This window comes from Vicia villosa, unplaced genomic scaffold, assembly GCF_029867415.1.
Source record: "Vicia villosa cultivar HV-30 ecotype Madison, WI unplaced genomic scaffold, Vvil1.0 ctg.001315F_1_1, whole genome shotgun sequence".
In the NCBI taxonomy this organism is placed as follows: domain Eukaryota; kingdom Viridiplantae; phylum Streptophyta; class Magnoliopsida; order Fabales; family Fabaceae; genus Vicia; species Vicia villosa.
Genome location: NW_026705571.1, coordinates 513,699 through 585,787, shown reverse-complemented (window position 1 = coordinate 585,787; position 72,089 = coordinate 513,699). Strand labels below are relative to the sequence as shown.

The window sequence follows — 72,089 nt, the reverse complement described above, 5'->3', positions numbered from 1 at the left end:
GGAGATGGAAAATCTTCGTCACTGAGGATAGGAGAGCTTCTTCACTGGGGATAGAAGAGCTTCTTCACTGGGGATAGAAGAGCTTCTTTACCTCGAGGGGTAATTGCTTCAAGAATTCTTTTCTGGGACAAGAATACCGTTGCCTCAACAATTTTTCCGGGAGAATCCTTTTTGTTCATCCTATGGAGACGACTGCTGATGTTCCTTCCGTTGTTCACAATTCAAAGGAAAATTTCGCTTTTATTTTGAAAAAGAAAAGTGAAGTAAATTCATTTAAAACTTATTTTTTTTCTTTTTTTTTCAAAAACGAATAACACAATTAAAGCGTCATTTTACAAGCTAAAAGAAATTAGAGATTGCAAACAAATGGGCACAAGGCTCAAATTTATTTAATAGGATGGTAATCAGCTAAAGGCGTGATTCCATGGAGTATTTACAAAAGTTGGAAATGGTAATTATGCGGAAAAGGCTACATTGAAAACAATAACCACTATTCCCCCTAACAACTTTGAGTTCCAACTGTGCCTGTCGCTTCAGATTGGCGATGATTTGATTGAAGATCCTTTAATGAAGTATAGACTCTTCAGGTGACGAAGTATGGACTGATGCAGTTACTTTGTCATTAATCCCTAATTTTTGCCTAGATTGCCCTTTCAGGTTTTCAATCTACCAGGATGAATTTTTTCTGTTTATTGTCTCTAATTTTTGCCTGGACCGCCCTTTCGGGTTTTCAGTCCACCGAGACGCTCATTTTTGCCTAAGTCGCCCTTTGCGGGTTTTCGACTTACCGAGCTGTTCTTTTGTATTTTTTAGACAAAGTATTTCTTGACTGCATCAGCATTCACAGGATGTGGGAGTTCATCACCATCCATAGTTGCAAGAGTCATGGCGCCGCCAGAAAATGTTCTTTTGACAACATACGGGCCTTCGTAATTAGGAGACCATTTGCCCCTAGAATCTGATTGAAAAGACAAGATCTTTTTAAGCACGAGGTCGCCTTCTTGAAATTCACGAGGTCGAACCTTTTTGTTGAAGGCGTGTTTCATCCTTGCTTGGTATAACTGTCCATGGCATAGAGCAGTCATACGTTTTTCTTCGATTAAGTTCAACTGATCGTATCTGCTTTGACACCATTCAGCCTCTGATAATTTAGTCTCCATGAGGACTCTCATTGATGGTATTTCAACTTCTACGGGGAGCACAGCTTCCATGCCGTATACTAGAGAAAAGGGAGTTGCCCCTGTTGAAGTACGCACTGAAGTACGGTACCCATGTAAAGCAAATGGCAGCATTTCATGCCAGTCTTTGTAAGTGACGACCATTTTCTGGACAATCTTCTTAATGTTCTTGTTGGCAGCTTCAACGGCGCCGTTCATTTTTGGTCTGTAAGGAGAAGAGTTATGATGCTCAATCTTGAATTCCTCACACAATTCTTTCATCATCTTGTTATTCAGGTTTGAACCATTGTCAGTAATGATCTTGCTGGGAATACCATATCGGCAAATGATGTTATTCTTGATAAACCTCACAACCACTTGTCTTGTAACATTGGCGTAAGATGCTGCTTCGACCCATTTGGTGAAGTAATCAATTGCTACTAAGATGAAACGATGACCGTTTGAAGCTTTCGGTTCGATCATTCCAATCATGTCGATACCCCACATGGAGAAAGGCCACGGAGATGAGAGAACGTTGAGTAGAGTCGGTGGCACATGGATCTTATCTGCATAGATCTGGCACTTGTGACATCTCTTCACGTGTTTGTAACAATCAGATTCCATTGTCAACCAATAGTATCCTGCTCTTAAGATCTTTTTGGACATCGCATGCCCATTTGAATGAGTTCCAAAGGACCCTTCATGCACTTCATGCATTAACATGTCTGCTTCGTGTCTGTCCACGCATCTGAGCAAAACCATGTCGAAGTTTCTTTTGTGTAGCACATCTCCGTTCAGGAAGAAACTGCCAGAAAGTCTCCTTAGAGTTTTCTTATCTTTGTTTGATGCCCCAAGCGGGTACTCTTGAGTTTGAAGGAAACGTTTGATGTCGTGAAACCACGGTTTATCATCGATGACTGCTTCAGTTGCAAACACATAGGCGGGCCTTTCAAGGCGTGTAATTCTGACTGTAGGCATATCATTCCAGTGACTGACTTTGAACATGGAAGATAGAGTAGCCAAGGCGTCTGCCATTCGATTCTGATCTCGAGGTATATGATGCAATTCAACCTTGTTGAAGAAAGTCAACAGACGTCTTGCATAATCTCTGTAAGGAATCAAGCCAGGGTGGAAAGTTTCCCACTTGTCTTTGATTTGGTTGATCACGAGAGCGGAATCTCCATATATGTCAAGGATCTTGATCCTTAAGTCAATGGCTTCTTCGAGACCCATGATACAAGCTTCATATTCTGCGATGTTGTTGGTGCAATCAAATAGCAATCTGGCGGAGAATGGGATATGAGTACCCTTGGGAGTGATGATGATTGCCCCAATTCCATTGCCAAAAGCGTTTACTGCTCCATCAAAAATTAGGCCCCATCTGGATCCAGGCTCAGGACCTTCTTCAGGTAATGGTTCGTCACAATCTTTCATCTTCAAGTACAAGACATCTTCATCAGGAAAGTCAAACTTGAGAGATTGATATTCATTAATTGGTTGATGCGCCAAATGATCGGCGAGAATACTTCCTTTGACCGCTTTTTGAGCACGGTACTCAATGTCATACTCAGATAACAACATCTGCCATCGGGCAATCCTTCCTGTTAAAGCAGGTTTTTCAAAGACATACTTGATCGGATCCATTTTGGAGATTAACCAAGTAGTATCGTTGATCATGTATTGGCGGAGACGTTTTGAAGCCCAAGCCAAAGCACAACACGTTTTTTCGAGCATGGAGTAACGAGACTCACAGTCTGTGAATTTCTTACTCAAGTAATAGATGGCATGCTCCTTCTTACCGGTTTCATCTTGTTGTCCAAGCATACAACCCATGGATTCTTCCAACACGGTAAGGTACATGATTAATGGTCTCCCTTCAACCGGAGGAATCAATATTGGTGGTTCTAACAGGTACTCTTTGATACTGTCGAACGCTTTCTGGCAATCTTCAGTCCATACAACCCCTTGATCTTTGCGGAGAAGCTTGAAAATTGGCCCACATGTAGCAGTCATTTGAGAGATAAATCTGGAGATGTAGTTCAATCGTCCGAGAAATCCTCTTACTTGTTTTTCAGTCTTTGGTGCAGGCATCTCTTGAATAGCTCTGACTTTGTCGGGATCTACTTCAATTCCTCTTTGGCTGACAATGAAACCCAAGAGTTTTCCAGATCTAACCCCAAAAGTACATTTGTTAGGATTCAAGCGAAGCTGATATTTCCTTAGTCGTTGAAACAACTTCAAAAGGTATTCAATATGTTCTTCTTCTGTGCTGGACTTGGCTATCATGTCGTCCACATAGACTTCAATTTCTTTATGCATCATGTCATGAAAGAGAGTAGTCATTGCCCTTTGGTAAGTTGCGCCTGCATTCTTTAATCCAAATGGCATCACTTTGTAGCAAAAGGTACCCCATGGGGTGATGAAAGATGTCTTCTCCATGTCTTCAGGAGCCATCTTGATCTGATTATAACCGGAGAATCCGTCCATGAAGGAAAAGAAGTTGAACTTAGCGGTGTTATCAACCAGCATGTCGATATGTGGTAGTGGAAAGTCATCTTTTGGACTGGCCTTGTTCAAGTCACGGTAGTCAACACACATTCGGACTTTGCCATCTTTCTTCAGAACTGGCACTATGTTGGCCAACCATTGAGGATACTCTGAGGTGACAAGAAACCCTGCGTCGAGTTGCTTTTGAACTTCTGTTTTGATCTTGTTAGCCATATCAGGGTGAGTCCTTCGCAATTTCTGCTTAACTGGCGGACATTCTGGCTTCAATGGCAAGTAATGCTGAACAATATTGGTATCCAACCCAGGCATGTCTTGGTAGGACCAGGCAAACACGTCAACATATTCTTTGAGAAGGTCTGTCAACTTACTCTTGATATCAGTATCAAGCAGCGATCCAATGGTCACTTCTTTTTTGTCTTCTTCAGAACCCAAGTTGATCTTTTCTAAAGGCTCTTTGTGAGGCAGAATGGCTCTTTCCTCGTGCTTAAGTAATCGAGAGATCTCGTCCGGGATCTCCTCTTCTTCCTCTTCTTCGGCTTCAAACACAGGAAACTCAAAGTTTGGAGAGGGCATAGGGTTATTGCATTCAATGGGTTTATCAATAGTAAATCTGCACATGTGATTTATATTTATTTCAGAAAATTTATGAATGCAGGAGTGTATGCAGATTTTTTTTGAAAAAGTTTTTTTTTATTTTATATTTTGGTTTTTTAGGATTACCATTTCCAGAAAAAGCAAAAATAAAACATATAATGTAGGGAATTCAAAATGACGCTTTATTTATGATTCATTTTTGAAACAAAGCCCTAAACACAAACTCATTTGTCTTGGGCAGGACAAAGAGGGAAACCTTTAAAACAAAGCCCTATACACAGAGTTATTTGGGCGGAACATTTAAAAGTAAAGCCCTATAAAACATCTCTCTGCTTTGGGCAAGGCAGGAGGTCAAAATAACAGCGAGGTGATTACTTTGAGCGGCGAACAACATTCGGAACGTCGACAGCTTTCCAGTAACAACGAACTCCTCTGTGTATTATGTATTCAGGAAAATTCTCCTCAGAATTATCTTCAGTATTGACATTGACCGCTGGTCGAGCAGGATTTGAAGGTCCTGGTTTGTCACTCTTGTTCTTTGTAGAGTTGAAACGGTCTTTTTCTACTTCTTGAAGAGCATAAGATGAGTCACAATCTTCAGAATTTTCAGGATGTATTTCCCAGTCTTCAGGATGAAGAGACTCATTGTCAGAGACACTTTCCGAGTCAACTGCGGGGCCATCTTCCCCTTCATCTTCAAAAATGGCATTTATGTGATAATAACCATCTTTAGGATTATAAATCTTGGTAGATGCGTTGAAGCTGAAATCTTCAGTAATTTCAGGCTGCTGAGAAAATTGACAGGGCTGATAAGCCTCTTCTGGTTGACTATTATATTCAAAGGAATCTCCCCATCCAGTTGGTTGGATATCCTCAATTGCAATCTTTGAACTTTCAGGTGCAGTGTATTTCACCCTATAATCAAATTTTCCACTTGGTTGTCCCAAGGTGTCCCAGACCTCTGCAGGAATAGGCTCAGTTTCGTTGCCTTTGGATTTCTCTGACGGAGGATATGGTTCTTCCTGAGATATGTATCCCGAGTCATTGAGATAACATTTCCATTCTTCTTCAGTATCGGAGAGACCTTCTTCGATGCATTCTTCAATAAGGACATTAACCTCTTGAGGAATTGGGTTAAGGAATCCTCCACTATGGAACGTTTCTTTGATCGGACGAAGGGTTTCATCCTTCTTGGTGCAGTTTGAGAATGTTGGTGAACATCCGAGTCCTACTCTAGTTTCATTCTTGGTCGGGATCACAACTTGCCCCCAGCCAGTGGTAGTTCCATCTTTCACTACTTTTACTGCCTCTTTGTAAGAAGAGATTGATGCTTTCTTTTTGGAAGATTCGTCTTCTAAAGAGAGACCTTGGAACTGAGTTCCTTCCACATCATCAGCACCAATGAAAGAGAAATTGGATAAATGACTCACCATTAAGGCTTGTTCTCCACTTATCGTTACCAATTTTCCATTTGTTACAAATTTTAACTTTTGATGGAGCGTAGAAGTTACTGCCCCTGCTTCATGGATCCATGGTCGTCCTAACAGGCAGCTATAAGCAGCTTGAATGTCCATGACCTGGAAGGTGATTTGAAATGTATGTGGACCAATTGTCATGGGAAGGTTGACTTCTCCGATAACAGATTTTCGCGATCCATCAAATGCTTTGACTACTACAGCACTGAACTTCATAGGCATTCCTTGGTAAGACAAGCGAGCAAGAGTCGTCTTTGGCATCACATTCAAGGAAGATCCGGTGTCTACCAACACATTGGACAAAGAGTCTGACTGACAGTTCATAGAAATGTGCAAAGCAAGATTGTGATTGCTGCCCTCCTCGGGGAGTTCTTCATCACAGAAGCTCAAATTGTTGCAAGCTGTTATGTTAGCTATTATCCCATCAAAGTGATCAACAGTCACATCATGATCCACAAAAGCCTGATCCAAAACTCTCATCAGGGCTTCCCTGTGGGCTTCTGAATTCAACAGCAATGAAAGTATTGAGATTTTTGAAGGAGTCTGCATAAGCTGATCCACAATCTTGTATTCACTTCTTTTGATAAGTTTCAAAATTTCATTAAAATCAGGATTGACATTGGTTCCACTGGATTGGCCAACATCAGTGTTTGTATTACTGACAGGAGTTTCCACAGGATTTCCCACTGGAACATTGACATGATTTTGCCCGGTAGCAGGAGCAACAGGCTGCTTTGGAGGTAGTGGAGTATACACACGTCCACTTCTTGTTACCCGACTCACATCAGCGATGTTTACGACAGATGAAAGAGTAGGTAAAGGAACTTCTTGTCCATCCTTTATCATTGTTGCATTGTAGTTGTATGGAACTGCCTTGTCAGAGTCATAAGGAACAGGTCCAGGTAGACAAATGATCAAAGGAGCAATAGGAACCTTTGGCTTGCTGTAAGTAACTTCTATGCGCTCAGGCATGTTGAAATGAGGAACGATGACGTTAACTTTAGGCATTTCCGAGTTGATATCTGAGACTAAAAGCTCATGCGGATAACATCCTATCATGTTAACTTCATCTTCATTCCTATTTCTGTAGATCTGAATAGTACCATTATCCAACAGTACTTGGAGATCTCTTCTCACAATCGAACATCCGTGAGGATCTACACAACATATGCTACAGGAACCATAGTGATGCTGGCGAAAATTCTGCCCTTGACAGAGAGTAGCGTGCATTTGTACCAAATTTGCTCTTGAGAAATTGATATTATAGACTCGGTATGGACCAGGACATCCATACACCATGTTTACAACATGCCCTCCATGATTGGGCAGTGGATTTGCTTGCACATTTGGATTCAAATTTCTGAAAGAGAGGAGATTAGATCTAACCAACCTATGAACTTCATATTTCAAGGCTATGCAATGCTCAAGATCATGGCCAGGTGCTCCTTGATGATAAGGGCATGAGACCTCAGCTTTGTACCACCATGGGAGTTTCTCAGGTACTGGTGGTGGTGCTTTAGTTTGAACAAGACCTCTTTCAATCAAAGCAGGGTACAACTCTGTGTAGGTCATTGGAATCGGATCAAACTGTGGAGCTCTTTGCACACGATTCTGATTGTTGTTGAACTGCTGAGCCTGTTGTCGAGGCTGTTGTTGTTGAAATTGCGGGGTAAATCCCGGATTTGGTGCTGTATTAACGGCTGGTGCGATAGCAGCTACCTGTTGTTGACGATTGACACTTCATTTTGGCCTCCCTTGGGATACCATGTCAACACTCTGCTCTTTCTTCTTTTGGAAACCACCTCCGAACTTTTTGGTTCCGCTTGAAGATCCACCTTCTTTAGTTAGACGTCCGGTTCGGACTTCTTCTTCTAGACGCATCCCCATGTTTACCATTTCGGTGAAATCACTTGGAGCACTAGCAATCATGCGTTCGTAATAAAACGGGCTGAGAGTATTCAAGAAGATCTTTGTCATCTCTTTCTCTTTTAACGGTGGATTAATCTGAGCAGCAGTTTCTCTCCATCGTTGGGCGTATTCTTTGAAAGCTTCATGATCTTTCTGAGCCATGGATCGGAGCTGATCTCTGTCTGGAGCCATATCCGAGTTGTATTTGTATTGTCGGACAAAGGCCTCGCCTAGATCGTTGAAAGTCCGAATGTTGGTGCTATCCAAACCTGCGTACCACTTCAGTGCGGCACCAGTCAAACTGTCTTGAAAGTAATGGATAAGCAACTGATGATTATTTGCATAAGTAGACATCTTTCTGGCATACATTACGAGATGACTTTGTGGACAAGAACTACCTTTGTACTTCTCAAAGTCTGGGACCTTGAATTTAGCTGGTATTTGTACACTGGGAACCAAACATAGCTCCTGAGCATTCTTTCCAAACAAATCTTTTCCCCGAATAGCTTTGACTTCCAGTTGAATTTTGTTGAATTGTTCTTGGAGATCTCCCACAAGGCTTCGCTGATTTGTGCTATCACCCTGATCATGATAAATCTCATTGTCTCCGTAAGGAACAGTGTGAACCATAGGAGTAGCAACCGTCATAGTGGGTTGAGAAAGTGCCATAGTAATTTGAGAAAAAGTTACCCCCGAATGTGGAATAAATGCTGAACCTTGTGTAGCAGGCGCTTCAGTTGTGGTTGTTTGAACCCCAGAGAAATTATGACGGAAACCTGTACCAAAGCTGAAAGGCGGGCCCCAACCTTCTGGCATGGAGAAAGATGGAATGCTGAATGCAACCGTAGAAACTGGAGTAGTGACTTCAGATGTTACCGTTGCTTGACTGTTAGGTGGCGGCGGCTGATTCTGTGCAGCCATTAAAGAGTCAACCAGAGTAGTGAGACTTTCCAACTTTTCTTGAAAGGTGGTCACTGTACCACGAAGCTCAATATTCTCTTGTTCAGAGTGTTCCATTACTCTTCTTCTGCTTGAACGAGTATTGTATCTGTGATCTGATTGCGAGCACGGTCGAGAAACTTTGAGACGCGACAACTTGACGATCTATTGGAGAAATATCCAAAAGATGAGACTCTATACAACAGACTCGATATGCAGAATGATGTATGCAAAAAGAAGTTTATGATTTTTCCAAACATTTTAAAGATTATTTCCTTGCAAACATTTGAACACAAACTATTCTTTTATTGAAATAATGGGAAAATGTTACAACATTGGAGCGTAGCTCCTTACAGAAGCAAATGATAAATAAAAATCTAAACAAATCCTAAGCATCTTCATCAGACGAAGAACCAAATGCGTTGTGCAGCTTGAGCTTCATGATTTCTTTCCCATAGTAAGCTTTCAACTCGGCCTTTTCAGCCCTCAGCTTGTCAACAACATTCTTCCAATTGTCAGGCATCGGAGCGTTGCTTGTCGAGGCTTCAAGACTTTTCTTGATTTCTTTGATGTACCTCCTGATTGCGGCGTCTTTCCGACGGATCTTCTCATCTTTACTCATGAGCCATCCATCTTGATAACAGAGTGTTTCTTCGTGATCTTTCACTCGTTTCTTCAACTTTCTGTTTTCCACATCAGTTCTTCGAAACTTTTCTTCCCAAGCGTCTTTTTCTAACCTCATCTTGGCTAAAGTCTCTTGGTATTCTTCTATAGTGGGAATGTCGGGCAATTGAGATACTGCAGGGAACATGGGTTTTTCATAATCATAAGGCATTTGAAACTCCTTTGCTCTTTTCTTTACCCAGCAGGTGTAGGCGTTCGTGGCAATGCAATTTCTTATCCCACCTTTTTCTTTTCTTCGGACGTCGTACCAAGCCTTCACCATTCTTGTCTTCAACCTCTGAGGATCCTCTCCTTCTTGGTAGAAGTAGCTTTCCACTGCAAGACCAACAGGTTTAACTGAATTTGCATACCCGAGTTGTCGTCGGGCTAGGACTGGATTGTAGTTAATTCCTCCTTGTGTACCAATGAGGGGTACGTTGGCGAACTCTCCACAACTATCAATGGTTTCTGTGCCGCAGCGAGCCAAGGTATACCAATGAATATCATTATTAGTAAGAGACATAAGCCTTTGAGACCAACGCAAACCTTCTTGGTTTTCCATGAAAGTAGGAGACTCAGGTAAGTGTGAAACAATCCATTTGTACAAAAGAGGTGCACAACATACAATGATTCCACCACCTTGGCGATTCCTATGATGGACAGAGAAATACATGTCACCAAGCAAAGTCGGAACAGGATTTCCAATCAGAAAGATCTTTATGGCGTTGATATCAACAAAGTCGTTGATGTTGGGAAACAGAACCAACCCATAGATGAGCAAGGCTAGTACAGCTTCAAAAGCTATCATGCTCCCAGTTTCAATGAAATCAAAGGCTTTCTTTATTAAAAACTGCGAAGTCAAACCCGGAAGGTTTCCTTTGGTAGTCCAATTACTTTCTACTTCAGATTTCTTCAAGTGGATACCTGCTGCAATGGCTGGTGACTTAGGAATGGCTTCCAAACCATTGAAAGGTATTTTGTCAAACACAGGAATACCCAAAAGATTGGCATATTCTTCCAAGGTTGGTACCAACTGATAGTCTGGAAAGGTGAAACACCGGTAGACGGGATCATAGAACTGAACCAGAGTTTTGAGAAGTCCTTCATCAACATGAGTGTTCAAGATAGACAAAAGCTTTCCATGGCTTTTCCTAAAATCGGAAGGATCTTGTACAAAAGATGCTAACTCTTTCAGTCTTTCCACATTAGGCTCTTTGAAACCGTATTTCTTGGTATGCCTTTTTACCCCTTCCATAACTTAATCCTATAATGTTTGCAAGGAAAATTTCTCTAAAATATTTTTGGAAAAAATCATGTTTTTTATGGAAAAAGATGGGTTTTTTAATGAATGTATGAATGCATGGATGCGTGGATGCCACATATTCAAACATGGTAAAGCAAACATGGTAGTTCAAACATGGTAACGCAAACATGGTACTACAAACATGGTAATTCAAAACATAGTACACATAGGTTCAAAGGTCCAGCGTCACGAGCATGAGGTCAGAGAACCAAACATGGGATAGTACTAGGGTTTATCACCTGCAAAACATGTTCTACTGATACGTCAGAGTCTACATTTTTCTTTCGGATATTACCGGCTTTCCACAATTAAACTCATGAGCCAGCAATATTCTCAAGAAAAACTCGTCTGAGTGTGGTTCTCCGCATGACAACTAATCCAAGTCTTCACCTAAATAGTTTCTGCACCACAACCTAATAAGGCCAGGATGGGTTGGGATTCTACAGCCAACTCAGCTTCTACAGTTCAATGAAAGCAATAATGTCTTCGCAATTAAACTTGCTAAACATATACTACCAACAAGGAACCTCCACTGAGCGGAAGGATTCTCATGCTGACTTTTTAAGGACTGACTCCTTGTATGCCATACATGACTATACCCTCCACCTAATTCTTATGTGTACTTAATCCGGGTTAGGATTTGTCCATAATGTATCACTTGTAACAGAACCACAGATGTAACAGAACCATAGAACCAAACATGTAATAAAAATGAAATAAAAACAAAACAAATAGAAATAACCCCTTCTTTGGAAACAATAAAAAGATGGTCCCCAGTGAAGTCGCCATTTTTCTGTCGCGGGGAAAAATCGTATCCTTTTTTCGGGATGAGACACCTGATGCCTTCTTTGGGCTCGAGTGCTCAAAAAAATGATTTTTCTTTGTTTCGACCAAACTTTTTATTGTTTCCAAAGTAGGAAAAGGAAAAAAGTTGCAATAACCTAAAAGGTGGGGAGAGATCTTGGGTAAGAGGGTTGGTTATACGAAGGGAAGGTATTAGCACCCAGCATATCTATAGTACTCTATAGGTTTCTTTGTTTTGTTTTTTCGTCCTTTGTGGTGGAGGTTCTGTTGTGAAATAGGTGGGAGACTAAGGTGTTTGTTTGATTATGCTCGCAAAGATCATCGCGATCCTCTGCATACATATCCCCTAGAGGGAATCAGAGCATCTGTAGCTCGGGGTCTACGGGTGCTAAGGTTTGAATGGTTTGAGAGAGAAGTTTTGCTCGCCAAGGATACGACCTTGTGCCTACGTATTCTCAAAGGGATGTTGAGAAAGTCAGAGCAATCGTAGTTCCCACTTATGCTAGTGGAAGCAAAGGAAAAGAGACAAATGTCATCTCAATGTTCGATGTATCTAATCTATATCATCACATACATCTGTTTGTTTTTTGTTTGAAAATCTTTTCATTACAAGCCCTGGGCCATGCCACTTATGGCGCTTAGAATGATAAAGATGCTTTTTAGCCAGCCTTGTGGCAAAAACTTTCAATGAAGTCAGCCTTGTGACAAAAAGTTTTGATTAATCAGCCAGCCTTGTGGCAAAAGTTTCAATGAAGTCAGCCTTGTGACAAAAACTTTAATTAATCAGCCAGTATGGTGGCAAAAAGGTTTGATTGATTAGCCAGCCTTGTGGCAAAAAAGTTTGATTGAGTGATTGATTGATTGATTGTTTGTGATGATATAGAAGAGATACTCCTATCATAGAGATGATAAATGTCTAATCTCCTAGGGTATTTGATTTGGATATTGGGGATGCTTATAAGAAGCCCGTGGGTCCTTGTACGAAGCCCAAGAGGAGGCTATCCGAGGGTCCTTGCATTGTAAGCCCAAGAGGAGGCTATGGGAGGGACAATCGAGGGTCCTTGCATTGTAAGCCCAAGAGGAGGCTATGGGAGGGACAAGTCGTTTGTTCAAAGCCCAAGAGGAGGCATGGTATAGTTGGTTTGAGCTCTTAGAGCGATTTCACCGGGAAACCATACTCTATGTCCTAACCTAAACTAGTGGAGATTCTTTGCACGAAGCCCAATAGGAGGCTATGGGGAACCTAGTGTTGTACTAAGTTGAACAAGCATATATAACACAATCACAAGTATGAACAAGTACAAGCAAATATGAACAAGTACATGAACAAATATGAACGAGTATGAACAAGCACATATATATGACAAAGTGTGTGTATATAATGGAGTTTATGAAGGAAATATACCTGTAAGCATGATCCATTTGTATACACGGGGGCTCGGGACTTATACTCGGGGAGAGACCCACTTGAGTTTATTCAAAGCTATGCAAACAAAATACTTACAAGAGGCTTGGGACTTATACCTATGTGGAGGCCCGTGGTATTTTATAAAACATGGTTGATTGTTTTGTTAACAGACGCGTCGTTTGAAAAACTGTTTAAAAGTTGTTTTGAAAGAAGTTTTCTGTTTGAAGAAAAACTGTACAAAGGCAAGGGTATGTACAAAAGGGGCTTGGGACTTATACCTACATGGAGGCCCATGGTATATTTGAAAAGTTTGAAGTTTTGTTGTTTTGAAAATGATTTGAAAACTGTTTGAAAAGATTTTATTTTGAAGAATGTTTTATTGTTTTGAAAACTGTACAAAAAAAGGAAAAGAAATGGGACTTACACTCTCTAATATTCGAGAGGCCCCACTTCGTTTTGAAAATCAATTGATCAATTCAAAAAGATTCAATCAATAGTTTCTTTTGAAAAGAAAAATCAAAAAGAAATGGTTTATCGTTTTTGAAAAGAATTGCGATCGCTTGTTTTAAAACGATTTGAATTTGAAAAAAAAATCAACTTAATTAAGTTAAAACGAGTTTTAATGCTCAATTAAGTCCTAAGTGATTAGGGTTTGATCACAAAAAATATTTACAAATGATTAGGTTAAAAATCAAATGAAAAATAATATTTAAAGTATTTAAAAACATTTAAAAACATGTCTTTTTAAACCTAATTAAAAAATGTATTAAATAAATATTTTTTGATGATTTTTTTTGGTATTCATAAAATATGTATATTAAATAAGAGGTGTGCAAAAAATGAAGTGAAAATGAATTATTTTGATTGGTTAAATAATTAATTAAAGTTGTGTAAAAAATTGAAAAAAACAAGTGATAAAAAAATGGTTTTGGTCCCTATGAGTGTTGAACTCGTGACCTTAAGGTTATTACTCAAAAGTTTAACCAACTGGACCACGCGCGTGGTCTGTTAATCATTTGCAACAAATTGATTATGTTTTGAATCAAGTTTCTAAATTCAATTCCAAAAATATGGCGCCAAGAACACAAACCCCATTTGAATTTGAATTTTCTTAAAACTGAACCAATTTGATCAAGTGAATAGCCTATCTTGCTCGAATTTTCATAAGGAACACGATGGTATCATTTAATTGCATTTATTTTCACTCTAGGATCATTGGTTTTCTGATGAACACGAAGAACCCTAATCTTATGATTCAATCTGAAATTGTGTATAATTGATGAATTGTGAAATTGATTGAGGGCTATTGATCAGTGATAGTGCAGAAACATGATAGCAACTCAATTTTTCATTTATGATGCATGTATGTATGAGTTTGAAGTTCATGAGCACTTACCTCAAAAATGGCAAAGCTGGAAATCGAATTTGAGCCTGGAGGTGTTACAGATGTTGTTGCTCAATCTGGACAGCTTCAATGGACCTTATAGAACATGTCTGGATGCTTGGAGTGAATTGAAAACCTCTTGATCACCTTGTGGTACCCGATCTGCAGTTTAGCTCAAGTGAGGATCAAGCTAGTTGATTTTGATGTTTCAGATCATGGATAATGGTTGGAACAGTTCATATGAAGTATATGGAGTGTGTTTGGATGATTAACTTGGACAGATATGGCTTGGTATGAGAATTGATATGTTAAGGCTCATTTTATGCAAACATGGTGGTTGAAGAGTGATTCTGAGATTTAGGTGTTTTTGGGGTGTGTGGATGGATCAAACACATCACATTTGATGTTTATGAGATGTTAGAACCCTCACCTTGGCCAGAACTTCAAAGGTTTAGAGGTTGAGAATTTTACCTCTTTGAAACTTAAGAAACTTGCATTCTAAGAAAGAAGAGAGAAAACCTATAATTGTGAGGTTTTGGTGTGATTTGAAGAGTGATTTGCACCTCTATTTATAGGCCAAACTTTCTGAATGCAGAGCCTTTGCAAGTTGCCCAAAGTATGATGACTTGGCTTAAGAGATAAACTAGCATCTTTTGCATTAAATGCAAATGGTTAAAAGTGACTTAACCATGGTTATTTTGCCAAGCTTCTTATCTCTTTCCATTCTGATCTCAAATCAGAAAATATCTCCAATTATTGCATCTATGCATCATTACTTGGATCATTTGGCAAAATGGTTCATAACTTTGGCAAAATGACTTGAAATTTCAAGTGAAAAGTTCACTAATGTCAAAATTCAAAACCATGGCTACACTCCATATTTTTTCATGCTCTTGGACATTTTGGAAAGCTCATGTTACACACTTCAAAACCCTAGTTGAAATTTTCTTCAAGACCTTTAAGGAAATGGGTGAAAAAGATCCATGAACTTTAAAGAAAATGAAGTTTTAAGAGAAATTTTCAAAAGATACCAACTTTGAAGCTCCATATCTCTTAAATGGTTGATCTTTTGGGAAAAAATTATATGTGACAAAGTTGTTCATTGGATCAAAATCTACAACTTTCATGTTGGAAGTTTTTTTCAGTTTGTAGGTGCAATTTTGAGAAATTCCCTCCCAAAGTTTGAAAAAAAACCATTGAAAAACACTTAGAAAATTTTCTAAGTATGAAAGTCAAACTTTTGACTTTTTGATTCTTGATTGATTTTCTTGATTTTTCTTGATCAAATGACTTCATATATCATATATTGATGATTCAAAACTTCAAAAGTCATGGTTGACCAAAATTCCCCAAAAGTCAATGGTGATCTTGTACAGTTGACTTTTTCAGACGAATCGCGTTTCTGGAGATTTCAAATGAACCAAGCTATCCCCACCAAATGAATGGTATGAATGGATCATATTGAGGCATTAGAGGATATTGAGCCATGGTTTAAGTTGTGGCACCATGTCCTGATAAAAAAGTCAGTTGTTCAGTGAATTAGGTCAAAAACCCTAATTGTCAATCTGATGAAATTGATGACTGTGGATCTTGAATTGAGATGTAATTTCCATTGGATGTTTTCATAGGGATTATTTGAAGATGATTGAAACCTTTGATTGACTTCCTGGGGATTTTTAGGGTTTCCCAAATGTGATCCCTGATTTCAGTCCCTGATAGTTCAAAACCCTAATCTGATGATTTGAAATTTCACTGTTGATCAATCCTTGTGTAGGAGATGTCTTGAGTCAATAGATTAGGTCAAAATGATGCACTTGGGGTCTTGAGGTCATGTCCCAAGTCATTAGGTTAAATCCTGAGCAAAAGTCAGGAGTATACTATCTTCAGTCAAAACCCTAATCTGGTTGGTTCAGAGCCTTTGAGCTTGTTGAAATGAATCTCTAAGGACCAAATGTTGATTGTTGATGAAGATGATTCATCTGAAATGAAGGGAGAACAAAACCCTAATTGATTGTTACTTGTACTGATGAGTGATTTCCTGATCAAATCCTGCTGAGTCACAAGTAGCAAACACAAGCTATGCAATTTGTTAGAGATGCAAATGATGCATATGCTATGATATGAGGTGGTATCTTAGGTCAAAAATTGGGGTATGACAGGTACCTCTTTATATTGATCATTTTTTAAGGAATGAAAGTCGTTAAGTTTGTTGCTGTCAAAAAAAAAATACTCATATGAAGTTGTGCACAATCAATGCATTCAAGTAGAGTAAATGTGTAATTACCAAAAATTTATTGCTACAATTGTATATTATAATATTTACACTATGTTTGTTTGTAATGAATGTATTAGAGAAAAATGAAGAAGGAAATAAAGTTCAAATTACGAGATTTCTCCACTATTTGTGACTTTATGAACAGTGAGAAAGGAAAAAAACTACTATTAAATAAAAGGAAAGTGTGAAAAAACACACATTTTGTTCATAAAGACTATAATAACCTTATGTTTTGTTCACAAAGACAAAGGTGCTTCCATTAATATATTGTTTTTTAAACTATTAAGAGATTTCAACATGAACATGTAAGTGAAGAAAGGTGGATTCTCATTACTTTTTATGGTGAACACAGTGAGCTATATATACATTCTAGGAGCTGCATCATAAGGAGTGTGTATGTGCTGCACACAACTAAACCTTAGAGTAACTAACTAACTGAAAAATAACAGAAATAGTTAGTGTGTTTTTCTTATCACATTTTCCTTTCCATCTTTTACATTTTCATTCTCATACTTCAATATCCCTCCACAAGGTGAAGGATGGTAGATATCTAACGTCTTCAACTTGAGCAATAGTTCATTGAAAGGTTGGGAGTGTGGTGACTTGGTGAACAAGTCAGCAAGTTGTTCTTTAGATTTTACAGGCAGCAGCTTTAAGATTCCCTTGATTTGTTTTTCCCGAACGATGTGACAATCTATCTCCAAGTGTTTCGTCCTTTCTGGAACATGTGACATGAAGATCCTTCATGAGGTAGAGGAGCCATTGAACTTCACATGTGGCTGCAATAAGAGCTCTATATTCTGCCTCTGAAGAAGAGAGAGAAACTATGAGTTGTTTCTTAGTGCGCCAAGAAATGAGAGATCTTCCAAGAAAAAAACATTGTCCTGATACTGATCTTCTGGTATCTAAGCAACCCGAACAGTCAGCATCATAATATCCATTCAATTGTAGGCTTGAATCTCGTGGAAAGAAAATTCCTCGAGCTGGGAAAGTTTTGAGATAGCGCAAAATTCTGCATGTTGTATTAAAATGTGTAACTGTAGGACTAGCAAGGAATTGACTTAGTTGTTGGGTGCAGAATGTGATGCCAGGTCGAGTAGCATTGAGGTACAATAGTATACCTACAAGTCTTCGATAGGAAGGGATGTCATAATATGGTAGACTAGAATCTTGGTGCAATTTCACTGCAGGATCTAATGGAGTGGTAACTGGTTTGGACTCAAGAAATTCAGAATATTCCAATAAACTTTCCCATTGTGGATAGTTAAGATCATCATCGGGAGGAATTTTCATGGAACCATTAACAAACTTTCCCTTGTTCTTGGCTCCCAAGGCACGTTGCATGATTTTCTCCAAGAAAGATAATTGGAGCCATCAAGCTTGGGATTGATGCTTACAGAATTAGGACCTTCACTTGGGTGAATGTAGTAGATAGAATCTAGATCGAGTTGATGATTAGGAGCTACGCGCGGTGGCATGATTGGATCGATGAGGAAACATCAAGAGTCTGCAACAAAAAATGACAGAAGGAAGAAAATGAAGATCTTCAACAATGAAGATCGCAACAGAAAGGAAAGAAAACTTTGCATAATCACAGTGCAAAACGATCCAAAATAAGAACAAGATCGCAAGCAGAGTTGATGAAATGATGCATCAAAGAAGCAATATGATCAAAAGCAATGAAGAAGAAGGAGAATGAGAATTTGTTCATGGATGTAAAACTGATACCATATTAAGAGATTTTAACATGAACATGTAAGTGAAGAAAGGTGGATTCTCATTACTCTTTATGGTGAACACACTGAGCTATATATACATTCTAGGAGCTGAATCATAAGGAGTGTGTATGTGCTGCACACAATCAAACCCTAGAGTAACTAACTAACTGAAAAATAAAAGAAACAGTTAGTGTGTTTTTCTTATCACATTTTCCTTTCCATCTTTTACATTTTCATTCTAATACTTCAATATAAACTAATATAAAAAATTTCTTTCTATTTTATTTTTTTATTTACGTAAATCATCTATTTTATGTAGTTTGTTTATATATATATTAAAAAAATAAAGGAGAAATGCTAACCAGTGCCCTCAGGGAAATGGTTAAGACTTTAAAAATAGTAAATTTATCTCGGTAATCTGCGTATTTAATGACTCAAAAACTGAAATATTAAATTTTCTATAAAATATTTTCTTTTTTTGGAATGCTTAACCATTGCCCTAAGGGCACTTGTTAGCAAGACCCAAAAATAAATATTGTTTATTTGTAGATTACTTTATATGTATTAAAATATTTATTGATACTTTAATCAATTTTTTATACTAAACAGGAATATTAATGTCATTTACTAAATATAGAATTTTTCTCTTATCATTTGTTCATCTTTCTTTCCTTTCACTTTCATTTATACCAAACAATTAAAAAATCATCTCACTTTCATTCCTACAACTTTCCTTCCTTCCATTTTCTTTCCTATCACTTTTATTTCTAATCCAAACAAAGCATTAATTTTAATAATAAGTGACAAATCTCTTAACCAATACATTTATGACAAATAAGATGGGTAAACTTACCCTTTATTTTTTGGTGGGTAACAAAGTAGGCACCTTTCAAAATAAGGTGAAGTTTTCCCACCAGAACAAACAATATATTAGAAAATAAAAGTAAGCATTGTGACTAGAGTTGTCAAAATGGGCTCGGCCCATCGGGCCGGTCCATAAGCCCAACAATTTAGCGCGGGTCAGGCTGCAAAATACCTTAAAAAACACGACCCTATCTTTTTGGGCCAGCTCATCGGGCCTATGTTTTTTATGGGCTGCGTCGGGCCGGGCCAAGCGGGCTTTGTTAAGTGCCAAATTGTAGTTATTTTGTGTATGTAAATAGAGGCACTTATCGACGCTTTTTGTTAATACCGATTGAATAATTCCCCGTTTTTGTGTAATTGCGTTTACTTTACGAATACTTGTATTTTCATACACTTTTATACCGTTTGATAGTTTTGTTGTATTTTTATAGGTATTCTTGCGTTTTTGGAGCCTTGAGGAATAAAGTGTCGAAGACACGGCTGCGAGAGCAAAGAGGAAATAATTCTGCTGTTCTGGTGCAGCGCGCTACGCGCTCTGGAGGGCGCGTCGCGGGCTTTGAGTTTGAAGAACAAAAGCTGACAGAAGTTTGGGCGCGTCGCGCGGTTTTTAGGGCGCTTCGCGCGTTAGGGCGGTTTGGTACATAAATGAGAGCGCGCTATGCACGCTGGAGGGCGCGTCGCGCGCTGTGCATAAATCAGTTTTGTATAAATAGCTTAGAACAGATTTTTCTAGGTTTTTATCATCTCTTCTTTGACAAGTTGAGCTCTGATCCATTTTTGGTAGTTTAGAGGTTTAGGAAACACCATTGGATTCTACATCATGTGGATTAATCATGGATCTGTCTCGATTTCATTGTAACGGTGATATTTTTCCGGTTCATCTTCTTTCTTCCCTATGTTTCATTTCGATGGTGGGTGTTGTATGTATATTTCTACTCTTATTGTATGTACATTTGCCGATCTTGGGATCGTTTATATATTTGCTTTACAAATCATCATTGTTGTTGTTCTTGATCTTTTTGCTTAAATGCTCTGGATTTGTGTTGTTGCAGACATGGACACCATAGATCTTGATTAGGAATGATAACTGTTAGTTTCTAGATTGCATAAATGGATTTAAGACTAATAATCGTAATGGGTATCGATTCTAATGCCTCCGTTTTGTTTGTGTCGGTGGAGAAATCGCTGATGTGAATAGTACAGTTGAGCTTTCGTCGGTGTTGCAGACATGGACACCGATGTGGCATCTCGAATGATGCCCGGTGATTTTGATGCGTATTGTGAGTGTTGAGCGATAAGATCTTCAGATTTAAGTATTCGACGGGTAGAACGAAATACAATTCCATAACTCTTTCTCTTAGACTATTGAGATTGTTTATCTGCTTTTATTTACTTTTCCAGCATTTACCTTTCCGCACCCAAATCATGAAACTTAGAACGCGAGATAGTCGAACGACAGTTCTTCTCACCAATCTCTGTGGACACGATAATTCCCGGATAAATATTTCCAAATCTTTTGTTGCTTGCCGCTCTACCGCACCAACAGGCTTCGGGCTAGCCCATTAAAAAAAGATTTTGGTAAATTTTGAGGAAAAAAGATTGAGATAAGATATGATTTCATAAATGTGTTTTCAAGTGATAAAGAAAAGTTAAAGAGGATGAAGATATATTTTCAAGATGATGTGGTCAAGAAAATTGTTGTGAGATGGAGAGAAAATTTGATAAGTATGAGTGATAATATTAAGTTACTTTGTACTTTTACATGGATGATTTTGTTGTATTCATATATATATATATATATATATATATATATATATATATATATATATATATATATATATATATATATATATATATATATATTTATGGATAAATATTTTAAACATCACTTATATACGTTTATGATGAATCTCTACTTATGTTGTGTACTTGTGTTGCATTTATCCATTACATATTTTTAATAAAATTAAATATAATATTGAAATACGGGCCGGGCTGGCCCATCGGGCCACATGGGCCTTTGGAAAATGGGTCGGGCTCATTTTACGTGGCCCATTTAGCAATTGGGCCGGACCAGCCCATTTAAAAATATTGGCCAACCGGGCCGTAGCGGACTGGGTCGGGCCAACCCATTTGACAACTCTAATTGTGACCCTTCCTATAATAATAAATGAAAAGACAATAATGTCTGGATACAAAAACCATGGCCCCAACAATCTTGATATATTCTATTTTTTCATCTTTGACGTTCTTATATATGTCCATACTCGTGGTCTCAAGATGGATCTTAGGGTGGGGTTCATAAGTCAGATTTAAGCAATGCTGTTTTCAAAATATTGGGGGGACCAACACCAACAAAATCCTCATGGGATTTAAGCATATAACTTTGACAATCTGACATTCTTTGTAGAGGAGACACAATCTTCTCCCCAGTTTCCCCGAAGGCGACCCTCATCATAGAGTTCCTTAAGCTTCATATTCTCTAACTTCAGCGATACGACCCTCTTTTTGGCATCCAACGGTTGAATTTAAACATTATTCTTTTCCATTGACAAAATCAGCATCAATGAATTCGCCCTATTATTCTCTTCATACATAAGGGATATTAACTTTTCACTTTCAAGATATTCTCTACTTATTTCTTGCAAGTTTCATATTGTTCATTCGCCCTCAGTAGAAGTTTGTGACTTTGATGTTACTTGTTTTCCCTCTCAATCGATCTAGCTTATAGTCTCTCCTCTTGAATCACAACAAGACAAACATTTTCTCGAGCCAATGTAATTTCTTCTGTAAATGATTTTTCATTGACCGATGATACATTTTTTGAACCTAATACAACATGAGGAAGGCCATTAGACATGCTACATAAGAAATTCTTAAAAAAAAAAGCTAAGTTTTTCTTTAAAAAAATAATTTTTTATAAATATATATATATAAATATATATATATATATATAAATATAAATATATATATATATATATATATATATATATATATATATATATATATATATATATATATATATATATATATATATATATATATATATATATCTTTTATTAGGGCTGGCCCTGGATCAACGCAAGCAGACCCATAGCCCAGGGTCTCACAAAAAACAGGACCTTTAAGTTTTAGTTTTGGGCCTTTGAAAATTTAAGGATTGTATAATAAATATAATATATTTCAAGAAAAAATCAAAGCAGCTAACATGTCTCAGGGGATGATCTTGTTGTTTAATTCCAATAAATACTTGAGTATTATGTTTTGGGTTTGATACTTGACTTTGTTATTTTACCAATTCAATTTTTTTAATTTTACAACAAAATTGGTCTTATAAAGCTTTCAAGCTTATTCTTATTTTAAAACTACAACAATTTAACCTATAGTAGTTTAGGATTTTAATAAAAGACTTGAAGTTATTTATTTATTAAAATTGATCTTATAATATTATTTTTTAAATTTTAAAATATCACTTAAATATAATATAATTTAAAAAAATATTTTTTGAATATGTGGTTTTAAAAAAACTATATGATTTTAATTATATTATAATCTTTAATGATAAAGATTTAAATAATTAGATGTCAAAATGATTCTGTTAATTTATAAAAAATAATTAAAATAATTTCTAATATTTTTTTTAAATTTTTTCATAAAACCATGTAATATTTTAAGATATAGTTAGAATATTTATGTCTCACAAATATCTAAAAGTTAAGAATTGAAATCAGAAATTTAATCTATTCTTAAATCAAAAGATGAAAATACAAGTTTAACAATGACCAACCAAATTAATCAAATTCTTTGCTCGTTTTTATATTTATTTGTAATCATTAATCTTTAATTTAAAAAAAAATCAAAATTTAAAGTTTGTTGCTATTTTTTATTAGGAGTTCATTTTGATTATTTGTCCCGAATCTCTAAAAAGTCTGGATCGGCTCGGTCTTTTATTCACTTATTAATCATGTGTTGGTAATAAAAATAAATAAATATTAACTTAAAAGAATGTAGATTAGTTCAAAACGGGTGAGTTTAAGAAAAACGTGAGATTGAATTTTCTTATATTACGTTGATGAAATGATAATAATTATTAAAATATATCTAATTGTGAGTATTGGATTTCTAATGCTAGTAATGGTGTCAAATCTAAATCGACCTTTTCAAATTGAATTAGAATTTGCAGATGTATGATTGAATTTAAATTGAGTTTACAGGTAGTACTACCTTGTCAGTAGGGCTGTTATCGGTCCGGTTCGGTCCGGATAAATGATATCCCGCTTCATGGACCGAAAACTTATCCGGGTAAATCGGGACTGGTCCAGCACAGTGATGGTTAAATTTTTGGACCGAAACCAATCCAACAATTTCGGATAACCGAAGACCGAACCGAATTAGATCTTTTTTTAATAAAATAACCGAAACCGGACCGTTGTTGTTGATCGGGTAACCGGACCACCCGATACACAAAAAAAAAATTAATGAAATTTCATGTTTATTTATGGGTTTCCAAACTGTACATGAAATGAAACTAAAAATTTTACATGTGAAATTAACAAGCAGCAGCATTTCATAATCACTTATATAATATTCCAACTTATATAATATACCAAGACAAATATTGATGTTTTGGTAAGAGGCTACCAAAGATAATTGTATCAAAAATACATGAGGTTTCAAAATGACAACCAGCAGCAGCATTTCAAAATGATAAGTCAAAAGAAACTCAAAAGATCATTACATTTCATAATGCCTCAGAACAATCTCATCATTGGCATTGTATTCAACTTCAAGTTGCAGCAGCAGTAAATGAAACACCCAAATCTTCACCAAAATGATATGTCAAAGGTTCATCTTGTGGCTCCTCAAGCTACAACACAAATTTGAAAAGTATTAGTTAAGATAGAATAATAATAAACATCTATTAGTTAGAATTGAAAGAAGACATGAAAAATAAACTTACAATAGAAGCAGTGCACCCCTTCTTTATTCCATATTTCTCCTTCACCCAATCACCTCCACAAAGCACCATTTCAACTGTCTTAGTTTTCATAGAAGATCTTTTCGGATCAATAATCCTTTTCCCAACACTAAAAGTTGCTTCTGAAGCAACAGTAGTAACTAGAACAGTTAGGATATCCTTTGCCAATTTACTAAGAACGGGATATTTGGCCTCATTTCCCATCCACCAAGTTAAAACATCAAATTTAGCATTAGGGGGAACTTTCAAAGGAGGCTCCTCAAAATATAATTCAAGGTCAGATTTGGAATTATTACCCACAACAGTTTCTAAAAACATTTCAAAGTTCCTCCTTCCCAATCCAGAAGTAAATCCTACTTCTGGAGATTCAGATGCAGCAGTAGGGGTAGTTGCATCATTGGTTCCATAGGAATCTTGATACAATTGGAAGAGGGTACTTAAATTTTCAGACAACTGTTGTTGATATGTATTTGATTGAGTGGGATTTGGATACAAAAAGGGGTATACCCATTTGATGAAGATCATCTTATACCTATTGCATAAAATAAAGCATAAGGTAACAACAATGGCCTCAGAATAATTCATTAGGAAAGGCAACATTAACAATTAATGACCTCAGAATTATTGTTCATCATTGGCAGCATTAACAACTAATGAGGTAACAGAATAGGCCACAAACCCAACTAAAGTCACCAAGAGGTAACAGAATAGGCCTCAGAATCTTGAATTCTAATAATACAGATCAAGAAAACATGTCATCATAGGCACTATTAAACCACAACTAGCAAGGCAACTTAAATGAGAAAATAGGCACTATTAAGTCACAACTCACTAATATGCATATCAACAAAACAATCCATCATAGGCCTCAGGTAATCATAATTCATAATTCATACAATTCAAGAAAAGATTTCATCATAGGCACTATTAAACCACAAGTCCACAACCAGCAAGGCAACTTAAATGAGCCTATCAAGAACAGGATTACAGGATCCATCATATGCCTCAGGTAATCATAAATAATTCATACAATTCCAGAAAAGATTACATCATAGGCAGGCAGTAGGCACTATTAAACCACAACCAGCAGCAAGGCAACTTAATAAGATACAATTAAGTCACAACTCACTACTATACATATCAATAACAGGATACCAATCATGCATCAGATAATAATCATTCATATCAAGATCAGAGAATTTTAATCATGCCTCAGATAATAATCATACATCATAGGCTAAGATGTTCATACCTTGGATCAAGAACTGCACCAATAGAAATCAATGTATTGGACTCTGACCAATACTTGTCATATTTCAACTTCATTTCACTAGCAAGGGCCTGCAACTGAGGATTATGTGAGATTCTTGAAGGATTATCAAGTAAAACCTTCACTCTGTAAAGCTCAGACAAAAACAGATTAGCAGTAGGGTAAGATGTGCCACTAATAATTGATGTCACATCAGCAAAAACCTCCAAAAACTTGCAAATATTATGAACATCTTCCCAATCATTTGCATCAGGCAAAAAACTGAGAAATGCACCATTTTCCTCAGCATATCTAGGCCACACTTCTCTGTAATGGTATGCAGTAGACAATATCAACCAAGTTGAGTTCCACCTAGTCTTTGTATCCAACACTTGCATTCTGCCTTCAAGTTGCAACTCATCAACAATCTTTTTGAATGATTTGCATCTTGTTTCAGAATTGAGCAAGTATTTGACACCATTTCTTATCTTATCAACAGACACCTTAATCATATCAAGCCCATCCTGCACCAACAGATTTAAGATGTGTGCACAACACCTTACATGAAATAACTTACCACCTAAGGGTAAATTTCTCCTACCAGAATAATCCCTCTTCAACCTAGCAATGCAATTATCATTGGCACTGGCATTATCAACAGAAATAGATGCTACCTTATCCTTTATTCCCCAATCATCCATTACCTTTATCAATTCCCTGCACAAAACCTCTCCAGAATGTGGTGGTGGCACATTCTTAAAAGATAAAACTCTTTTATGAAGCTGCCATTTTGAATCAATGAAATAACTAGTCACAGTCATATAGCCTATCCTCTGTTCACCAGACCACCACAAGTCAGTGGTGAGACTGACCCTATTAATCAAAGCCATAGACCTTTTCATTTTAATTCTCTCAGCCTCATAAAATGTCTCACAATCAAACTTAACCTGTTGCCTAGTAATCTTTTTGTACCATGGATAAATCTCTTTTAGAAACTCATTAAAAATAACACCTTCCATAACAGAAAAAGGAAATACATGACCTAGAATCATGTGTGCTGCAATTTCTCTAACCCTAGCATGATTATATGTCCAAGTAGCTAAACTAGGAGTATTATCACCTATGTTTAATCTAGACTGAGCAAACTCTTTCTCATTATTTCCTTTCAACCTTAACCTTCTCTGAATACAAGCATCTAAATGTTTCTTACCATTAGAGGTACTCTTCCACTTTGCATCATATGTGTAAAGCTTTCCACACCATCTGCACTTCCACTTCTTAATGCCATCTGGACCTACAATCAGCACCATTTCAGAATGAACAGCAGATTTTTTGGGACGAGGAGCTCTACCATCAGCATTTCTCTGACTCTGGGAACTCTGAGCTTGGGCGGCAACTTGAGGGGTTGAAGCATCAGTGTTTGTGTTTGTAGTATTTTGAGTAGGGGTCTGAGTAGTAGTATTATCAGTGGGGTTGGTTTGAGTATTTGTATCACTCGGAACTGGAACCTCCATATCCATCAACTCACCAATCTCTAAATTACCTCCATCCGTTGTCTCCTCTTCCCCGATGTCACCAAGCAACAACTCAATATCAATAAGATCATCCACCATTGTTGGAGGAGTCAATGATGAATCTTGAAACGACATGGAAGAATATACAAAGAATTAAACAATAATATAATAGTAAACTGTAACAAAACTCAACAACAGAAGCCGAACTTTATTTAGAACAGTATAAGAAAACCTAATCGAGCTTTATTATGATTTATGAATCAAAAAAACTCAGTATAAGAAAACCCTAACGATTTATTAATCTTAATCAAACTTAAAAATTGAAATAGGCAAAACTTAGGCCAAAATTGTAACATGCATTTCATTTATAAAAAGTTTAGGTCAAAACAAATTAGGGCAAAACAAAATAGGGCAAAACAGCAACATACTATAGAACGAACCATCAAACCTAACATGCAAACATGGTAAATAGCATGAAATTTATGTGAAATATAACAATACAAAAAGATTGAATACATTACAGTTATACGAAGAAGATACTCCAAGATATCTCTCTGAAACAGATACACGAAATCACGATTCAAGAAGAAGTAAAAACAATAACTAGTGTGTGAGGATGAGGAGTTATCATCGGAGACAAGGAGGGGAAGAGGAGGCCGTCGGAGGTGGCTGAGGTAGAGACATGGGAGGAGGAGAGGAAGAGAGACACGTGAGTGAGAGAGGGAGGAGAGGACCAGAGGAGTCTGAGAGTGAATGAGAGAGAGGGAGTGGGAAAAAGTGAGGAAATGATGTACCAAAGATATTTATATTTTTACTTTCGGTTACTCATTGGATATTTGGTCCGGTTCTTCATTTTGGATTCGGATATTTTTTTTATTCATTACTGTCCCGTTCACTGTTTCGGTCGGTCCATTGGACCAGTTCCAGCGGTTCGGATCCCGGTCTGGTTCTCGGATCCGCATTCCCAAATACAGCCCTACTTGTCAGTGTAAATTTTTTTACACGGTCAGTATATTAGAATCCTTAAAAATAAATATTTTATATTTAATTTAAAGAAAAAGTTAAATTTTTATAAAATTTAATTGTTTGGATTTCACTGACAGTGTAAAACTCCTTTACACTGTCGGTGCATTTCCATTAAATCCATTTAAAATACTTAATTGTATTAAAAAACTAAATTCACAAAAATAAAATAAACTAAATTGTAATTGGATGACAGTCAAATATATTGAATATTTGGAAAAGGAAGAAAATTCAAAATTATTCGAAGGCTCCTTAATTTCACGTCACAATCATTGCGTACAATAACAATGAGATGCTAGAAAATTAATTGTGCTAAATACCAAAATAAAGCCAAAAGAATAATATATTGTGTTCCATAAAATCACAATCTAGAACACCAATAAGTCGGTTGAACAAGACTTTTATTTTCTTAATTAGGCGGTGTTATTATTTTGATCTTTGATTGAGACTCACCCATCGTTAAATTCTATATGTTAATGAAATTAACTAAAATTTTAAATCTTAATTTGATTTTAAATTTTACTATGTATTGGTGTTTGCTCTATCAAAATTAGAAAGTTCATGACACGTGAATATTTTAATTTTTTTCTTTAATTTTGAAATATTGAATTTAAAATTTAACAATTAAATCTTAATTCAATTGTTAAAAGATTCAAAAATACCTAAAGATGAGAGCATTCAATTGAATTATCTTAATTTTATAAATTACAACTAATGATCCTAATATATATTTTATTTTACATTACTTCGACGTTTTATTTCGTATCTTTTAATTTTTAAAGTTTGAAATTCAATATTTTTTATTTATTATAGACAAATTTAATATTTTTAGACTTAAATATACTTCCCGTAAATTAACGAGTTTTTGATTTTCGTCCATATAAAATTTTTCGTTTGAGTCCTTATATCTTACTTTTTATTTGCGGTTTAGTCCCTAAAACCAAAATCCGCAGGAAAATCTATGGAACCTGTAGATTTTCCTGCGGATTTTGATTTTAAAGACTAAAACGAACGCAAAAATGAAATATATAAATTCATAAAAAAAAATTACAGGAACGGAAATCAAAAACTTACTGATTAAGTACATTTAAGTCATATTTTTAATATTATTATACAATATTGAAGCCAATAAAACCACTAAGAATGATTAGAATTAGCCTATGCCTTTACAAGTAAATTAAGTTTGTTATTCTTGTAACATGTTTGGCTCAAGAAGCTAGAGTTAGTTTGGTGTCTCGTAGGATCGACTAGATTGATCCTAGGATATAGTCAAAGAGTTGTCTTTCAAGATAATTTGGTTCATATTCTCTTGGTCTTTCGTTTCGCTTCGAAAACTTGGTTATGGTATGAACATATAAATAACTTGCGAAATAAACTAACGAAGTACACAACGAAAAGCAAACTTGTTATAAACACAACAAATAAAACTTTGACGAGAATGTAAAAGAATATAAATTTCAGAAATGTAAATTACTTGACGAAAGAAATAAAGAAACTTAAATAAAAAAGAAAGACTGGGCGAAGAAGTAAAGGAAATTAAAAGACAATTCGATTCTGTAATAGAAATATGTGAGATATTGGATCGAACTCTAGTATTGTCGAAGGGTAGCTTCTTGGTTCGACAGTCCGACAGAGTCAAGCATGAAGTCGAAGGGTTGCTCACATGCTGGTGTCGAATTGTGCATGCTGTAGTCGAAGATAGGTCGAGCATGCAGATGTCGAAGATGCTAGGGTTGTTAGCATGTTAAATTAGGTTTTAGTGTTTAAACCCTAATTTGTTAAGTTAGCTTGTTTATTAAGTTGGCTTGTGTAATGGGCCTTGCTGAAAAAGCCCATTAGTTAGTATGTTAGGTTTTATTATAAATAGCATACTAGTCTCTCATCATTGCTAAGCTGCAAATCCTAATTTAGGGTGAGAGAGGTTATTTGTTATTCTTGTAAACTTGTAATCTTGTTTTAAGAGAAAGTGAAAGAATAGCAGTTATAACCAATTCTTGTGTTCTTCTTATCCTCTCTAATTCCCTATTATACTTTGTTATTGGTATCGTTTTTCACAACAAATTGGTGCGGTGAGCGTGGAGAAGATGCCTTCAACAAAGTATGAGATTGAAAAGTTCACCGGAGTGAATGATTTCGGTCTGTGGCGCTTGAAGATGAAAGCCCTACTGGTTCAGCAGGGTTGTTTGGAAGCGTTGAAGGGAGAGGCAGCCATGAATGCAGAATTGACGGCAGCGGAGAAGACGAATATGATCGAGAAAGCACACAGCGCAATTTTGTTGAGCCTTGGTGATAAGGTTCTCCGGCAGGTATCAAAGGAGACGACGGCATCAGGGTTATGGGTGAAACTTGAAAGTTTGTATATGACCAAATCACTGGTAAATCGACTCTACCTGAAGCAAGCTTTGTATTCATTCAAGATGATTGAAGACAAAGTATTGGCTGAGCAGTTGGATATGTTCAACAAGCTGATTCTTGATCTTGAAAATATTGATGTGAAGATCGATGATGAAGATCAAGCGCTGTTACTATTGTGCGCTTTGCCTCGATCACATGCTCACTTCAAAGAAACTCTCTTGTATGGAAGGGAGTCCCTGACGTTTGAAGAAGTTCAATCAGCCTTGTACTCTAAGGACTTGAATGAACGAAAGGAGCATAAACCTTCGACTGTTGGCGAAGGTTTGGCCGTTAAAGGAAAACTCTTACGAAAGGATGGTAAGTTCGACAAGAAGAAAGGCAAAAGCCAGTCGAAGACTTACAGTGGCGAAGCATCTGGCATTCGATGCTACCATTGTAAGAAGGAGGGTCACACAAGAAAGGTGTGCCCTGAACGCTTGAAATATCATGGAGGTAAGGATAATGGCAACGCTGCCATTGTTCAAGATGATTTCGAATCATCTGATGTTCTTGTGGTTTCAAGCAGTGACTCTAAGAAGGAGTGGATTATGGATTCAGGTTGCACTTGGCACATGACTCCAAACAAAGACTTGTTCGAGGAATTATGTGATCAAGATGGTGGATCAGTATTGCTGGGAAACAACAAGGCTTGCAAGATTGCAGGTGTTGGATCTGTGAGATTCAAGCTCCATGATGAGTCAATAAGGTTATTGACTGAAGTCAGGTATGTTCCTGATTTGAAGAGAAATCTGCTTTCTCTTGGTGAATTCGACAAGAAAGGATATGTTTTTCCAAGGAGAGAAAAGTATCCTAAGAGTCATGAAGGGTTCGAAGGAAGTCTTGAGAGGCGTGAAGAAACAAGGCTTGTATACCCTTGAGGCTGAAGTTGTAAGTGGTTCGACAAATGTTGCATCCACGAAACCTTTGTCGAAAACAGAAATCTGGCACATGAGATTGGGCCATGTCAGTGAAAGGGGTCTGGTCGAATTAGGGAAACAAAATCTGCTTGGTGGAGACAAAATCGAAAAGCTGAAGTTTTGTGAACCCTGTGTACTTGGAAAATCTTGCAGAGTGAAGTTCAACAAAGGCAAACAAAGAACACATGGATCCCTTGATTACATCCATGCTGATCTTTGGGGGCCTGCAAGGTGTCCATCACATTCAGGAGCAAGGTATTTTCTATCCATAGTAGATGATTATTCCAGAAAATTATGGGTATTCATCCAGAAGACTAAGGATGAAACTTTTGAGAATTTCAAAAGTTGGAAGACTCTGGTTGAAAATCAGACTGGCAGGAAGGTCAAGAGGTTGAGAACCGACAATGGCCTTGAATTTTGCAATGAGGCATTCGACAGTTTTTGTGCTGCCTTTGGTATTGCAAGGCACAGAACTACTGCAGGTACTCCACAGCAAAATGGTTTGGCTGAAAGGTTTAATCGAACTATTTTGGAGAGAGTCAGATGCATGTTGACTAGTGCGGGGTTAACAAAGGTGTTCTGGGCTGAGGCTGTTTCGACAGCAACATATCTGATAAACAGATGTCCTTCGACAGCGTTAGATATGAAGACACCTGAAGAAGTTTGGTCGGGACATCCACCAGATCTCGACAAACTGAGAGTATTTGGCTGCGTAGCCTATGCTCACATTAGGCAAGACAAGGTCGAACCTAGAGCTCTGAAATGCATGTTCATGGGATACCCTGAAGGAGTCAAAGCTTATAGGCTATGGTGCCTAGAGCCAGGTCACAGGAGGTGTATCACCAGTCGAGATGTAGTTTTCAATGAAGTTGAAATGGCTTTTAAGAAAACTGATGATGTTGGTCGAAGTACAGAAACATCTGACGAAGAGCTGGAACAGGTAGAGATTCCTGTTGAGGTGGAGCATGTTGATGCTGAATTGCATATCCCAGATGAAGTCGAAGAAGAAGCAGAAGATGCTGAAGTTGAGGAAACTGACGATGACTACCTATTGTCGAGAGATAGGTCGAGAAGAGTCATCAAGCCACCTCAGAGACTTGGATATGCAGATCTTATAGCTTATGCCTTAATCTCTGCAAGTGAGGTTCTAGACGAAGAACCTAGAGACTATAAGGAAGTTATGAGGAGTCGAAATAAGACTGAATGGCTGAAGGCCATGGATGATGAGATGAAATCTCTTCATGATAATCATACTTGGGAACTGATCAAGAAACCTGTCAGGGCAAGGTTAGTCAGCTGTAAATGGATTTTCAAAGTTAAGGAAGGAATTGAAGGAGTGACGTCGAAAAGATACAAGGCAAGGTTAGTTGCAAGGGGTTTCACTCAGAAAGAAGGTTTCGACTTCAATGATGTGTTTTCTCCTGTTGTGAAGCATAGGTCCATTCGAATGTTGCTTGCCATGGTGGCACAGTTCGATCTTGAACTGGAACAGATGGATGTGAAGACTGCGTTCTTGTATGGTGATCTAGATGAAACGATCCTGATGAGGCAACCTGAAGGGTATGTCGAAAAGGGGAAGGAAGATTATGTGTGCAAGTTAAAGAGATCTTTGTATGGGCTGAAACAATCTCCTCGACAGTGGAATAGGAGATTCGACAAGTTCATGGCACGCATAAGTTTCATTAGAAGTCAGTTCGACCACTGCGTTTACTTCAGATTTCGACCTGGTAATTCATTTGTTATTTTGTTGCTTTATGTGGATGATATTCTCATAGCAAGCAACAATGTTGAAGATGTGATGAGGGTGAAGGTTGAACTCAATAAGGAGTTCGATATGAAGGATCTGGGAGCTGCTTCCAGGATTCTTGGAATTGACATTCGAAGAGATAGAAAGAAGTCGAAGTTATGCTTATCTCAAGAGGCATATCTACGGAAGATTCTTGAAAAGTTTGGTATGTCGAATTCGAAGCCAGTTGTGACTCCAACAAACCCTCAATTCAAGCTGAGTATTGATCAGTGTCCCAGTACTGATGTCGAAAGAGCCTATATGAATAGCATCCCATATGCTAATATAGTTGGTTCTTTGATGTATGCTATGGTCTGTACTAGACCCGACATAGCTTACGCAGTCAGTCTTGTAAGCAGGTACATGGTGAATCCTGGAAAGGCTCACTGGCAAGCATTGAAGTGGATTTTAAGGTACATAAATGGGTCTCTGAATAGAGTCCTAATTTATGGTGGAGCCTTGGGTGAAGATAGTAAAGCAGTAATAGAAGGATATGTCGACTCTGATTATGCAGGTTGTATGGATTCTAGAAAATCTATTTCTGGATATGTTTTCACTATGTTTGGCACTGCAATTAGTTGGAAAGCAACACTTCAGAAGGTTGTTGCTCTATCAACCACTGAAGCGGAGTATATTGCCCTAACTGAAGCTGTGAAAGAAGCATTGTGGCTTGAAGGTTTTGCGAAGGAGCTGAAACTTCAAGGTCGAGGTATCACTGTTAAATGTGATAGTCAAAGTGCAATACACCTGTCGAAGAATTCAGCCTATCATGAGCGAACTAAGCACATTGATGTGAGGCTGCATTTCGTCAGAGGAGTAATCGAGCGTGGAGAAGTCCAAGTGCTGAAGGTTTCGACTGAAGACAATGCTGCTGATATGATCACCAAGACATTGCCGAGTTGCAAGTTTTTCCACTGTATGCAGTTGATAAAGTTGCATGAAGAAAGTTAGTTTGTTCCTTGACGTTGTAGAGTTAGGTCCAAGGTGGAGATTTGTGAGATATTGGATCGAACTCTAGTATTGTCGAAGGGTAGCTTCTTGGTTCGACAGTCCGACAGAGTCAAGCATGAAGTCGAAGGGTTGCTCACATGCTGGTGTCGAATTGTGCATGCTGTAGTCGAAGATAGGTCGAGCATGCAGATGTCGAAGATGCTAGGGTTGTTAGCATGTTAAATTAGGTTTTAGTGTTTAAACCCTAATTTGTTAAGTTAGCTTGTTTATTAAGTTGGCTTGTGTAATGGGCCTTGCTGAAAAAGCCCATTAGTTAGTATGTTAGGTTTTATTATAAATAGCATACTAGTCTCTCATCATTGCTAAGCTGCAAATCCTAATTTAGGGTGAGAGAGGTTATTTGTTATTCTTGTAAACTTGTAATCTTGTTTTAAGAGAAAGTGAAAGAATAGCAGTTATAACCAATTCTTGTGTTCTTCTTATCCTCTCTAATTCCCTATTATACTTTGTTATTGGTATCGTTTTTCACAACAAAATACAAACATATTTAAGGTGTTGGTGTCATACGTATATTTCTCAGCGAACTCTTTCTCTAAACATTTGATACTTGAGTGATTTGTGAGTGATTTGTACAAAATGAACACACTGGATCCTGATACTAAGACCCTTATTTATACTAATTCGACCCTAACGGTCCTACGCTAACGAAATGCCACGTTGCCCGCATGCAAGTGTTTCGAATCCCTAGAATGCCATCTGTCCTCGTTGGTTTAAACAGAATATTTCGAAATTTAAAACCTCTCGCCTGAATTCTATTCGATACGTGGCAACATGTCCTTTGTGAGAATGCATCGAAACACTTCAAGTTTCAGCACTATTGTGTTTCAGAAAAACATTTAAGTCCCGAAGATCACCTATCTCGACTCAGCTTCGATTTTGGGAATCTTCGCCACAAATAACATTCTCGGAAATGGCCATCCAAAGCCATGTTTCTCTTCGAACCTTAAGTCTTCGAAAAGCATATATAACAATCGAAATCTCCGGCTAACACTCACATGTCAATAATCCTACTTCAATTTTCAATCTATTTAGCAGTATTCTTTCATGACACGCAATAGGGTGGACAATCGATCAATTTGGGTCGGTATCGGGTTTAAATTTTAAATTTGATGTAAATTGTGGTTTCATTTTAATGACCCAATTTTGACTGAAAAATTTCGATTTTTGTCGGTGGATTTTATTGGTTTAATATTTATTGGAATAAACTCATTAAAATGACTATTTTAAAATAAGATTTCAAATATTATTTTTTAATTATATAAAGATAAACAAAATTTTAGAATGATTAAAGAATAATTATTTTTATTATTGATTATTATTATGTGATAACATTTTTAATATTATTGACATTATTTTGGTCATTATGACACTTTAAATTACAAACTAAATAACATATGTGTGTGTGTGATCTAGCGGTGAAACGCTTGGGTTTTGAGAATGTGTTCCTCTCAAGGTCTCAGATTCAAAACTCGTTAAATTTAAATTGCTTATTAAAAAAACAAACTAAATAACATTCAAAATTTTCCATGCATGTTCTTATATTACTGTAATAACACAACATTATCGTTAAACTATAAAAAAGATAATAATCTAACAATATTGTTGAATTTTATTTTTATAATATACTAGTCTTATAGTAATAAAAGTAAATATAATAAATATCAATTGAATTTGATCGGATTCGGTTTTTGACAGATCCAAAATAACCATTCGAGCCCGACCAATTTTTTTTTATAATACCCAAATTAAACAATTAAATCAACCCGACATTCAATCCAACCCGATTCGATTGCACAAAATAACTAACATATCAGTCGGTTTGAATCGAACTGATTAAATTTGTCCATTCCAAACACGCAGACCTTAAGGGTGTGTTTGGTTGGAAGAAGAAATTGAAAAGAGAGAAAGAGATGAGAAAGAGTAAGAGAAGAGAGAAGTAGATGAGAAATAGAGTAGATTTGAGTGGTTGTTTGATACAAGAGAAAGATAAAAGAAATAGAAGAGAGAGAAATGTCATATTTTTTAAAAAGACAATAATACCCTTGAATTAGAAGAATAATAATGCCTTCAATAATTTTTTTTAATTATTTTATTTAAACTTATTAATCAATTAAATTTTTAAATTGGTTTTTTAGAGAAATATTATTATTTAAAATTTTTTATAGACCAATTAATTATTTTATAAAAAAAGTTTCAATGATTTGAATCTTTAAAGCAATTCAAATAATAAAATTAAAACTTAAAACACTTTAAATAATTAAATTAATTCAAATAATTTTATCATAATTATTGCATAATTATATTTTTTTAATTAATATTTGAAATTTGTAGTTCGTCACTTTAAATTTAAATATCTCTTAAATAACAAACAATATATAATAATATTAATATATAATAGTATAAGAATTTTTTGTCCGAAATACTACTATAGAAATGATGTTAGACTTAGAACACATTTTATGCAAGGGTAATTAGTGGAAAACAAAATATAGCACTCTTTCTCGGCCATTTCTTCGCTACTTTGTGAAGAAAGAAAAAGTATATGGGTCCCACATTTTTTAATCTCTCTTCTCTATTTCTTTTGTTAACCAAGCATGATGACTTATATACTTCTCTTCTCTTTCTCTCTCTTATACTTCTTTCTCTTCTAAATCACTTCAACCAAGCACATCCTAAATGAAATTGTTGACATAAATCCTGCAGACCCTATTTTGATTTGAGTCAAGAGAAATATGATCCATTTATATATTTCTTTGAACAAGCAAATTTGATTCTCTCATCACCTCATGAAATCAGTTCAAGTTCTAACTGAATCACAACATCTAACATTCTTCATAATGGTCACACACCAAGTGAAACAATTTCCTCTTGTATAAACATAATTGTAAGTGATAATTATAGTTGTTGGCTTAATGATTTTGGAGTCAATGACCATATATGTTTATCTATGCATTTATTTGAGTCATTTTATCGCACCAGGCATGTTAAAGTCCATTTACCAAATGGTAATTTAGTCCAAGTTACTTATGTTGATAATGTTCAATTCTTTCCTCACCTTTATATATCAATGTTCTTAATTTATTCACACAAGTTCTAGGTTAAATTATAATTTTTGTCTCCATATTTTTGGCCACTTCACAAAATCAGTCCTCTTATTTATTTTTTAAATAGTTTAGGTCTCATATGTTTGTTTTTCGCTTAAAAAAACGTTGATGTGTCATTTTCTAATATACGTGGCTTTTTTTATCGAGAGAAAGAAATTGAAGACGATGGGAGAAAACGACTCAAAGAAGAAAACGTTGTCAGAAATACAATACAATGAATAATTAACGTTTTTTTATGCCAAGTTAATAAGAATATGTCACATATTTAAAAATAGTACACAATAGCTTTTTTTTACACAAAGAATAGGATTGGGGGATCAAAATAGTTTAAAAATTAAAATGGAGATTGATTTCATGACCAAAATAAAGAGACAAAAACTATAATTTATCCTTAAATTTAATAACTTTGTTAATACTGCCTCAATTTTTAGCTTGTACAATAATAGATCGTGTAAGTATTTCAAGCACTCTCAATAAGTCTTATAGTTGGAACGCATGAATACCCATGATAACTCATCATTTTATCGAGTTTGCATAAGACCGACGAAAACTCGAATGTAGCGAAGAGTGTCTGGAATTTTAGTGAATATGATAGGCTTATCAATTGTACATTTTTGTTATTAATTTCTAAATCCATAATGAGGTTTTTATAGGCCACTTTAGTATTGTTTCATAAGGTAGCTACCATTGGCGAAACAGTTCCTTTTTCCAAAAGTTACAATGCTTGGCCTACTGCAACATTTACCAAGAGTCGCATGTTTTTATTCCACCACACTTCATGATACAAACTTCACATAGATATTTTCTTGTCATTTTAAAACACACCCATGTTGATTAAATATTATTAAAAAATAATAATTTCCAACAGCTAATTTTAAAGTTCATATCATCCCTACCAATAGGGGCAGATTTACATGGGGACGGGAGAGTGTTTTAAGTGGTAAAATTTATCATATTTTTGCATAAGATCTTAAAAACATCTCCAACGGTGTTACCTATTTTTTGGATTTTTTGTGAGACTCATCAAACCACGTTATCTAAAAGAAACTCATTTATTTTTTTACTTCAATAATTTAACTCTAAAGAATCTATATTAAGTCCTACAGTTTTATATTATATATTAATATTTTATTATAATATTTCACTCATATTCAATTTTATTTTATATTGAGTCTCACAATATATATATATATATTTTAAAGAGAAATAATCCAATATAACGTTGCATTGTAAAATAATGGTTTACAGGCTGACAATTTTTTTTTTTAATTTTCCAATGCTACACCCATGTTCCATGCTGGCGAACTGTGTTAAAGAACTGCTGCTGGATATGGTCTAAGTTCGATTCCTAATTCTACTAATTTTATATTTATTTTTAAAGTATTATTATTAACAATATATATTAATTTTTTTAATCATTCTTGTATAATTTATTTTTTTGGCACTCTGAATAATTTTCCTCAAGATCCGCCACTGCCTGCCAATATTGTTAACATTACATTGCAATCATTTAAAATTGCCAATACCATAAAAATGAGTTACTTACAAAATAAAAATAAATAAATATGAAAAGTTACTAAGATATTCTTATTTTTAAAAAACTAAATCAATATGAAATATTAAAAAACTTTGTTAACAAACAAAAATGGAAAATTGAAAATGTGGGTCGATTATTTAATTTAAGATAAAAACATGTCAATTAGAAAATAAAAGAAATTATAAAAAAGGAAAAGAACATGTAATTTTGATAAAAAGTAGATTAATTTTTTTTGATAAAATTGAAATATGCTAATTTAAAAAAAAAAACTAAATATATATAAATATAGAGAATAACTAACATATTACTATTTTTAAAAACTAACTAAATATGAAAAATTAAAAAATTTAATAAAAAATAATAGGTGAAATTTTATTAATATATTTCTATTTTTGTAAGAATTTAACCTTTTACTAATTAAAACAAAGCATAGTTAAGTGATTAATAATTTATATATAAAATTATATTATTTATTTATTAAAATTTTATTTTATATTATCATATGACACAATATTATAATTTTATAATATTGAAATAAATTATTATTTTTTATTATAGAAATTTTTTCCTCAAGTTAAAATTTCTTTAATTTAGATTTTTCAAAATATGCGTTGGTTTCAATTCATTCAAATTTTCTTTATATATATATATATATATATATATATATATATATATATATATATATATATATATATATATATATATATATATATATATATATATAAAGCAAAGAAAAATATATAAAATTAAAAGAAGAACAACAAACTGAGGGGGCATAAACCTTACCAGCAACTACAAGATCAACCCAAAAAAGAGTAATATATCGAATAAAATAAAGTGATAAAATAAATTGGATAAAAGTTTAGTTGATGAAATCATATACTTACAGACAAATACACATAACACAAATCAGTGAATCCAACGCGGGAAACAAAATTAGATTGTAAAAGAAATATGTGTATAAGTCTCGAAGCATCATAGAAAATCATAGACAAACGAACTCATCTTTTGAAGAACAACAAACTGGTATATGAATTAACCGCCAACACAACTGGATTAACGAACAAACAACCTCTGGAAAAAAATTCAGCAAGCAAAGCGACTTTTTTGAGTCCAACAATCCAACATCAAATTAAATGATAAAGATATGAAATCAATCTCACATCAATTCCGAAGACTAATGAGAACTTTCACACAATTTTTAATTCTCTTTTAACACATTATGACAAATTCATAAACTTTTGATGAAATTACCCAACTCTATTAACTTTATAGATTACAAATTGAATCTAAACAAGTAAAAGAATGAACACAATAGATTAGTCTTTTACTGGAAAAAAGTAAAGGCAAGACAAACAATCATTCCTAATGAGTACTTTAAGGCGGGAAATGCGTAAACAAGACAAACAATTATTGTTGGCACTTTGATCTATACAACTAAAACAAAACAAAATAAATAAATAAATTGCATTACTAGCCCACTTTGCCATCATTTCCATTACTATAATCTCAATCATTTCGATTATTTTTCATTCAATACTTTATGTCAATTTTCAATCCAAGCCCCTGAAAAACCAAATCCATCTTATTATAGTACAAGTACTACCAAATACATAGTACATGTTCAAAGGATTAGAAATCACAATGGGTAGTGCATGAACCGGGTATTATATAATTCATTCTACGTTTTTTTTAATAAAATCAAATTAAATAAAAAAATTAAAAAGATTAGGAATATAAAACTTAATGTTAGAATCAACGGCGGTATAAGTGTAAGTGATGGAGTATTGTAAACTCACACTTGAGAGAGAGTATTAGAATAATAATAATGCAAGTGTAAGTAAGTGAAGAAAATAGTCTCATATTGGATAGAAATGTGACTTGAAAATATATAAGTGAGAGAAGTCACTCACCTATCACCTTAAGGCTTTAGGTCGATAGGTGGTGTGTCTCTCACAAAGGTGCATATTCCTCAACTTTGTATCAACACTCCATAGTGAAAAACTTCCCCAACAAAGGTGTCAACAGCGGTACAAGTCAATACCCAAGAAGATGTGTCAACGGCGGTACAAGTATAAGTGGGTGAGCATTGAAATGTTAGAATAATATAGTGAAAAACTTCCCCTAACAAAGGTGTCAATGACAGTACAAGTAAACTCTCTTATAAGCGTGAACAACAATATTTATAAGTACTTAATTAGTCATATCCATTATCCCTATTTTTAATAAGAATAAATCGATTAAATATAAGAGACTCGACCATTAAATCTCGTTTGAGGGACTAGACTATTAAGTATCGCATAATAGACTCGATCCTTAAGCCTCACTTAAGAGAGTCAATTATTAAGTCTCGCCTAAGAGACTCGAACATTAAGTCTCGCTTGAGAGACTTGACTATAAAGTCTCTTCTAAGAGACTCGACGATTAAGTCTCGCTTGAGAAACTCGTCCCAAGTTATGTTTGAGGGACTCACTATAAGCCCTCATTATGAAAAGCCCACTTGGGATAGATTCATATAATGGGAGTCTTAAAGATACATGCACTCTTATTAATCAATTGGCCATTTACCAAGTCCTCGTGCTTGAGAAATTATGTAGTGTTATATTTTGTTGGGCCTAAATAAGGAGTATTCAGAAAGAGATAGCATCCAAAGGAGTGCTAGAACCCAAAGAAAGAGGCGAGCTCCCCTAGGACTAGCACTTAGACTCCCACGGGCTAGCACTTGCGATCAAAAAGTGATCGCCCATAGGCTAGACCATGTTAGCCTAAAGAAAGGGGCGAGCCCCTAAGGCTAGCACTTGGTCGCCTACGTGCTAGCACGTGCTAGCCCAACGAGGGAAGAAGGCCCCATAATGGACTTAGGCTAAGATACCTAGTCCAAAGAGTCAATCAAAGTAGAACCACTTCCTTCATGATTCTAGGAAGAACAAGTCTTTCCTTGTCCACATTCCTAGTCATGGAGTTAGGGCATAACTGTCCACTAACTCTACAACCCTAAGCCCAAAAGAGCCTTTATAAATACTTCTCCCTCAAAGGGAGGAAAAGAGATCATAACACATACTGATCACATCATACACATGCTTATACCTTATCACATTGATCATCTGTAGAGCCTCCCACCTCACGAGAGCAAGACCTCTAAAACCACAATAAAACACCATCGTACATGGCTTTACGCTGTCGTGGATAATTCCTAGCCACCATACAATGTAATATACCCACAAAGACATTTAAGTCTCTCCGCCCTTACAGGGGAACATGCACACCAGTATTTTTTTGACCAATACAGGTGGTGATGCATGTTTTGATGCATTTTGATTTTATCTTACCATACATTTTAGGCGCTGATACATCTTTTGCGTTGTGTAACGTCTGGACAAACACTTATTTGTACGTAATTGAATCCAGATTTCAAAATTCAGAATGACATTTGAGACAAGATATCTTTTGTATGATCCTTATTTATATAAATCTTGTATAAATATACCTCTTATGTAGATGTAACTATTAAAAATATTCTAGAATGTCTCAATATTGGTATCTTTCATTTGTTTACTTCAGCAACGTGAGTCTTTCTTTTGAATTTAGTGTCATAAATGACACCTCTCTTGAAATTCTAAAATCCGAACTATATAATCTTTTGCACTACTCATATAACGAAAGGTGATTAATGTCCAGTATTGTTTGCCCTCCCTTTGATAACGAGAAAAAGTTGAAGTAGAAGCGACAGTCGTGATATTGATCAATGATATTCTAAAGATGTTAAGACGTCCTCACCCATCTTTAAATCATGATATGATGTTAGATTTTATGTTATAAAAATATATATGTGATATTACATATTTTGTGTATGTGATAATATATATTTATGTTAATTTGTGTTTTCTTCATCTCTTGTATGAAATTGTTGATGGTTTTCTCATAACATAGTATATTTCAGATTTCACAATCCGAAAAATCTCTAGGTATAGTTTTGTGTTCTTGTATGAAATTTATTCTTATTTTATGATAACAAAGTTATTCTGGATTTCAAAATCCTGAAATACTCCGAGATGAATTTGTTGTGTGTTTAAGTAGTAGAGTATTAGGAAAGAATCCGAAATTTAAAAATTCAAATTTGTTTTTAACATTGGTTTGGCGTGTTTCAAGATATGTTTTGTAATTCGGATGCACTCAGATTTTAAAATCTAAAATTTAAGTATATTTCTGGAATCTTATTAGAATACATGAGTAATAACTACGGGTGACAAAACTGACCGTCTCAGCCCCGCCCCATTCCGTCTTAAGCTCGCTAAAAAAGAAGTGAGACAGACAAATCCGCAAAATATAACGGTGAGAATTTAATACTCATTTTTTTGTGAACGTCTTACCCTATTTATTATGTGTAATTTCTTGGCAGGTCCTAGCATACACTAAATATTTTTGTCATCCCTATGTCGGATATGTCATTTTCCATCATCATACAAAAGAAATAAAAATATAATTGTCTTCCAATAATTCATGTATTTATTTAATCATTACCCTAGTCACCCTCTCTCAAATGAAATAACCTTTGATTCGTTTTTATTCCATGCAATCAAAATTTTGGATTATGGGCAGCACCCTAAATAATCCAAAAAAAGCCGCATCTTTTTTCATCCCAAAAATTGTCAGAGAACGTTCTTCCTTTCACCATATTTTTCTTAGGTTTTTCTCTTTCTTCTTCTCTTCAATGATTATCAAACTTTCATGATCTTGTTTTGCTTCTGTTTTTCTCAAACTAGGTTTCTTTTTTTTATTTAATTTGGGATTATAATAATGATTATCTCTAATTATTATGTTTGTAAATTAATCATTAATAATTAATCATAAGAATTTTCTTAATCACTTTTTCTTTGGTTAATCAAATTTGATGCTTTTTTATTTGCTGTCACTTGATTGCACAAAGTTGTTGAATTGAATCAAATTCATGAACATGTTGATTGTTGATGTTGATCTCTTCATTCATTATATTCATTATGCTTTTGTTAATTACAATTTTATGAGAAATTTATTTCAATTTGGTAGTACTCAATAGGAAAGTTTGACCAGTTTAGTGTTCAATTCAACTTTGTGGTATATGCTTTGACTTTTATAGTTATATAGTTTTATAGTTTTATAGTTTTATACCAATCTCTGCATTTATTTCAGTTTCTTTATTGTTTGTTATATGCATTTGGTTGAAATTGAAATGATATAATGATTTTTCCAAGATTGTTGTTTTTGTGGAAATCGAATTTATGCCGATGAAATATCGAAATCGAAATTGTTTTGCAGGATGTAGAAGGTGTTGAAGGGTAGGAAACTAGATTCCACGTCTTCGCGATTCTTCGTGATTTTGAGTTCATTGGTTTGATAAGTGTTGGTTATTGGTACTGTTTAATGTGTTTATCGGCGTAATTTCGTTGTAAGTTGTAGAAGTTGTTTTGATTTGTTACAGATAGTTTAGTTGATTGATTTTGTTGGATAGTGATTGAGTTTTGGTTTATCGACTTAATCTTGTAGGGTAGTTGTTGTGAAATGGAGTCGAAACACGAAGAGTCGAGTGTGATTTTGAAATTGATGGGACTTGATAAAGTGGTTTCTCGATATGAACCTGTTAGAGATAGACCGAAAGTTTTATCAGAGGATTATTTGCAGAAAGTTGCGTCTATTGGTGTTAGAAAGAAGCGTTCGTATGGTCAGGGTGGTTCTTTAGAAATGAGTACCGATGAGAAGGACGGTTCTGACGATGTTATGATGGCGGTTGAAACATTAGTAAGGAGGGAAAAGAAGCATAATTCGTCGAAGGGAAATGGAAAGGAGAATTTATCGGTGTTTCGAACTAAGGTAGAAGATGTCCCACAGAAATCTGAGCAGGGAGATATTCTGCTTCGTCCAGATAATCGGTCGCGAGGTGTTGTGCATGGAAAAGATGGATTGTGTGAAACGTTTCGGTTTTCGAAATTTCAATTGGATCGGAAGGATTTAACTTTTGACTCGAGAATTTCTGTTTCGAAAGGAATTCCTGAAAGGGAAGGAGATGGTAAGATTAAAAGCAACATTAGATCTAAGGTTGGGTTTAGTTATAGCTTTTCCAGAAAAGTGCCAACGACAAAACGTCTTGCTGATAATCGTGGAACTATGACTAAGGATGACTTGTTTCAGAAATATTGGGGTTTAGGTAAGAATGTGTCCGCAAATCGATCGACCGAGAAGTCAGATGATATGAACTTAAAGTTGAAGAAGAGATGTTATGGAAATGATTTGTTCGAAAAGGAACCAGTGCTTTCTCAATTGTCATGCTCTGATCCTTCTCCTGCATTCGTAGACAGTCAAATCATGCAGCAGACATGCTTAAAGAACGATGATGTGAAGAACAATGAAGACAGTAACATGTCTAAGAAAATTGCCTTCTCTCTTGATTCATCAGTTGATTTCTCGGTGTCTGATGTGAAGACTAAGGTTGTTGGCTATTCTAATAATATTCCAACCACGAAGCAATCTGAATCAATGGCATCTGTAATGATGCACGGAGACCGTGATTCTGTATGTCATGCTTCAAAGCAACAGGTACGATTTTTCTTACTCGGAACCGTTTGGATTGTTCTTTTTTTAGCTGTGACTCTGGTAGTGAATTTTAGTTTAAATACCTTAGTTTCTTATTGCTATTTTATTTTTAGCACCCTTTTTTATCCGCGTTCTTGCTCTCCCTCTTAAATTTATACCCTTGAGTGTTAGTAATTGTTCTGAAACCTTCTGCTCATAGTTTCACTACCTACCATGTTACAGAAACCAATTTAGCACAATTGAAGAGTAGTTAAAGAAATACTAACTTGTTGCCGAATTACTTTGCCTTCGTTGGGTCCTGACTTCCGATGTTTTGTCTTGGGTACATTGGGATCGATTATATAGTCACGGAGAGTGTTAGAATTCCGGGTTTGGGCCTAAGCCCAATAAACGGGCTGAATATGAAAGCTGGAGAAGGAGTAAGGAAGGGAACATTCATTCAGTATCTTTTTTGTTAAGTTGGGGTTTGGCAGAGAGGGTATCATTTCTTATCTGACGAGTATTTGCTCTGGCATTACATGGCTTATTTAGGCCTACATTCGGTATCCTAAACAAGAGTGAGCCTTGATGCAATGATAAGTTTGAGATTTGTGATCTGTGGTCACATGTTCCAGATAAAGATTAACCTGATGATCCCCCAAATGCCACATCAGCGAGCTTTGTGCACAAGCTAAATTACTGTCACTATTTGTGCAGATTCGTGTGATAAATTGTCATGATTATATTACTTATGCAACTATATCCCTAGTTAGTAAGCCTTGGTGTAATTTAGCTTTGATAGAAGATTAGCACATGTCAGGCCCCTAAGCATGAAATCTTTAAACTGTGAGTTTACTTTTATCTTCGTGTTGATTGCATATAATGTGGATCTCTCGGTCTTCTTGTGATTATTATTATTTCTGCGATGTTATGTTCACTTGCCGTGAGTGATTGATTACTCATGCTGTTACATCATTATTCTTAAATTACAGGAGACATTGGAATTTCATGAAGGTTTTGTGTATTCACTTACCACCGGGGCTGATGCAGATGCTGTCGGTAACTTCCACGAGGGATATGAACCTAGTCCAATGTCAGTTTTGGATTCAACATTTAGTGAAGACATTTCAGTTATATCTGAATGCAGTGCTGCTGGTGTATATGGTACGTAATGATCACCGTGAAGCAATTTGTGTCATATTATAGTTTCATTTCGGCATGAATTACCAACATGTCAACGTTTCTTGATTTCTTCAGATTCCTCTGAAGTGGATGATGAAGAACTTGATTTGAACGTTTCAAGTGATGAAGATTGCAGGGAAGAGTCTATAGGCAATTTCAAAGAGAAGAAAGGTATAGTAGGCTTATCTAGAACAGAAGAAAGTAGAGACTTCTCCTATGTCGTTGAGGTCTTAACCGAAGCAGGTATATCTAATGCGAGCTTGCTCAGAGATTTTTCAACATGGCACTCTGCGGAATGTCCTATTAGCCCTTCTGTCTTTGATACCCTAGAAAAGAAATTCGGCGAGCAACAGCTTTGGAAAAGATCTGAAAGGCGGCTTCTTTTCGATCGTATTAATTTAGGTTTGTTAGACATTCTGCATCCATATTTATACGTTCCAATGTGGGAAACACCCGTGTCAAGAAGATTGAATACTGAATTGAGACAGGATATGATTGAGGACGATATGTGGGGGTTGCTTGTTTCGCAAGAAAAGAAAGCTGGTAAGGAGTCAATAGACGATATGCTTGGAGGGGAAATTCGGTGGATAGAATTAGGCGAACATGTTGAAGGTTTTGTTAGAGAGTTAGTTAGTGTGTTAATAGAAGAGCTTGTAGATGATATAGTTAGGTTAGAGAATTTTTGAAAACTCTAGCTTTGCGTGTGGCGATAGACTTTTAATATACACGAACAATTCATGAGTAAGTTTGAATTGTCGAGGTTGGTTTTGAGTCGATTTTTTCAGATTGATTTTGAGAGGTTATAGAGTTTGCATTAGAATTTAGGTATTGGTTGATTATTGATTTTTATGGTACAATATTGTATTTGAATTGTATCCGAAAAAAGAAAGTTCTTGTGATTTGTATCCAAACAAGAATAAGGGACAGTGCTTGTGATTTGTATTTCAGTATATTACAGTACTTTTGTGATAGTCTTCTTTTACACAATGATGACTGTAATTGATGATGAACTAAGGTCTGGTTTTTGAGGTAAATGCAGGGGCTCATCAGTCTTCTTGACTAAGCCATCTTTCTTATTTTTCATCAAATCATTCACCTTCTTGAACAATGAACTAATCACTTCCTTTGATCTTTCCATCATTTGCTCATTAAATAAGCCAAAAAAAGAAACATCTTTTCTTTCCTTGTAACTGAACATTAAAAAGAAAAGGGCATAATTATTACCAAGAATGTAAATATGAAGAAGATGAAGACACTAATTAAATGAAAAAGAAATGGACATGTAAATTGTATAACCCATATCCATAGAATCTTCTGTCGGGATTCTCAAAGGTAAACACAATCACTTAAGGTGAATCTAACCCACAATTAATTGTATTGCATCCCTGTTCTCTTAGAATGAGAGACGTTAGTCGAGGTTGACACTAACTCATAAGCCATTCGTAGTGGAGACAAAAGAAGTTGATAAATCGGGTGTAAGAGGGGCGTTGGATAAAAGAGGCAGCACATTCAAAGCTGGAAAAAATTAGGTAAAAACACAAGAAATAAGAATATATATAAGAAACTACGATCCATTTTCAGAGTCTTGGAATCTTATTTAATGAAAAATTATAATATTTATTTAAATATTAATTTTTTATTTAAGCTCTTCGATATCATCTTGCGTAGGCAATGGTGAAGGTGATCTACCAAGCCAATATTTTGTGCAAATAAGTGCTTCCACAGATCTAACGGTTAGACGACTGTGATAGTCATTAAGCACCCTTCCTCCAGTACCGAAGGCAGACTCAAAAGCTACCGTTGAGACAGGTATATCTAGAAACTCTCTCAAAATGTTAGCTAGGGTTAGAAGTCGACTTGAATGCACCTTCCACCAAGTCAAGATATCAAAGTTAGGAATATCACCTTCTAATCCATCTTCAAAGTACTTTGGTAATTCAGATTTCACTCCACTTGACTTGAAACCATTGGATTGCAAAAATATCCCCTAATAATAGTCGGGATTTCCAATCCGTCCAACTAATACAGGTGGTTGAACAAAGCCACTTTGAGATCCACTTGTCCCACCACCATTATACTCCTCAAATATGGTTTTCAAATTCGATTCTAATTTATCCTCAAGATTTCAGCATTTTGTTTATCAAAGTTTTTTTCGATAAACCAACGAGCATACATCGATTTTTTCCTAGGATCTAACACAAAAGAAATTAACAACAACATGTTCAATTTTTTAGGAACTCCCCAAAACTTATCATATTTCTCCTTCTTCTTTAAAGTTATATTCCTTGTATGAGCTAAAGATGACTCTTTAGATGCACACATGTTTTCTATAGCCAAACCAATTGTAAATATCTCTGCCAAGTACATATTAATTGTCACATATGTTGAACCTGATATGCGTAAAGTGGAAGCCTTAAAAACTTCTAAAAATTAAGCGACCTCACGTGCTTCTACCAATCTAAAGCGATAGGAATGTCACTCCCTTTCTCAAGTTCTTCACAATACTTGGCATCAATAATCTCAAACTCATGCTATTTGAAGTTGTAGAGCAGCCTTCAACATGTCATATGTTGAATTCTACCGAGTATCACAATCGAATTTAGCACTACCCTTGTATTCAATATGTCTACTTCTAACACATGCCAAAAACTTAAGTTCTCGACTTTGGGGAAGACTTAACATACTTAACAGCACCCCTTGTAACACTCTTCTAAACTCTGTGGAAAATATAACATAAATCAGAGTAAGATATCATGCATATTAATTCAAGGGTGTCACACATAATTCAAAAATCATAAACACCTGTCATGCTTAATAACACTTTAAATATAATTCATGTTTCCATAATTCCAACACATGCACTTTCGCAGCAAATTCATATTCGATCAAACAAAACACATTATTGTCTCATAATAATTTCATTTTATTAAAAACTTAGGCATAATGGCCAAACATCACATAATTTTATTAAAATAACACAATAGAAAGAAATACAAGGTATCCTTCAAAAACATGAATCAACAACGTTCCCCAGTGTTACATAATTAGAGCACGACATAAAACTCAAAAAAACTAAACAAATAAATAAATGAATACCTCTCCTACTAATCCTCGTAAGCAAGCAACTTTACTTCTCGGCACCCGAGCGATGTCGTACAAGATGAAGACCACCCTTACCATAGTTCAAAATCTTCAACTTAGGGTTGCTCCTCTTCTCTTATCTTCTATTCTCTTATTTTTCTCTTCTCTTCTCTTCAAGAATCCTCTTCTTCAAATCTGACACATCTGAAACACAAAATAATCATCCGAACCCGACTTAAACAACTCTATATTATCCAAATTAAACAGCTGAATCGGCCAGACATCCAACCCAATCCGATCCGTTTGCCTTAATCATATAATAGATTGATCGATTTGAATCGGACAGTTTAAACTTGTCCACCCCTAATTTCAATAATGGTTTCTATTTTCTGCGGCCACAAAAATCAGATTCTGAATCATCTCTATCAAAAAGCACGTGGGTGTACGTATTGTAAGAAATATTATTGTACATAGTACACAGAAAACTCAAGTTTTCTATTTGACAAGACTGTTGGATTGTTCATGTACATAGAATACTCTAGTTTATATTGCTAATAAAAAGGAAATGAAAACGAGCTTTATATATATCCGTCATGTTTCTAACTATTTGAAACTTGGTTTTACGTATGTACTCCTAAATTCACAATCCATAGCATCCTAACTTGGAGATGTTCTTCCTCTTCTTACATGCAGTTGGTTGTCTCATATATTAACTATTCCTATAACAATCATGCATGAGAATTTTTGTTTTTATTCTTGATATTTTCCCTCTCAATTTTGTGAATATAAACATAACATATCTCTCTCTATATATAATATTTATAATGTTATAAATTTATTTATTGTTATATTTTGAAAAGTCAATAATCCGAATAACTCGAATATAATTTAAAATTCAATTTAATAATTAAATCGTCAACTTGATTCATTAATTAAATGTATTAAATATGAAAAAAAATCTTAATTTCTTAGTTAAATAAATTAGACTTAAATTTGAATTATGTATATATATATATATATATATATATATATATATATATATATATATATATATATATATATATATATATATATATATATATATATATATATATATATATGGGGACGACTCAAGTGAGAACACTTGGTTAATGTGAGAAATGAGAACAATTAATCTTAACCATTAAATTTCGATTCATTGAAATTAATGAACAAGATTGATTTCTCTTTCCATATTCCTCTTTATTAGTAATGTATATAATCTTCAAAAATATTAATTCACATTTATATTTTAATAAAAAAAATTTTTAATTTATTGTTTTTTGGAAATAATGAAAATTGATAGAAAATAATTTTTTTAAAGACGATATATTTTATTTAATAATTAACCTTTGAATAAATATAATCATACTATCATAAATTTAAAAATAATAATAATATATTCATCCAACAAATTACTTACTGCTAATATAATTATAAATATAAAATTTATTTATATTTTAAAAATAAAAATTAATATAATTATGAATGAATAAAAATAAAAATATTATCTTATATTAATTTTCATATTAATAATATTGTTATATATTTATTATATTCCTTAGTATATTTATATGAATTGTTTTTTTTTATAGAAATACTAAATATTTTCAATCAGATATCATTATTTTAAAAATACAACAATTCAAATATTTCATTTCTTAAAATATAACATATCTTAAATTATAGAAATTATAAATATAAAAGACATTAGAATGAAAAATCAACAATTAAGTTTTTAGTTTCTTCAAAAAAATTATGATTTTTATCTAAACATTACTAATATAATTATATGATATTTAAAATATTATATTTATTTTTTATATAAAAAAATTGATATAATTATATATAAATCATTAACATTAATATTTAATTATATAAACTATTTAATTTTTAAAAACAATGAGAATATTTAACGTTAATGATAATATGTAACGTTAAAAACAATGAGAATATTTAACGTTAATTATTTTAAAAATTAAATAGTTATATAATTAATATAAAGGTTAATTATTAAATAAAATGTATCATCTTTGAAAAATTATTTTCTATCAATTTTCATTATTTCCAAAAAGCAATAAATTCAATATTTTGTTTCTTAAAATATAAATATGAATTAATTTTTTTTTGAAGATTATATACATTACTAATAAAAAGAACTATGGAAAGAGAAATCAATCTTGTTCATTAATTTCAATGAATCGAAATTTAATGGTTAAGATTAATTGTTCTCATTTCTCACATTAACCAAGTGTTCTCACTTGAGTCATTCCCTATATATATATATATATATATATATATATATATATATATATATATATATATATATATATATATATATATATATATATATATATATATATATATATATATATATATATATATATATATATATATATATATATATATATATATATATATATATATATATCACATGAACCTAATGATTTGAACTAGTTGTTTGTGAATTTAAAATGAGACGAATTAGAGCTTAAAAAAATCGGATAAAACTCATGACAAGCTTTGAGTTTAATCAATTCCTATCGATTCAAGACGAGTTGAGAGAAGTTTGACTCGACTTAACTCATTTTCAACCCTAATTATATTTAATTTTATTTATATAAATTAATTTAATAATAATATATAAATAATAATAAAATCATTAAGTTATTATTAAAAGATGTCTTTTATATTTGGATGGCGATTGTACCCATCCCCAGCGGACACCCTAAAAAATCACCCACAAAGAGTATGGTAAAATTCTGTAAAATATGTACGGGCATGTGCACTAACAAGTACCCACGAAAAGAAGTAGATATGGGTGCGGGTACGTTAGTATCCATACCCGCACATTATATATTTTTCATTTTATTATTATACACACATGATGCTTATCAATTTTATTAAACACGTCACTATTAAACTTGTACGCATTTTAATAAAAGTCTTTGTTTATTTCTTAACTCAACAATAACATTTTTGAATTTTTTAAAATCTTGTTAAAAACTTAAAATGGCATGATAAATTACCATTGATCGACAATTTTTTAGTAGAATTGCGGGTAAACAGTTATGGGTATGGGTACTTAGGTACCCATATGGTACGAGCATAGGTACAAACGTTGGTGTCCACACGGGTATGGGCTCGCGTACGGGGATTTTTTCCAGATCCTGCTCATTGTCATCCCTACTTTTATATTACTTTACGGTTACCACACTACTACAAAAAATATGTAATACCTTGGACGTGAAATGAATTTAACCTCGACTAAACAAGCGAGGTAATGAAGGACATTATAAAAAGTTGCAACTTAACACCTCGATAATTTAAAAATCGAAGGGTAAAGTTATATGCACATGTGTTCGAACCCCATCAACAACACTTTTATCTCCCGACTTATCTAGAAAATCGAGGTGTAAGATTTTTTTTAATAGTTACATCGTTTACCCAGAATATTATATTGTTTACATAGAATATTAAAATCAAAATCAAATTTCCCAGAAATCTAAATAAAAATCAAATTCTCCGAAGTTCTAAATTTTAGATCTTCGAATTATTGAATCTTAAGGAAGATCAAATGTTGAGTGCAAGATTATTCTCTACGGATCTTGCATGCATTTGTTTCTGATGAAAAAAATGGTAAGATGATTAAAATCAATATTCAAATATATAATTTTTTGCTCAAATAAATATTTAAGAAAACAAACCTTGAACCTAGATAATTTTCTGCTCTTATAATCTATCATAGAGAACTTTTACAAGCGTCTTTAGATTTCAAGCGCTCCATGTTTCATTTAGGTTAGAAATGTTAATATTCAACACGCTTTTATAATGGATGTCTCTTAGGTTTCACGCGGATCACTAATGGCAAAGTCTTGAGCGTTAATAATTATTAAATGGAAGACAAATTTTTTTTAAGGTTGCAGTTCAAATCAAAAATCGAGGCGAATAAGTTTTTTTTTGCATTACTGTTAGCTGGACATTTCGACCAAAAGATCATAATGCTTTGAAGTGTTGTGTTATGAAGAAGAAATGGCTTTTGTGAAGCTATTTTGAATCTTTTCCTTGGAAGGGAAGATTCATTTCTATCGAAGGTTGTGATCGAAAAGATTTTTGTAATCTTCACAAGTGCTCTTCGACAGCAGCGTTGGCAGATGTTAGGAGTAAATTAATGGTAAATTCATGTGTTAATAGAAGTAATTTAGTCTCCAAACCAATGCAGAATGTGATAAATCCATAGGTTTTTATTAAGAATTGAACTGAACAAGTTGAGTTCGTGCGTAAAGCAAATCGAATCACTTGTGGGTGTTATTGTTGCAGGTTTAGAGCTGAATTGAAGCTTGAGAAGAACATGAGGAGGAAAGAGAGCTGGAAGTCTCAAAGGCAGAAGAAAAAGATGGAAATTGCAAAGGGCGCGCCGCGGAAGTCCTGTGAGGCGCCGCGAAAATATCTCTGTTTTGAAGCGCGCCGCGCCAGTCCGATACCGCGCCGCGGCCTCGGCGTTAAAAGCCCAAAACTTCTATTTAAAAGCCCTAGCTTCCAAGAGAAAGAGAACTTTTTGGGAAGAGCGAAATTAGGAGAGCAATCTGAAGGTGCAGCCACAATCATCAACTGAAGACCAATTCTCTATCAAGCGAAGACATTCCTTTGATGAAGATGAATTCTTCCATTAATCTTTGTGTGTTCTTCATGTCTATGGAGAGCTAAACCCCTCGTGTTGAATCTAAGGTAGTAGTTAACCTATGAATATACAATACCATTAATTAATTCCTGTGAACAATTGTTTGAATTCATTATCAATAAGAAATCTTGTTTTTATTCTTAAATTATCGTTGAATCTCTGATCGAAAGAAAGGATTTAACTTTTGCCCTAGGTTACTATATTGATTCAATACCAATTCGCAGAGATGGAATTGGGATTGAGTTTTCATAATTATCGTTCTTAATTACTATTATCGATATTGATATTTGGAGAGATCGAATCTCATACCGGTAAAAGTTATCTAATTTGATTTGCAGACATGGAATCTTATTTGAGGATAAGTGAAGATAATGATTCAAAAGATTGTTCAATTGTGAATTAATTGATAATTGTATAGGAATAGGTTGATGAACCCTAAGGTTCAACATATTTCTCTAATCGTTAACAACAGTTCATTACTCGCTTTTAATTTATTGTTTACTTTTGCTATTATTAAAATCATAAAATAAATCAACTCAATTTTCCTAACTCAAAATAAACAACTATAGAACGGCAGTGATATTAACCAATCCCTGTGGATACGATATATTACCGAAAATATTTACCCAAAAATACTTTCAACAAATTGGCGCCGTTGCCGGGGATTGGTGTCAATATTGCACGCATTGCAATAGTTCTTATTTTGAGTTTTAATTTTTATTTTCTTGATTTGGTTGTTTCACTCGTTTGTTAGTGTGTGCAGAAATTCGTGTATGCGCAGCAAAGTTTCTAGCGATCAACTTCTTTTTGATCCCGAGATCGAAAGGACCGCTAGGAGGTTAAATAGCAAAGCACGAAGAAGAGCAAACATAGCAAGAACAAGAGACAACGCAACCGCGACATCGTCACAACAACTTGAAACTATTGACGAGTCGCAAGAAGGACTCTTCTTTCACGAACTATTCACGGAAGAAGAACCGGAAGTTATTATACAACCTACTGTTGTCAACATGGCTGCTCCTGGTCCATGTGCAAATAGTCCAAGACTCAATCCTCAGTTCGCTAGAACTGCCGCCAACGGGCGACCGACAGAACTGAAGACCGGTATCATACAATTGATTTGTGCAAGTCCTTTCGCCGGATTGGACCATGAAGACCCGTACACGCATCTTACTCGATTCTATGAGTTAGCGGGTACCACGGGTGTCGCTCAAGCTGATGAGGAAGCATTATTTAAGAGGTTGTTCCCACACTCTTTACTATCTAAAGCCAAAGATTGGTATCTGGATCAACCCGAAGCAGTGATGACTAATTGGAACACATTAGAAGAAAAATTTCTGGAAAGGTTTTACTCTCAAAACCGATTCTTCGAAGCAAAAACAACAATAGCAGTATTTTCTCAAGGTAGTAATGAATCTTTGAATGAAGCATGGGAAAGGTATAAAGCTATGTTGAGAAAGTGCAAAGGACACGGTTTTACAGACGTTGATCAAATCCATATGTTCCGTAACGGTCTCACAGCTACAAACAAGACACTCTTGGACGCCACAGCTGGTGGTTCACTCATGTCCAAAACACCTGAGGAAGCTACTCAGATAATAGAGCGAATGGCTCTAAATGATCGTCAAGGCAACCATGATCGAACGGTAAGAGATAAGAAACCCGGAGTGTTGGAGCTGAACAACAGTGATGCTCTACTTGCTCAGAATAAATTGCTAACTTCACAAGTGGAACTTTTGACACAACAAATGTCTAAATTACCACAACAGATCAAGGAGCTGAACGGGATATCTAATTCGTATCAAGTTGCTAAGTGCGAATTGTGCAAGGGAGATCATCAAACAGGATTCTGTCCACCAGTGCTAGAAGAAGAAGTGAATTACATGAATAACAACCAAGGACAAAGGCAGAATCAATATCAAAATCAGCCATACCAACAAGGTTATCCACCAAGGTATAACAATTAAGGGTACCAACAAAGGCCACCGAATCAAGGGTATCAACAACAAGCCTTCCAACCGTACACTCAACCACCACCACAACAAGGAGGACAATCAAAGCTAGAAGAAACTATGACACAATTTATGCAAATGTCCATGACAAATCAAAAGAATCAAGAAGCAGCTATAAAGAATCTAGAAACTCAAGTGGGCCAACTTGCTAAGCAGATTGCAACTAATCAATCAAATGCAACTTTCTCGGCCAACACTCAAGAGAATCCAAAGGAACATTGCAAAGCAGTGGTGACAAGGTCTGGACAAAAAGGTGGCAAGGATGAGCAGGAAATGAATGAGGTTGAAGACGATAAAGAAAAGGAAGATGAAAAACATGATAGAGAAGATGAAGAATATGAAATTATTAACAAGGGGGCTGAAGAGGAAGATATGAGTAGAGAAGTCAAGAAGGAGAAATTAAAAAGAATGAGTGCTAAAGATAAGATGGCGAACAACACGATTCCAAGTCAACATTTGCCATATCCTCATGCTCCTTCAAAGAAAGACAACGCTAGACAATATGCCAGGTTTATGGAAATTTTTAAGCAACTACAAATTAATATTCCATTCTCTGAAGCTATTGCCCAAATGCCAAAATATGCGAAATTTATGAAAGATATCTTGACAAAGAAGAAAAGACCGGAAGAAGAAGAGGTTATTATACTTGATGCACAATGTAGTGCTATCATATCGCGCCTTCCTCAAAAGGCGAGAGATCCCGGAAGAGTCACTTTGCCGGTTACAATAGGAAATCAAAATATTGGGAATGGATTGATTGATCTCGGATCAAGCATAAATTTAATTCCTTTATCAATAGTAAAGCGGCTGGGAAATATTGAGATGAAAGCAACAAGAATGACTTTGCAACTAGCAGACAAATCTACCACCCTCCCGTATGGAATTGCACAAGACATGTTAGTGAAAGTTGACAAATTTCTGTTTCCGGTGGATTTTGTGGTGATTGATATGGAAGAAGATAAAGATTCACCTATCATCCTTGGAAGACCATTCATGAAAATAGCCCGGATGATGATCGACATCGATGACGGTATAATGAAGCTAAGAGTCCAAGATGAAGAGGTATGTTTTAACCTCTTTGATGCCATGAAACAACCCAAAGACAAGAATGATTGCTTTCGCATGGATGTAACTGAAGCAAGTGTCGAGGAAGTGGCGAGCCAAATTCATCTTTCTAACCCTCTAGAGAGATCTCTTGTTGATTCATTTAATGTACTCACTCAAGAAGAAGAAAAAGAAATTGAGTTGTTTCTAAAAGAATTAGAGAAAGGCGGCAACACATCCAACAAAGAAGACAAAGTGGAGGATTTGGAGCTAAAAAAAGAAGTGAACGAATCGAAGCTAGAATTAAAATTGCTCCCAACTCATTTGAAGTATGTATTTTTAGATGAAAAGGGAAGTAAACCGGTCGTTATTAGCTCAAAGTTAAATGCTACAGAAGAGGCAAGACTCATACAAATCCTTCAAAAGAATAAAGCAGCAATCGGATGGGTATTGGCAGATTTGAAAGGTATCAGCCCTGCATATTGCATGCATAAGATTATGTTAGAAGAAGACTTCAAACCAGTGGCCCAACCACAAAGAAGACTAAATCCAACAATGAAAGAGGTAGTAAGGAAAGAGGTGATCAAACTCCTAGAAGCAGGAATGATTTACCCAATTTCTGATAGTGCATGGGTAAGTCCGGTACAAGTTGTTCCAAAGAAGGGAGGCATGACGGTAATCCGTAATGACAAAAATGAACTCATACCAACTAGAACTGTGACCGGGTGGCGCATGTGCATAGATTACCGGAGACTCAACAAAGCAACAAGGAAAGACCACTTTCCATTACCATTCATGGATCAAATGCTTGAGAGATTATCAGGGCAGAATTACTATTGCTTTCTGGATGGATATTCCGGATACAATGAAATCGTAGTCAACCCAGAGGATCATGAGAAGACATCATTTACATGTCCATTTGGAATTTTCGCATATAGGAGGATGCCATTTGGACTATGCAATGCCCCAGCAACTTTTCAACGATGCATGCAGGCCATATTCTCTGACCTTATTGAAAAGAGTATTGAGGTATTCATGGATGACTTTTCAGTGTTCGGAAAGACGTTTGATACATGCTTGAACAATCTGGACGTGGCACTTGAAAGGTGTATTGAGACCAATTTGATCCTTAATTGGGAGAAGTGCCATTTTATGGTAACAGAAGGAATTGTACTCGGACACAAAGTATCTTCAAGAGGACTTGAAGTAGACCAAGCCAAGGTGGAGGTAATTTCAAAGCTCCCACCTCCAATAAATGTCAAAGGAGTACGAAGCTTTTTAGGTCATGCAGGATTCTACAGAAGGTTTGTTAAAGATTTTTCCAAGATTGCCAAGCCTTTGAGTAATCTACTCAACCAAGGTACGTGTTTTAATTTTGATGAATCTTGTGTTAAAGCCTTCAATGACCTGAAAGAACGGCTAGCTACCGCACCTGTGATAGTAGCACCAGATTGGAAAAACCATTTTGAACTTATGTGTGATGCTAGCGACTATGCCATAGGTGCGGTGTTAGGCCAACGGAAAGGAAAAGTTTTTCATGTCATACACTATGCAAGCAAGGTGCTAAATGACGCTCAAGTCAATTATGCTACCACAGAAAAAGAATTTTTAGCTATAGTGTATGCTCTTGAAAAATTCAGATCCTATCTCATTGGGTCAAAAGTGGTGATTTACACAGACCATGCGGCCATAAAATATTTGCTCACCAAACCGGATTCGAAGCAAAGACTCATTCGTTGGGTCCTTCTTTTACAAGAATTTGACATAGAAATCCGGGATAAAAAAGGGTCAGAAAATGTGGTAGCAGATCATTTATCCCGGTTGGTCAATGTAAATGTCACCAACCAAGAAGCTGAAATAAATGAGACATTCCCGGATGAACAACTTTTGGAAATACAAACAAGACCATGGTTCGCCGACTTGGCTAATCATAAAGCAACCGGTATGATACCGGAGGACTTTGACTGGAACAAAAAGAAAAAGTTGTTAGCCGATGCAAAGTACTATGTGTGGGACGACCCATACTTGTTCAAGATAGGTAAGGATGGAATTCTAAGGAGATGTGTTACTGAAGAAGAAGCCCAACAAATCTTGTGGCATTGTCATAATTCACCGAGTGGTGGTCATTTTAATGGATGGAGGACGGCAACAAAGGTCCTCCAATCCGGATTTTTCTGGCCAACGATTTTCAAAGACGCCCATCACCATGCAAAGAGTTGTGACAAATGTCAAAGAGTTGGTGGGATAAGTAAACGGGATGAGATGCCACTTCAAACCATCATTGAAGTAGAAGTTTTTGATTGCTGGGGCATCGATTTTATGGGGCCATTTCTTCCTTCTTTTACTAACGAATATATTCTAGTTGCAGTGGATTATGTTTCCAAGTTGGTCGAAGCCATCGCTACACCAAAGGCGGATGCCAAAACGGTGCTAAAATTTTTAAACCGTAACATATTCACACGTTTTGGCATGCCTAGAGTGATCATAAGCGATGGTGGATCTCATTTTGTTAATGAACAGGTGGCAAAAGTGTTGGACAAATATCATATCAACCACAAGATAGCTTCACCTTATCATCCCCAAACCAACGGGCAAGCAGAAATTTCAAATCGAGCAATCAAGAACATTCTCGAGAAGACGGTGTCAGAGTCCCGTAAAGACTGGTCGGTAAGGATAGACGATGCCTTGTGGGCATATAGGACAGCATACAAAGCGCCAACTGGTGCATCACCTTTTCAAATGGTTTATGGTAAGGCATGTCATTTACCGGTGGAGGTGGAGCACAAAGCACTATGGGCCTTACGTTTCTTCAATAGAGATGATAGTTTGGCGTATAAGAAGAGGAAGAATCAACTCCATGAACTTGAGGAATTCAGGTACCTAGCATACGAATCTAATAAAATGTATAAGGAAAATATGAAAAGGTACCATGATAAGAGAATCAAAAAGAAAGAGTTCAAGGTGGGCGACCTTGTATTACTATTCAACTCCAGGCTCAGACTCTTCCCAGGCAAATTGAAGTCTAAGTGGTCAGGGTCGTTCATAATCAAGGAAATTAAACCTTACGGGGCCATTACTATCGAAGATGGTAAGACTAAAGACAGTTGGACCGTTAATGGAGAACGGTTGAAAAGCTACCTTGGGGGAGAGTTTGATAGAGAAGTGTGCACAATCTCACTTTTGAACTCCTAGTCAAAGGAGTTTAACCGTCGAGCCATGCGACGTTAAACGAAGCGCTTGTTGGGAGGCAACCCAACAGAGTAAGCATCTTTCATTTTAAGTAATTTTCTTTTAATTTCATCTTTTATGTTTATATGGGTTATCATCAATCAGTGCCATCAGCACAAGGGAAGTTACAAAAGAGTGAAGTGGGGAAACAAGCAACAAAAAGTTCAAAATTTTTTTTAAAGACCGCGCCGCGGGCATTAAGTGCGCACCGCGACGCCAAACAGAGATAATTGCGCGTCGCGGGATTAACCTTGCGCGCCGCGGTGCAGGGCCAAAAATAGGTTTTATTTTGAAAACACTCATTTTCCCCTCTTTCTATCTTTTACAACTCCCAAGCCCCAAAACGCAAATTCTGGGTCAGAGCTCCATTCATTCACCTAGTTCACTATCTTTCATCGTTACTCATTCGACAGCAAGGTATGTATCTCATTCTTCGGTATTATGTTCTGGTAATGTTAGCCTATCAATAGGTAAGCTCAAATCTTCAATATTAGGAATCCAATGATGTTTTTTGTGCAAACCCTAGGGTAGACAATTTCGATTTGTGGTTCTGAGGTCGTATCTGATTCAAATGAAAGAGGGTTAGGGGCTGAAAGAAGGACCCATAGCAGGCAAACCCTTTCAGTTGCGCCGCAGCCGCGCCGCGGTACCCCGCAGTCGCGCCGCGGCTGGAGAATTTTTTTTAACATTGTTAATTTTTGCTAACCCTATCTATGGCTTGTTATTTGTGGTGGTAATTGCAGATGAATCCAGCCAAGCGAGTGCGCACAAAGTCAACAAGTTCAGGTCCTCGCGGATCGCGTGCTACGGCCAACCAATCCGAAAAGTTTTTAGGTCGGGCTCAAGCCGACAGGTTCAAGATTCTGGGGTCCAGAACCATCTTGGCTGAGAAAGTTGTTGTACCTCGGGGAGATGAAGATGGTCCTTATGCTAATATGTGGGGTTTTCTGGAAAATAGGAATTGGGAAAAGGTGTTTGAACCACACACTGTAATTGACTACGACATAGTCAAGGAATTTTATGCCAATGCCATCAAGACTACTGATGAATCTGTCGCTTATTCATATCAGTCCTATGTGAGAGGCAAAACTGTGGCTTTCGACAGAGAGTCAATCAGTGATTTCTTAGGGGAACCACTCCAATTGGGTGAGAATGAAAAATGCTTCTACCGGCAGAATGTCAACAATTGTGCCAACATGGTGGAGATGATGACGGAGACAATTTGTATTAGGGGGCAAGGACCAGAGCTTAGTCGGCAAGGGAACCCAACCCATTACAACAGGAAGGATCTGAGTATTCAAGCAAGGGGAATTCTATCGGTGATCCTCTACAACATCCGGCCAAGGACTCATGTCACCACCATTCCTCTTGATGTGGCTTTCTGAATAACTGCGATCATGACGGAAAATACTGTTGATGTCGCCTTCATTCTCTCGAATGAATTGCGACGAGCTGCATTGAGTGACACACAACATGGCATTAATGCCAAATGTGTGTTGCCACTACCTGGATTGATTATGGGGCTTTGTAAAGACGCCGGAGTGGAAATTCCTGGACAGGGACATCACGTTATTAACACTTTTATTGATGATGTTTATATTGACAGGTTTTGTGCAAAGCCATACTACAGGGATCAAGCAACCGATCCTCCTCCAGCTGGACCTTCTGTTTCTGCAGCACCCCCTCAGGGTAGTGCAGCCCCTTTTGACCCTCTGGTAGCCCATCATTATTATTCTGCTATGTTTGAAGCAAATCAGAGGTCCCAGATCTTTCTGCACGATGCTATGCAGCAACAATTCAGGAACCTGTCTGTAGCCCCTGAAGAGAGAACTTTCCCAACCAGGGAAAGCTATTTCACTTACTGTGGTTGGCCTGAGACCAACCCTTTTCCTGTTGGGGGGGATGCAGGTGGTGATACAGGTACAGATGCAGGTGCCACTGCTGGGGCTGATAACCAAGAACAGGAGAATGAGGCGGATATTGAGGCTGATATTGATGCCATGTTTGTATGAGGTGATGAGAGGTGATGTAAGAGTGAGTGAAAAAAAAATTTTTGTGTTGGTAATTGAGGTGATGATAAGACTGCTGCTATTCTGTTTATCTAATCTATACTCTAGTGAACCTCAGGGGTCACTATGACTTGTTTTTATTTTGATTTAAGTTATGTTAAGTATTGCAATTAGTTGTTTCTTTCATTTCTAGTTTTTGTACTCCCAGTTAGAGTAAGTAGTCCCATAACAAAACGAGAATCTCAAGCGAAGTATCAACAATGAAGCAACATGTATGAAAGTGGTAGGAAGTGAATGTTCAAAATTTTTCAGTTTCACTCTCTTTTTCAATAAGTAACAAAGCAGGTATGAATTTTCAAACTCAAACTCTTAATGTGTGCAATGAAACTTAAGGTGTTAGTAAATACTGTCAGAAGTTCTTTATGGTACATTGTTTATTGGATCAGCTTAGCCTTAACCATTGTGAGGAAAGCTTTCCATTGTTTACTATATGCAGGAGACCATCAATTATTTTGACGTGTTTGTATCATGCTAAACCGGTTGTTGCATCGTCTGTGGAAATCTGTGAAAGTGATTTAGGCAATTGTTTGAATCTGAGAGTTCTTTTAGCCTATTCTAAACATGCAACTTAATTTCTTCTGTGAGAGTGTGATCTTTTGCTAACCATTCTTTGAGCCCGAGGTCAAGATAAGCATCATAATATGCACCAAGGAAAATACCTGGTGAGTTTTGATCTCAATAAAAAGTTTTGTTCTGGATCATCAACCATAAAATTTGGTGATGTGTTTTCTCTTTGACCCTTTTTAGAAAGTAGGGGAGCATTCATATAATTTGAATACAGGTTGATCTCCAAGTTGGGGAGAGTCACAGTCAAAAGAAGAGTAAGTACTTATGGTAATCGGTGAAAGAAAAAAAAAGTCGTAGCTTGAAAAAAAAAAAGAGAAGTAACAACGTTTGAATATAACGTAGCTTGAAAAAAAAAGTGAAAACGAAGAATCAAGCTACGAATGAATAAAAAAAAGATGGACAGGTAAAGGAATTAGAGTTTTAGAGAAAAAGAAATAAGTTATGAATTGGATGCTTCCCTATATTAGGAACAACCCTTGATTATCTTCTTTTCTTTGAATCTAAACCACATTACAACCATAGAAAGACCTTCTGATTCTCAGATTCCACAGTACTTGATGCTAGCAATTTGGTGAACGTATGATATGGATTTTTGTTGATTTAATTGTTTGGATGAGTGTTTAACCCCTCTTTGAGTCATCATATTTTCTGATAAGAGTGATTAGTGCTGGTTCAAGCAATTGTGTAGTGTTTTGAACTTCTGGAGGTAATTTGCTTTCAAAATTTGTTTCATGTGTATATTCTGAGTTTGCAGGTAGAAGAGGAGTATTTGACTTAATTACTGGATTGAACCACTTGAGAAAAACTTTTTGAAAAACTTGTTGCATGATTGTCGGTAAACTTTGCTGGAGGTAAGTAATTTTGTTTAGGGACAAACAAAACTCTAAGTTGGGGAGAGTTTGTTAGGAGTAAATTAATGGTAAATTCATGTGTTAATAGAAGTAATTTAGTCTCCAAACCAATGCAGAATGTGATAAATCCATAGGTTTTTATTAAGAATTGAACTGAACAAGTTGAGTTCGTGCGTAAAGCAAATCGAATCACTTGTGGGTGTTATTGTTGCAGGTTTAGAGCTGAATTGAAGCTTGAGAAGAACATGAGGAGGAAAGAGAGCTGGAAGTCTCAAAGGCAGAAGAAAAAGATGGAAATTGCAAAGGGCGCGCCGCGGAAGTCCTGTGAGGCGCCGCGAAAATATCTCTGTTTTGAAGCGCGCCGCGCCAGTCCGATACCGCGCCGCGGCCTCGGCGTTAAAAGCCCAAAACTTCTATTTAAAAGCCCTAGCTTCCAAGAGAAAGAGAACTTTTTGGGAAGAGCGAAATTAGGAGAGCAATCTGAAGGTGCAGCCACAATCATCAATTGAAGACCAATTCTCTATCAAGCGAAGACATTCCTTTGATGAAGATGAATTCTTCCATTAATCTTTGTGTGTTCTTCATGTCTATGGAGAGCTAAACCCCTCGTGTTGAATCTAAGGTAGTAGTTAACCTATGAATATACAATACCATTAATTAATTCCTGTGAACAATTGTTTGAATTCATTATCAATAAGAAATCTTGTTTTTATTCTTAAATTATCGTTGAATCTCTGAACGAAAGAAAGGATTTAACTTTTGCCCTAGGTTACTATATTGATTCAATACCAATTCGCAGAGATGGAATTGGGATTGAGTTTTCATAATTATCGTTCTTAATTACTATTATCGATATTGATATTTGGAGAGATCGAATCTCATACCGGTAAAAGTTATCTAATTTGATTTGCAGACATGGAATCTTATTTGAGGATAAGTGAAGATAATGATTCAAAAGATTGTTCAATTGTGAATTAATTGATAATTGTATAGGAATAGGTTGATGAACCCTAAGGTTCAACATATTTCTCTAATCGTTAACAACAATTCATTACTCGCTTTTAATTTATTGTTTACTTTTGCTATTATTAAAATCATAAAATAAATCAACTCAATTTTCCTAACTCAAAATAAACAACTATAGAACGGCAGTGATATTAACCAATCCCTGTGGATACGATATATTACCGAAAATATTTACCCAAAAATACTTTCAACAAATTGGCGCCGTTGCCGGGGATTGGTGTCAATATTGCACGCATTGTAATAGTTCTTATTTTGAGTTTTAATTTTTATTTTCTTGATTTGGTTGTTTCACTCGTTTGTTAGTGTGTGCAGAAATTCGTGTATGCGCAGCAAAGTTTCTAGCGATCAACTTCTTTTTGATCCCGAGATCGAAAGGACCGCTAGGAGGTTAAATAGCAAAGCACGAAGAAGAGCAAACATAGCAAGAACAAGAGACAACGCAACCGCGACATCGTCACAACAAATTGAAACTATTGACGAGTCGCAAGAAGGACTCTTCTTTCAAAGTCTTTATACTTCTTCATTTTATAATTTATTGTCGAACTTTAACCATATTTAATCATTTGAGTATAAGATTAAAACAATGAGTTAGATTATAAGAACCTTAGCATTCTAGACACATGTCCTAGGATCAATCTAGTCGACCCTGCGAGTTATCAAAGATATATTGTTTGGAAGACTAGTGGTTGTTTGTCAGAAATCACTGGTAAACAAATTGGCACACCCGGTGGGACAGTGTCAAAGAGTGCGTTTTTATTACTTTCGGTTTATAATCTTTCGATTCAAGATTATCTGGTTGTTAAGGGCGTGAGTTGGTCTTTCCCATTGTTGTATGAACCTCAGAAGTGGAAAGATAACCACCAATAATCAACCAATACCCAAAAGAAAATATAACAAAAAGATGGTTAATATTGCCAGCAATACGGGGGACCAAAATCCTCCACAAGGAACGGGAACAGTCGCTGCAACTTCGACAGACGCGACAAATGTGATCCCAACTTCCCAGGCCACTCAAGCGTCCACTGGATCCATGACCACTAATAATTAGACCTCTTCTATTCTTGTTAATAGTTCGACTACGGTTCCTCCATTTACGAGTGTAGCCGGAGGCCCATTGAATACCCAAGATGGCGTTGTTTTGACACATCTAGGAAACCAAAATGTCTAGAATGTTTCGACACCCAGGCCATCAGTATTCAAACCACAGAGAACTTGGGGAGAACAACCATATGGGATGCTAACATCTTTTATGTCTGGATTACACAATACTACGTCCACATACACTCACCCCCATATGTCCACTTTTTCGCCAATATAGAATTCAAGATCTGGGATGAATAATGTAGGACAGGGTATCCAAAATCCAGGTTTCATTCCCTCATGAACTACAAATAGTCAGGTAGCCTTTCAACAACAAATGGATGCTAGTAATCATGATATGGTAGGAGTCCTTGCCAGAGAAATGAAAACTACTTTCTCTCCTTTAATACAAAACGTCAATAGGACTAACCAAGATAATGTCCAAACATACCATCAACTGTCTGCACAAATGGGACGTATAGCAGATTTCCTAGGAGCCCCTAAAACTTTTGTTCGACGTAGGACCGACCAGGCTATAACCCAGGAGGAAGAACCAACTATAAACCAAATTCAACAACCTAGACAAGGGCCTGGCAAAAGAGTCTTGGGGGCAGGAATAGAAAAACAAGCCCATGGGATCGCCATCACTCAACAGGAAGTTCCTGATGAATAACCTGGGAGAGTCACGATGGTTAATAGAAACCAAGATGCAGACAAAGTAATCCATAGGGTTAGGCAAAACAACCAGATGGAAACTAATTTGACTACAATGATAGAAATGATCATGGCCTAGAACAGTTTGAATACCGGACTTCAAAGGCCAAATTATACCTCCCCTTTGTCAGATTATGTCTTACAAACTGAATTACCAAGGGGTTGAAAAGTCCCTAAGTTCACCAAATTCTCAGGAAATACTAGTGAATCCACAACGGAACACATAGCTAGGTACATGACTGAGGCTGGAGATTTGGTGAACAATGAGGACCTAAGGATGAAATATTTCCCCAGTTCTTTAACCAAGAGTGCTTTTACATGGTTTACAACTTTGCCGCCAAGTTCTATAGATACTTGGTCTCATTTAGAAAGGTTATTCCATGAGCAATTCTATAGATGACTATCTGAACAGGTTCCGTTTGTTAAAGTCAAGGTGCTTCACAGTGGTGCCTGAACACGAACTAGTCGAAATGGCCGCTGGAGGTTTAGATTACTCTATCAGGAAAAAATTAGATACTCAGTATTTGCGAGATATGGCCTAATTGGCCGATAGGGTTCGACAAGTCGAACGTTTAAAAGCTGAGAAGGCTAGGGCGAATAAAAATTATAAAAAAGAAAGAGTTGCCTGTGTCGAAGCCGGTGATGGGGAACATGAACGGCAAAAATCCTGTCGAAACTGAAAAGATTTGGCTGAGTTAAAAGAAGCAGCCCCTTATTCCTGTAAAATGCTTGCACCATCGAACAGCAAAAATCCTGTCGAAACTAAAAAGAATTATAAGTTTCCTAAGAAGACATACACATTCGATGTAACTAAGTGTGACGAAATATTTGATTTACTTGTGAAAGATGACCAAATGGCGGTGCCTCTTAATACTAAAATTTCTCCGTTAGAACAACAGAAGAAGAGAGGCTACTGTAAATACCATAATATTTTGGGCCACCGAACCTCATAATGTCACTCCCTTTCACAAGTTCTTCACAATACTTGGCATCAATAATCTCAAACTCAACAAATGCTATTTGAAGTTGTAGAGTAGCCTTCAACATGTCATATGTTGAATTCCATCGAGTATCAAAATCGAATTTAGCACTACCCTTGTATTTAATATGTCTACTTCTAAGACATGCCAAAAACTTATGTTCTCGACTTTGGGGAAGACTTAACATTCTTAACAGCACCCCTTGTAACACTCTTCTAAACTCTGTGGAAAATATAACATAAATCAGAGTAAGATATCATGCATACTAATTCAAGGATGTCACACATAATTCAAAAATCATAAACACTTGTCATGCTCAATAAAACTTTAAATATAATTCATGTTTTCATAACTCCAACACATGCACTTTCACAACAAATTCACATTCGATCAAACAAAACACATTATTGTCTCATAATAATTTCACTTTATTAAAAACTTAGGCATAATGGCCAAACATCACATAATTTTATTAAAATAACACAATAGAAAGGAATACAAGATATCCTTCAAAAACATGAATCAACAACGTTCCCCAGTGTTACATAATTAGAGCACGACATAAAACTCAAAAAAACTAAACGAATAAATAAATGAATACTTCTCCTACTAATCCTCGTAAGCAAACAACTCTACTTCTCGGTACCCGAGCGATGTCGTACAAAACATCATTCCAACAAAAGGGTGAGAGTTTGTAACATTATGGAAAAATATAATAATGAGAAATGCATAATAAACATTCACCAATTGAATTCATCACACTTCACATATTCATGTATTCAACATATATCAATACAATTCATATATTCACATATACAACATTACTCCACAATTCAAGATACCAAAGATAATCATCAAAACCTATCAATCACAAACCATAGAAATTTAGGTGTTTCACCCTAAACATGTCAAAACTTAGAATTTCAATCCCCAAATCCTAACATGTTACTAACCATTTCATAAAATCATATACCCCATAACAAGATGAATATCACCCTTACCTTAGTTTAAAATCTTCAACCTAGGGTTGCTCCTCTTCTCTCTTCTTCTCTTATCTTCTATTCTCTTATTTTCCTCTTTTCTTCTCTTTTCTTACTATCTTTCTCCTTTCTCTTATTTTGTTTAAACTCTTACTATCTAAAATTACCTAAGTGGACTTACTAAACATTAACCCCCACCTTAACTCATCCTAACACCATATTAGGCCCAATTACTTATTTTGTCATTTTCATACTTATTAACCCAAAAACATATATCACAAATTAATTCAAATAATTCATATATTCACAAAATCACACAATTTAATTAATTACTATATCGTATAATAATTAAATAAATAAATAACTAAGAAAATAATTAATAAATGAAAATCGGGGTGTTACAACTCTTCCCCACTTAAATGATTTTCGTCTTTGAAAATAACCTTAAACAAACATCTCAGTATACGACTGTTTCATCTTACTATCAAGTTCTCAAGTCACATTCCCACCTTCCGGTCCTCCCCAAACGACATTCACCAAAGCAATCTTTTTCTTCATACGTTGCCACCCAAACAATCTCCTCAAATCTTGATGCATCTTAGTAGCTCCAGGATGAATACTCAATCCACTATGATGTCCTTCTTCAAGAATCCTCTTCTTCAAATCTGACACATCTGAAACACAAAATAATCATCCGAACCCGACTTAAACAACTCTATATTATCCAAATTAAACAGTTGAATCGGCCAGACATCCAACCCAATCCGATCCGTTTGCCTTAATCATATAATAGATTGATCGATTTGAATCGGACAGTTTAAACTTGTCCACCCCTAATTTCAATAATGGTTTCTATTTTATGCGGCCACAAAAATTAGATTCTGAATCATCTCTATCAAAAAGCACGTGGGTGTACGTATTGTAAGAAATATTATTGTACATAGTACACAGAAAACTCAAGTTTTCTATTTGACAAGACTGTTGGATTGTTCATGTTCATAGAATACTCTAGTTTATATTGCTAATAAAAAGGAAATGAAAACGAGCTTTATATATATCCGTCATGTTTCTAACTATTTGAAACTTGGTTTTACGTATGTACTCCTAAATTCACAATCCATAGCATCCTAACTTGGAGATGTTCTTCCTCTTCTTACGTGCAGTTGGTTGTCTCATATATTAACTATTCCTATAGCAATCATGCGTGAGAATTTTTGTTTTTATTCTTGTTATAAATTTATTTATTGTTGTATTTAGAAAAGTCATTAAACCAAATCAACTCAAATATAGTTTAAAATTCAATTCAATAATTAAATCGTCAACTTGATTCAGGGCCGACCCAACATATCTTGAGGTCTAAGACAACATTTTAATTAATTTTTTTTAATATAATAAAATTATTTCAATTTTAAATTAATATATTTAATTTTAAATTTTTTAGGATTATGTATTTTCTTTTTAATAATAAAAGTATTAATTTTCTGTAGTTAAATCAACTTAAACTTACACAAAGTCTCAAAAAACTTAAAACGAATTTAATTTTTATATTAATCAATTATAAAATACACACCCTAAATAATTATTATTATAAATTCTTAATAGAATGTTATTATTTAATTGATCTAAAAGTAATTTCAAAAGTTTTATTATTTTAAAAAAATCAATTAATTAATAATATATAAATATAAATAATGAGGCCCTAGACGGTAGTCTTGGTGGCCTATTCCTAGGGCCGACCCTGACTTGATTCATGAATTAAATATAAAAAAAATATAAATTTCTTAGTTAAATGAGTTGGACTTAAATTTGAATTATGTATAATTCAATTTGTTAGGTTCATAAGTCAACTCGATTATATATATATATATATATATATATATATATATATATATATATATATATATATATATATATATATATATATGACATGCACCTAATGATTTGAACTAGTTGTTTGCGAATTTAAAATGAGACGAATTTGAGCTTAAAAAAAATTCAGATAAAACTCATGACAAGCTTTGAGTTTAATCAATCCCTATCGATTCAAGACGAGTTGAGAGGAGTTTGACTCTGAAGGTGGAGAAAAACACAAGAAAGGGGGGGATTGAATTGTGTTCTTTACTAGATTAAAATTCCCTTTCTTTTTAACGTCTTTTCTTTCTCTCGTTTTATCATCTATTGGATTATGCTTTTGGTGTTGCGGAAGCATATGGAAGTAGAACTACATAACCAATGAGATGTTTATTTTAACTTCTAATGGATATCAGAACTTCTGACTTGCTCAGTACAGTTCTGCAGAACTTTTTCTTGGATGTTCTAAGTTAAAACGAATAGTATAGAAAGTAAAAGAAACATTCATTTTTATCCTAGTTCACCTTCTGAATAAGGCTGCCTCCAGTCCACCTTCTTTAGGTGATTTGCCTCTGTCCAGAGGTCTTAATCCACTATAACCAAATCATGATTACAACTGCACGATCCTCCGTCGTGACTAACAATCCTGCACAGCCAACTGTTGTGACTAACCCTGCACAAGCTACCCGCGAGTGACTAACCCTGCACAAGTCAGTTGCCCGTGACTAACTGCAATGGACTGTTCAGTGATCTCCACGAGATATAACATCCATTGACTCCTGGATTTCTGACCTTCACTTGGTCTCCAAGATATTTCCACAATGACCTCAGCCAATTGTCTTCTCAAGCTTTTGACCTCAACTGGTCGCTCAAGGCAACTTCTAGAGATTACATGAGTGCTTCTAAATTAAGCAGATATTCTCCTACGTTAAGTATATTTATTTACGACACACTGACTAGAAGTCACTTCTGGTGCCTAAACATCATATCAGAAGTTTCTAAGATATTAACACACTACGAGCAACAACTCTATGTATTTTACAATTAATTACAAGAATAACAAATAAACTTGTAGTCTTCTATTCTTGAACTTCTGGATGAGATCTTCTTCTTCTAAAATCAGATTAAGAATAACAACTCTTGTATTGATTGCTTCTTTCATGCCCGGTCTTTTTCTCATCAGAGTAAGGAGATTAAAGCTTCAACTCATGTAATTAATTCCTTCTTGTAAGACCATCTTCTTCTCATCTTCTTAACTAGATATGGAGCAGTAGCTTATATGTTGATTGCTTCTTCATTGTTGATCTTCATCTTCAAATCTTTTCTCAAGCTGATTTAGAGCAACAGCTCTATGATAGGTTGCTTCTGATTTGATTTTCTTCTTCTTCTTCTTCTTCTTCTTCTTGAATTCTGATCATGATGCTCATTACAGCTGACAACATATTGATTCACTTCAGGAAACATGAACCATTTCTTCTAGCAACAACTCAATATATTCAGTTTCTTTTGGTCATCAAATATGAACAAATTATATTGATCAAGTATTAATGACTTTCTCATGACTCCATTGGAGGATACTGCTTAACAACAAATATTTCTTCTTTTCTTATATTAGGCATTGTCATACCCCAAAATTTGCCTTCCATATTCCATTCACAATGATTCA

At 35.5% G+C, this 72,089-nt stretch overlaps 3 protein-coding genes across 4 annotated transcripts; 1 reads left to right on the top strand and 2 right to left on the bottom strand.

Annotated features, from left to right (window-relative positions):
• Positions 1 to 17,048: 17,048 nt before the first annotated feature.
• Positions 17,049 to 17,762, bottom strand: LOC131634561 (secreted RxLR effector protein 161-like). Its single transcript, XM_058905231.1, has one exon. It carries the CDS (start codon positions 17,760 to 17,762, stop codon positions 17,049 to 17,051), a length of 714 nt encoding a protein of 237 aa, XP_058761214.1.
• A 7,446-nt stretch (positions 17,763 to 25,208) lies between these two features.
• Positions 25,209 to 26,876, bottom strand: LOC131634559 (zinc finger BED domain-containing protein RICESLEEPER 2-like). Its single transcript, XM_058905230.1, has one exon. It carries the CDS (start codon positions 26,874 to 26,876, stop codon positions 25,209 to 25,211), a length of 1,668 nt encoding a protein of 555 aa, XP_058761213.1.
• A 16,112-nt stretch (positions 26,877 to 42,988) lies between these two features.
• Positions 42,989 to 47,210, top strand: LOC131634549 (uncharacterized). 2 transcript variants are annotated; one of them, XM_058905218.1, is made up of 5 exons: positions 42,989 to 43,199; positions 43,809 to 43,938; positions 44,037 to 45,083; positions 46,052 to 46,223; positions 46,317 to 47,210. In XM_058905218.1, the coding sequence occupies exons 3-5, from the start codon at positions 44,052 to 44,054 to the stop codon at positions 46,925 to 46,927; spliced, it is 1,815 nt and encodes a 604-aa protein (XP_058761201.1). In that variant the 5' UTR covers positions 42,989 to 43,199; positions 43,809 to 43,938; positions 44,037 to 44,051; the 3' UTR covers positions 46,928 to 47,210. The 2 variants fall into 2 exon arrangements, with proteins under 2 accessions (XP_058761201.1, XP_058761202.1); XM_058905219.1 differs by lacking the exon at positions 42,989 to 43,199 and adding an exon at positions 43,205 to 43,276.
• The last annotated feature ends 24,879 nt before the right edge of the window (positions 47,211 to 72,089 follow it).

Excerpts from the sequence above, each read along its gene's own strand:
- LOC131634561 (XM_058905231.1), bottom strand. The coding sequence starts at position 17,762 with ATGCAACGTGCCTTGGGAGCCAAGAACAAGGGAAAGTTTGTTAATGGT.
- LOC131634559 (XM_058905230.1), bottom strand. The coding sequence starts at position 26,876 with ATGTCGTTTCAAGATTCATCATTGACTCCTCCAACAATGGTGGATGAT.
- LOC131634549 (XM_058905218.1), top strand. The coding sequence starts at position 44,052 with ATGGAGTCGAAACACGAAGAGTCGAGTGTGATTTTGAAATTGATGGGA. Across the intron at positions 45,084-46,051 it reads GTCATGCTTCAAAGCAACAG|GAGACATTGGAATTTCATGA; the intron begins GTACGATTTTTC and ends CTTAAATTACAG. Across the intron at positions 46,224-46,316 it reads CAGTGCTGCTGGTGTATATG|ATTCCTCTGAAGTGGATGAT; the intron begins GTACGTAATGAT and ends TGATTTCTTCAG.